This window comes from Lactuca virosa, chromosome 6, assembly GCF_052849685.1.
Source record: "Lactuca virosa cultivar CGN04683 chromosome 6, Lactuca_virosa_CGN04683_v6, whole genome shotgun sequence".
Lineage (NCBI taxonomy): Eukaryota > Viridiplantae > Streptophyta > Magnoliopsida > Asterales > Asteraceae > Lactuca > Lactuca virosa.
Window position 1 is genome coordinate 252,064,622 of NC_136431.1, and position 72,089 is coordinate 252,136,710.

The following is a 72,089-nucleotide window of genomic DNA, read 5'->3' on the forward strand; positions in this document are numbered from 1 at the left end:
ACTTTGGGTGTCTTTTAGGAATTGGGCAACTATTGGGCTTTTAGTGCCTTTCAGGTGGGCCTCGGTTATTAGGCCAAGTGAGGGAAGGGTAAAATGGTCTTTTACCCTGGGTATTAGACAAATTAACTAGATTCCCAGTTATGGTTTATGTCCCAATTACTAATTGGGGTTTTATTTGATTGGTTAGCGCGGTGATTCTCCGGTTCAGCAGCCCGAGCATATGTTTGACTGACAGCTAACTGAGGTAAGTTTCCTCACTGTGTTTGGCAGGTCAAAGACACCAATGTCGACCCATTGTTTATTATGATTAGGATGCTATTTGTCTGCGTGACTCTGCATGTATGTTTTTCTGATATGTTTAACAGGCGGGGCCTGATGATTATATTATATGCTATTTATCTTTGTGATTCTTGCATGTGTTTATGTGTTCTCATGTATACCGGGCGGGGCCCGATGCTAGGCGGGGCTTGATGACTAACAGATCTATTCCAAGCGGGGCTCAATGTCGGGCGGGGCCCATTATGTGTTTGATATGTATGGTATGTGGTATTTTGGGGAACTCACTAAGCTTCGTGCTTACAGTTTTCAGTTTATGTTTCAGGTACTTCCGAAACGAAGGGGAAGAGCTCGGGATGATCGCATCGCATGCACCATATTGTTCCGCATTCTAATTAACTCTGATGTATTTAGATGATTTTGACATACTCTGGTTTCACTATGGTTTTATGATAACATTTTGGATGATAGTTTTATTATTATAAAATCAAAAATTTTAGTCTTAAATTTTGGGACGTTACAAGTTGGAATCAAAGCCTTGGTTTGAGGTATTCAGGCATACTCTCGGGGGTGTCTGAACTCAAACTGAGGATTTGGTAGATTTAAAAAAAAAAGGAAATGTGTCACACCCCCGGACCAGACGGCAGAAACGTCTGGAGGCGGATGACTTCATTGTGCAGTATCATAACAATTGAATATAAATGAAACAGAGCAATCCAAACATCATACATTGAGATAACAAACTTACATTGTTTACATATTGTATTTGTTCTTCGAGTTATACAAAAGAGACATAAGCAGAATATTCCAAACTACAGCTAAATAGTCATGCATCCGCGTCCCTTGTTACCTGCTTACTAGATCCCTGAGAATACAAGTTGTTTTGAAAAGCGTCAACTAAAAAGTTGGTGAGTTCATAAGCATTTTTGTATAAAATCGTTTACACTCGTTTAGAATCGTTCTTATTGTACTTTTAGAAAATCCGATATTTTCTATGAAATCGTTTGAAGCCTTGCTTTGAAAAATCATGGATATATGTGTGCATTTCGTTACTTTTGTTCATCCTTATAAGGAATGATTTTGAAAAGTAGTGAAATTTATAAAGTCGAGTTGTGTTAGAGAATAGTTCTTTTGAATAGTAATAGTCAACCGTTTCCAGAAAATCCCTTATTTTCAAAAAGAGAATATGGTTGAAAATCTTGTTCTTCTTATCGAGTAAAATTGAGTGTGCGTTCTAGTTTATCGTTATCGAAATCGTAGAAAATCGTTTTCTCCAAAAAATCCTATATTTTCTGCTATGAAATATTCGTAAGTTCTATTTCCAACTGTGTACATGTGTGGGTTAGTTTATCGTTTACAAACGTTTTCCATAAAGTCCTACGCTTTTTAATTTGTAAAATACCAGTATTTAGACTCTATACTTGTTAGGTGAAAGAATCAACATGGCGATTGTGGACATTCTACGCAATGAAAAAGGACAGTCAACGCAACAAATGCGGACCATCACTTATCATGTGTAGTACAGTCAACACAACGTGCCAAAATTTATTTATGAGGTTTTTCCTTGCATAAATTTCTAGATAACATAACATATTCTAGTGAGTCGTTATAACCATACTAATATGATGGAAGCCTGTTTTGGCGTTTCTCAGGCGCCCTCGTTTTGGAAAAGACATTTGTCACCCTAGATTGGTCTGTCTAGTTGTAGCGAACAGCGAAGGTGCGGGGTGTCAACCCCGTATAGATCTATACGCAAATTCTCGCTCTCCCACCAGGAGACTCTGGCTATAACTCCTTACAGGACTTTAGACGTACACTAATATTTTTATATTTAGGTACTTTTGAGATTTGTCTGACTAGAATATTAACAACCTTTTGAGAAATCGTTAGAGATCCATTATTTGTTAGATAAATAATGAGATTCGTACTCATTGAATAGAAATATCGTTCTCGTTCCATATCGTTGATTGTGCTCGTTAACTGGGTGCTCGTGTTCGTTCCTTTTCGTTTATTGAAAAATAAGCCACTTTGAACGTTTATCAAAATGACCCAACATTATCGGAATTGGCAAAAACGGTCTTTCATTTCTATAAATTGTCGGCTCAGGCCCATATTAGTCAAGAGAAAAAGTGTCAAGTTATAATTTGTGTAAATTTATAACTGCAGTTTATGACACGCATTTTCTGTTTTATGACATGTAGAACATTACTTATCTTCCTGGAGGTTTTACGACAGCAGTTTATGACATGCAAACTATTTTGTCATGAAAACTCTATTTTCGTATACTTTTCTTGATAAAATTATTTATATTAAATATTTATAAATAATCACAAACAGTTTGGTTGATCTGGTAAAAAGTCATGAGTATGACGTATTGTTCCAAGATAACCCTTGTATTTATGTTTGGCTAAAAGTGATCCAAAATATTATTATTTCCATAATTTAATCACTTTCAAAATATTTTGTCCCACAACTTGCTTAAGTAATTCTTGAAGCAAATCCTTATAGTTGTTGTTATAAAAATTTGTGACTTATACTTGGTAACATACTAGTTCTTGATTCCAAACGTGATTTGTGAGATATAATCCAAACTCTTGAGACTTAACCAAAATCTCGAGTTTTTGGACTATTTATAAGGGTTTTCATACTTAAGCACATGTAAGATGGCATGCATACACAAAAAGCAAATAGATCATGATTTACACAAGACTTTGACTTGTATTCTCCCCCAAAAAACAATAGAAATCTCGAAAAAGTAGGGGTATGAAGCTCACCTTGAGTTGGTTGAGGAGTTGTTTGGAGTGATGGAGTGAAGATCTCAAGCCCAGACTTTGGCTGAGATGAGGAACTCCTCTGGGAAGAATGTTGTCCTAAGGTTGATTATCACATATTATTATGAGTAAAATAGTATGGATTCATCTTGAAAATTATAGAAAATCTTAGATGAGTGGAGAACTTACTTTAGAAAAACTCCAGGGAAGATTTGAGAAATTTTGCTTTCAGCAAGATTCTTAACTTTGCTCTTGGGAGGAGTATTTGAGAGAATGTGAGAGAAGTGAAAGAAGTGGAACTTAAAACTCTTTCACTGACGTTGCTTTAAGAGAATAAGAGAGGGGGGGGGGGAACTTAGATGCATGGATATCTGATGGTCCAAGCATTGATATTTGGTGGGTAAAGCATGGGATACCGTGATTTGCATGGGAAATGGAAGATTACATCAAATCACAAGGTCAAACCTTTTTGTCCTTATCTTGATTTTAGGATAGGATCTTTATAAATCCTAAATTTTATTTTATGTAAATATGATTTAAATAATCAAATTTGGCATAAAATAGAGGTTTTAGGGGTCTAAGTTATGAAAAATACGAGTTTGGTGGGATTCCCGACGTCAAAATACCTTAAAATGATGAAAAGGTCCGAAAATGACAAAAATCTGGAGTGTAGCCTTGCTCCTGCGAGGGTCTGAAGGGCTGAGGGAAGTTTCGGAGTCACTCTTCAAGGTTCCGGAGTCAGGTTCACATTTCCGAAGCATTTTCTCGGATTTCCGAAGTCGCATGCGAAGTCCAGAGGTCCGGACCGGAGGCGCGAAGTCGGCTCACCAATTCTGAAGTGGTGGGAGCTGAGGCGATCGATGTCTTCCGGAGCGAGGTTCCGAAGCTAGGGGAGTTCCGAGATTGCGAGTCCTCTTGGTTCCTTAGAAGGCATTCCGGACTAAGAGGGTTCCGAACCAGGAGGGTTCCGGACCAAGAGGGTTCCGGCCAAGAGGTTCAGGACCAAGAGGGTTCCGGACCAAGAGGGTTCCGGCCAAGAGGTTCAGGACCAAGAGGGTTCCGGACCAAGAGGGTCCTTTTGGGTTTTCTCCTCCGGTTTTGGGTTTTTTTCGACTAAGGAAGGTACGTAGAGAGATTTGGGAGAGATTCCACATACTTGGAGAGATTTGGGAGAGATTTCATATTCTTGGAGAGATTTGGGAGAGATTTCACATACTTGGAGAGATTTCACATACTTGGAGAGATTTGGGAGAGATTTCACATACTTGGAGAGATTTGGGAGAGATTTCACATACTTGGAGAGATTTGGGAGAGATTTGAGATACATGGAGAGATTTGCATTCTATCTTTTTGTAACATCCGGATTTCCAGGTATTATGCTTTGATCATTTATTTTGAGTTAAAGAGAGGGACTCGACGAGTTGACGCTTAGACTCGTCGAATAGGATCGCGATTGCTGACTGGATTAATGAATGGACTCGACAAGTCGGAAAGGGTGGACTCGACGAGTCCGCGCTGTGGGCTGAAACCCTAAATCCCCGGGCCTGCACCCTATTTAAAGGACCTTATGGCCCTTATTTGCGGCTACCTTCGTCTTTAAGAGTACCAGAGCATCTGTGAGTCTTGTGAGTGAGAAAGGAGGCCATTGTTCACCATTTCTTGTGTGTTTTAGCAAGAAGGAAGGAGGAAGGACAAGCTAGGCGGGTTGGGGAGCTTGGATCTACTTCCATTTGATCAGAAGAAGTTGTTGGAGGTATCAATCTGTGCTTATTCTCGTATTTATGATGATTTAGTTGAATCTAGGGTTTCTTTATGCATTATTTAGCTTGAATCTGGAGTGTGTGAGGTCCCAAGGTGAAATGATTCTTAGATCTGGACCTTAAGAGGTCCAGAGAGCCCCTATCACTCTGCTTTATGCCATTCCTTTGAAGTTATGAGCCTAGGTGGCCATTTTAGTAGTTATTTCATCAAAAGAAGCCTTGGGTGCGTTGCATGTGAGTCAAGATTCGACCTTTACGTGGGTATTGGTCGTGGGGAAGTCAGATCTATACTTTAGAGAAGCAGATCTGACCTCAGAAGGTCATTTGAGTGTTGTCATGGGAGCAACTCGCCGAGTTCATAAGTGGACTCGACGAGTCGAGTCGGGGTTGCCCCGCGATTCGTTGCAGAGAAACCCAACGAGTGGAGGAGGGACTCGACGTGCCAAGTGAGGCTTAGAAGGATTCAGAGGACCCGCGTGGACTCGCCGAGTCGCCCGGATGCACTCGACGAGTCTGGTCAAAGTTTGACCGTTGACTAGAGTTGACTTCGTTGACTTTTAGGGTTGAGTCAATGTTTGGACTTGTGAGCCATTGGAGGGGTAGAATGGTCTTTAACCCTTCTTAGAGAACTTAGAGAGGGATTCGCCTAGTCTTTGAAAATCGTATTAATTAAAGTAATTATTTTATGTGATTAGGCGAAGGCTAGATCAGTATTTCCGAGTTCGAGGTTTACCGAGCTATCCGAGGTGAGTCTTCTCACTATAGTTTACCTTGAGTGGTAAGTAGAGTTATGTGACAGAGTATCTTGTATGCTATGTATGTGATGTGTTGCACTGCATTATTTCTATGTGATTTATGTTGTGTGTATTCCAGAGTTTACAGAGTTAGGACCGGAAGGTCCACAAAGTTAGGACCAGAGGGTCCACAGAGTTAGGGCTAGTGGGCCCACAGAGTTATAGCCTCGAGTGGCTAATATGTGTTATATGTGGTATTTTGGGGAACTCACTAAGCATTTATGCTTACAGTGTTTTGTGTTATGTGTTTCAGGTACCAGTGAGGATCGCGGGAAGGCGCCGGCATGATCAGTACACACTTGTGGAGTTTTTATGTATTGTGATCTTGGGATGAATTTTATGGATTTGATATGTGATACAGGGAGATTGATAATATTTATGAATGAAATTATATTTTTAAAAGTGAAAAATTGTTTTGGAATTTACGATGTTAAAGTTGGTATCAGAGCCTTGGTTTGAGGGATTCGGATGCACCTTCGGGCGCATTTGAACTCAAACTGAGGATTTGAGAAACTTTTCGAAATAAAACAAAATTTTTCTAAAGGGATAAAAGGTTTTGAAAAGAGCAGAGCAGAGCAGTGTGTACGATCAGCCAGCGCCCGAACGGTGATTTCCCAAAATACCCTTATATTATGTGTTATGAGATATGATATGATATGTTATGCATGCTAGAGTAGGCTAGGTATTCTTATTAGGACTAGAGTGGCCTGATTCGTGATGCCTTAGCCTGGGGGTTTGCTGCTGGGAGATACTTGAGAGTGAGTAGATAGCAGCGAGGAGCTTATGAGAGGTCTGCTAGAGAGTAGCCAATGCATAGTGAGAGTAGAGTACTTGGGATTTGGGATCCTAGGAGGAGGACTTGGGGTGAATACTGATGCGGTGTGGACGGTAGTATTGGGCCCGTACTACTGAGGACATCGGATCAGTGCGCAGTCCAAGTAAGAATCCTTAGGGTACAAAGAAACAAGTAGGGCGGAGTTGCCGAGTGTGAGTATGCTCGAGCGAGTCTCTGATATTTCTTATGTTGTATTTCAGAGACATCATGGTTGGGACACGCCACATACCAGAGACCAGTGGTGTAAATGACGAGGAGCTTCGTCAGATGATCCACGAGGAGGTGGTTGCGGCTATCCGCGCAGAGATTCTAGAGATGTTTGGGTCTATTAAGACCACATTGATTGAGACCTTTGATGAGAGATACGCAGCGGTTACTGAGGCTGCAGCCACTATAGCTACCGCAGCTGTTGCTGCTGCTAGACCTCAGGGTGGTGATGCGTTGCTGTTCCGGGAGTTCAGCAACACGAAGCCACCAGAGTTTGATGGGACGCAGGATCCGATTGCTGCAATGAGGTGGGTTTCTGACATCGAGGGATGCTTCTATACGTGTTCTTGTCCGGAGCATCTGAGAGTTTGGTTCGCGCTGAACCAGCTTCGCTTGGGAGCGAAGGACTGGTGGAAGTTTGTGACAGCGCACTATTCTTCTGCAGAGCTTGCCGCAGTGACCTGGGAGAGGTTTACCGCTATGTTCCGTGATGAGTACGTTCCCCCGGTGGAAAGGGAACGGTTGGCCCAGGAGTTCTTGACCCTCAAGCAAGGTATTGAGTCTGTTACTGTGATCACCAGGATATTCCATGAGAGGGCGATGTTCTGCCCTGAGCACGTGTCTTCTGAGCAGGCACACATGAGTCGGTATTTGAGCATTTTGAGGAGAGACATCCACGAGTTCGTGGCGAACTCGTCGTACCGGACATTTGCCGAGCTTCAGGCGAATGCTCGGAAGAGGGAGATAGAGCTTGAGACTCAGGCTAGGGAGGAGGCGGAGTCTCAGGGGAGGGATCGGCGACCGACACAGTCCCAGCCGGCAGCCAAGCGGGCCAAGCCCGCCGATTCGAGATCAGGTAACCAGAAGGGTCGCACTTGTGGCAAGTGCAGCAAGGGTCATGAGGGGATTTGTAGAGCAGGGTCTTGCTACAAGTGTGGCAAGGAGGGGCACATGGCCAAGGATTTCCCCCAAAGGGTTTGCAGTCTGTTTCCACTGCAACCAGACCGGACACCGGAAGGCCGAGTGTCCGCAGCTGCAGGGGTCAGCACAGGGAGCATCGCAGGGATCTGCCCCTACTACTGTACGAGCTACCGAGAGTCAGCGGGTGAAGGCCGAGGCACCGAAGGCACGAGGGAGAGCCTTCCAGTTGACAGCGGAGGAGGTCCGCGCAGCGCCCGATGTCGTGGCTGGTATGTATTCTTTCACGTGTTTATTTTGAGTTTGAGATATTGTGCTTATATTATGATATGTGTAGGTACTTTTCTTGTGAGTTCTGTACCTGCCTTGGTGTTATTGATGGGTTTTGAGCATTCTAACACTTCCTAAGTGTACATGCAACCCTAATAACCTTGGATCTATGTTTGTCTTGTTGTTGCTTATGATCCTTGAAACCTTGTGAGCCTAGCACCCCAAGTGTGATGCCTCAAATGCTTCACACAACACCAAATGCTTTTGGAATGACTTTAGAGAGAATACACACTTCTAAAATCGGTCTAGCCCTCTTGTTTCTTATGTGTCGCCGATTTTGGTGGAGAATGGGTTTCTTATATAGTGTTGACACATCTAGGGTTACACCATGTAAACCCTAATGTGTCATGACTCTTCATTTCCATGACACATGGGTTTGTAACTCCTATGGAGCATCCATGGAGCATCCTATGGGTGGAACCCAACTTGATAATCCATGGAGCCTCTTAGCCCACTATATAAGATATGGAAGATTTACATAATCTACCCATATATTTAATTAGTTATCTTTTGATCACTTAATTAATTCTAAATTAATTCTTGATCAAACTAATTAAATAATATTATTAATATATTAGAACTTATAATATATTAATAAACCATAAGTGTTATTTCTCTCATTTTAGTTTATCCAATTGCATGGTGCCATGCAACCCAAATGGACCATGCCGGGTCGGGTCAAGTACATACCAGAAATAGTTATGGACTTAGACACCTTATCCAACAGTCTCCCACTTGGATAAGTCTAATAACTATAACTGCAATACTTCAGGAACCGATCGGCAATCGTAGCTCTTTCAAGGTCTCTCGGAACTGAGAAGATGATGATACGCCATTTAAGATAAGTGATCATATAATCCTCTGTTCTAGATATCAGCCGGACAAATACATGGAACAATGTCTTACTTATTGTCCAGCAGTTTATTTCCCGATTTCCGATTTGTTTGACAAAGAACTTAATTGAACACATCAACTTAGTTCTGACCGGGCCCGATACATAGGTCAAAACAAAATCATCGAGGGGCCCAGATATCAGCTTCTAATCCAAGAAGGAACAGATAAACTTCGACTCATATGTTTGTTCTACCACTCATTGAATTATACACAAAAACACATTTTATAACATCAAGTTACCAATGCGTTAACGTACAATCAATGCATAACCAACTCATAAGTAACAAATCATATCTCTAGGTTTGAAGACTTATATGATATTACCGTCTCACGATCACTCGAGATAAATTCCATGAAGTGATTCCAGTGAGCGTGGGTTGAGTCCAATGCTCAGAACTTATGAGCACTCATGAGTGTTGTAGCCATGTCCAACAACTTAGACCTCTGCAACCAATCATGACAGTCTTGATTCATACCTACTTCCGACATATGACCGACTGTGGAGGTTCGAATAATATGATATACCAAACATAATTATTCTGGAAGTCAAAACATGCAAAAGAAATATAGTAAACGATCGACAAGAGATAGCAACACTTTACTCATAAATAAAACACCTTTTATTCATCATCTAATGTCAATTACACTTTACAAATTTCAAGGTTATCTAACTACTAAATCTAATATCATCCTTCAGCCCTATGCTCCGAGCATGCTGGAGATGCTTAACCCGAGTCAGTCCCTTCGTGAGGGGATCTGCTGGATTCTCATCCGATGATACCCTCTTTGCCACGAGGAGTCCTTCTTCTATTCGATGTCTGATGAAATGGTATTTTCTGTCGATGTGTCTGGATCTCCCGTGATCCCTTGGTTCCTTGGCTAAGGCAACTACACTTTCACTATCACAGAAAATTTCCATTGGCTCTTTAATAGCTGGTACAACTCCAAGGTCTCCAATGAAGTTCTTCAGCCATATCGCCTCCTTTGCTGCCTCGCTAGCTGCTATATACTCTGATTCGCAAGTTGAATCAGCCACTGTCTCTTGCTCGGAACTCTTCCAAGAAATTGCTCCTCCATTTAAGGTAAAGACCCAGCCTGACTGAGAGCGGAAATTATCCCTATCATTCTGAAAGCTAGCATCACTATACCCTACAACTCTCAAGTCTTCACTCCCACAGAGGGTAAGGACCCAGTCCTTAGTCCTCCGTAGGTACTTGAGGATATTCTTTACCGCAGTCCAGTGTGCCTTGCCAGGGTTCCCCTGATACCTGCTAACCATGCTCAAAGCAAAGGCTACATCAGGTCGAGTACACGTCATAGCATACATGATCGATCCTACAGCCGAAGCATAAGGTATTCGACTCATTTCTGCTATCTCAGCCTCAGTACTAGGGCTTTGTGTCTTACTCAATCTGGCATTACTCTGGATGGGTAACTCTCCTTTCTTGGAGTCCTGCATGCCGAATCTCTTCAACACCTTATCCAAGTAAGTACTCTGACTAAGTCCAATTAGTCTTTTACCCCGGTCTCTCAAGATCCTTATCCCTAGAATATAGGCAGCTTCTCCTAGGTCCTTCATAGAGAAACACTTCCCAAGCCAGGACTTAACTTCCTGCAGAGTTGGGATGTCATTTCCTATGAGTAGTATGTCATCCACATACAATACCAAAAAGCTAACTATACTCCCACTAGCCTTGACATATACACAAGATTCATCTTCACTCCTAGAAAAGCCAAATTCCTTGACTTTCTCATCAAAGCAAAGATTCCATCTGCGAGGTGCTTGCTTTAACCCATAAATGGATTTCTCAAGCTTACACACTCTATTAGGGTACTCTGTGTTGACAAAACCCTCTGGCTGACTCATGTAAACATCCTCAGCCAACTTTCCATTAAGGAAAGCGGTTTTGACATCCATTTGCCATATTTCATAGTCATGAAATGTGGCTATGGCTAACAGAACCCTAATAGACTTAATCTTGGCCACTGGAGAAAAGGTCTCATCATAATCAACTCCCGGAGTTTGTCAGAAACCCTTTGCAACCAGTTGTGCCTTATAAGTGTGTACATTACCATCCATGTCGGTCTTCTTCTTGAAGATCCATTTGCACCCTACAGTCTTACGACCTGGTACATTCTCAACCAAGTTCCAAACTTGATTGTCATACATGGACTGTATCTCGCTGTCCATTGCCTCTTTCCACTTGGCTGACTCAGGGCCTGCCATGGCTTCCGCGTAACTGTTAGGTTCATCCAGACCTATCAGTGTCTCATCACTGATAAGTGTATCACCTTCCGCAGTAATATGGAATCCATAGTAATGCTCAGGTGCATTCCTAACCCTTGTGGAACGCCTCAGAGGTACAGACTTGTCAATTGGCTCAACAGAAGTTTCCTCCTCAAGTTGAGTGCTAGGGTTTGAAGTTCCTTCACCACTTGACTCTTGAATTTCTTCAAGGTCAACTTGCCTCCCACTGTCTCCTTGGCTTATGAACTCTCTCTCTCGAAAGAAAGCCCTCCTAGCTACAAAGACCACATTCTCACTAGGTCTGTAGAAGAGGTAACCAAAGGATTTCTATGGGTAGCCGATGAAAATACACCTCTCACTTCGAGGTTCGAGCTTATCATGAGTCTCGCGTCTCACGAAAGCCTCGCAACCCCAAATCTTAATGTGGTCTAGTTTGGGTACTTTACCAGTCCATATCTCATGAGGAGTTTTGGCAACTTTCTTTGTGGGAACTAGATTAAGGATATGGGCGGCAGTCTCTAAGGCATACCCCCAAAATGAGATTGGTAGCGAAGCTCGACTCATCATGGAACGAACCATATCCAACAAGGTTCGATTACGCCTCTCAGCTACACCATTCAACTGCGGTGTCCTGGGAGGTGTCAATTGTGAGACAATCCCACATTCCCTAAGATAGTCGAGGAACTCTGAACTAAGATACTCACCACCTCGATCGGATCGAAGCATCTTAATGTTCCTGCCCAATTGATTCTCGACTTCCTGTTTAAACTCTTTAAACCTCTCAAAAGTCTCTTACTTATGCTTGATTAAGTAGACATATCCATATCTACTGTAATCATCAGTAAAAGTCAAATAATAACGATTAGCATCCCTTGTGGCATGTTTGAAGGGCCCACACACATCCGTGTGTATAAGATCCAACAAACCTTCACCCCTCTCACAAGAACCTGTGAAGGGTGACTTTGTCATTTTTCCAAGTAAGCATGATTCGCAACTATCATCTGACTTTAGGTCAAATGACTCCAATACTCCATCCTTTTGGAGTTGACCTATGCGTTTCTTGCTTATATGTCCAAGACGACAATGCCATAATGATGCTTTATCCAAGTTATTATCATTAACAGAATCAATACACAATACATTATTTCCTAAGTTATCAACCACAGATACAGTTTCATACACACCATCACAAGGTAATGCTTTAAAATAAAGAACATTATTAAAGAAAGCATTAATCGAACCAACTTCATTATCAAATGAAAAGGTGAAACCTTGTTTATACAATGCATGAAAGGAAATAATATTTCTTGCCATTTCTGGCGAATAACAACATTTATTCAAATCTAAACTAAACCCACTACTTAGCGATAAAGTATAAACTCCAATCTTGGTGACAGGTAAAGCTTTCATATTCCCCATGATTAAGTTTATTCTTCCATGCTCCACATTCTCACTTCTTCTTAGTCCCTGCAAATCAGAACAGATATGAATACCACAACTGGTATCAAGGACCCAAGAGTTAGAATGGGGTGAGTTATTAGATAAGATAGTGTAAATACTTGCATGGTTGGGTTTAACTTTCCCATCCTTCACATCTTGCTGGTACTTTGGGCAGTTCCGCTTCCAATGTGACTTTTCATGGCAATAGAAGCATTCAGCCTCTTTAGGGTCAGAAGAAGGAGTGACAAAACCTTTCTTGGTTCCACTTGAAGAAGAGACATCAAGGGTCCTAGCCTTGGTACCCTTCGAAGAGCTCTTCCTCTTCTTCCCTCTACCTTTCCCGATTGCCAAAACCGGGGCGGAGTTTGGAGTAGGAGTGTTAACAACCGACTTACCCTTAAGACCTGTTTCTGCGGTCTTGAGGAGTCCCTAAAGTTTGCTGAGTGTGACCTCTTCCTTATTCATGTGATATGTCATGCGGAATTGATCATAGCACGATGGTAAGGAGTGCAAAATGATATCTATTGCAAGCTCCTCAGGGAAGTTCACATTAAGCTTCAGCAACCGATCCACATACCTTTGCATTTTCTGCATGTGGCTCGTGACGGATTCCCCGTCCTTCATCATGGTTGTTATGATAGAGCATATGATTTCATACCTCTCTTGTCGTGCACTTTGATGGTATCTTTCCATCAGATCTTGGTGCATTTCAAAAGGGTAGAAGTCCTCATAGGACTTTTGGAGTTCCGCTGTCATGGTGGCCAACATGATGCATGCCACTTTTGTAGCATCCCTTTCATGTGCCCGGAAGTCAGCGATCTCCTGGGGAGTTGCAGTGGTCTCATCAATCTCCTTAAGCTCCTTGTCAAGGACATATTCTTTGTCCTCGTAGCGGGTAATCATCCTGATGTTTCTGATCCATTCATTGAAGTTGGATCCATCAAAAGTGACTTTCCCACACAAGTTCATAAGGGTAAAGGAGCCATTAGGATTAGAGCCAGAAGCAGCATTGTTTGAAGACATCTGAAAGAAGAGAACAAGATTAGTTTAGATATTAAGAGAGTCCTTAATAAAACACCCAAATGTAATATTAAGGCTAGGATCCAATCACAATATATTACAACTTAGAAGAGGTATGCCGTAATCCAAGCTATAACATATTTGAAAGGTAGGTGAATGACAATTCACCAATTTCCACCATGAAAAACGAAATATAAATATTAGGTTTTTAATTGGTTCTTAGAAATTCCTAGATTCTTTTGAGATTCAATGAACTTTTCAAAGGCATGTTTCAATCTCGAGTGTGCCCTCCAAGTTTTGTGACTGGGATACCGAGGATCACAAAACGAGGTGTGAAGTAACCATGCAAATCACTTGGTACCCTCAAGGTTTATCACTCAATCGATGTGCCGGTAAACCACACACGCTCTACCGATGCTATGGTAAACCTTAAGTCACCCTTTACCTACCTTGTTAAGTCCAAGTTAGTGTGCCGGTTAACCACACACGCTCCACCAACGACTTAAACAAAGTGTAAAGTGTAATTTCATGGATTAGCACCTTATTCACATTTTCCTAAAGTAACTAAGATTGGGAATTTAATAAAAGCATTTAGTTACTTTATAATATTCATCATACTTTTAATGAGAATTTATAAGTCCTTGTCTTACCCGTTCGGCTAACGACCCTCCACCGATCAAGGAAGCGGTGGGTGAGAGTGGACACCCATTAAGTTGCCATTTTATAGGCAACAACCTTATACCCCCCTTATAGACCGGCTTCGTGAATGAGGCGTACTAGCGGTAAGACAACTTGACGTTATACATATATATATTAGTAACTTATAATATTATAAAGTATAAGGGTTGAATTTTAACTTTTAAAATTCTAAGGGTTGGAACTAAAGTTTTAATCAAGACTTTACATGTTCCAAAACTTGAGGGCAGATTTTGTAAACTTCCAAAACTTTTCATTTCTTATAACTTATGAATTAATTGAGTAATAAAAATGAAGACTCTTCATTTTTATAACTCTTGTGTTCTTTTAATGGATTTAATAAAAGTGAGACTTTTGGTTTTCCATAACTTGAGGACAAGTTATGGACTCCATTAAAACACATTATGATCATGAATTAAACTACCATGAAGGTTACAAACAATTCCTATGATCATCTAATCTTCATAAGTTCAAGAACATGAATATGAACACTTTCAAGAATCAAAAATTACACTTAAAAAAACTTGTAATTTTAATAATTGCCATTGTAAATGGATTAGCATAAACATTACACCATCTAAAACAAGCTTTAAAACATCAAAACAGTTTAGGGTAATGTTTCTAGTCCATTTCCAGCAACAAATGTGCAAACTTTCATACGAGCAGAAAACAGAAAAACGATTTTTTTTCAAGCTGTTTGCACACAAAAAAAAACAAACGAACCTGTCTCTGATATCACTGATGGGTTTTGAGCATTCTAACACTTCCTAAGTGTACATGCAACCCTAATAACCTTGGATCTATGTTTGTCTTGTTGTTGCTTATGATCCTTGAAACCTTGTGAGCCTAGCACCCCAAGTGTGATGCCTCAAATGCTTCACACAACACCAAATGCTTTTGGAATGACTTTAGAGAGAATACACACTTCTAAAATCGGCCTAGCCCTCTTGTTTCTTATGTGTCGCCGATTTTGGTGGAGAATGGGTTTCTTATATAGTGTTGACACATCTAGGGTTACACCATGTAAACCCTAATGTGTCATGACTCTTCATTTCCATGACCCATGGGTTTGTAACTCCCATGGAGCATCCATGGAGCATCCTATGGGTGGAACCCAACTTGATAATCCATGGAGCCTCTTAGCCCACTATATAAGATATTGAAGATTTACATAATCTACCCATATATTTAATTAGTTATCTTTTGATCACTTAATTATGTAACATCCCAAAATACGAGCCAAAAAAATTTCATTTTTGAAACATATACTTAGCAAACATTAGACATAAAACATTCACTGATCATATCATTTCATAAAAATGTCGCGTGTCCGGAAACCATTTTATAAAAACATAATAATGTCAGAGTACAAATCCCAGAATAACTCATGATGCGGAAATCAATGTGTGTGTATGATGTGCCGCTACCGCGCCAGCTCTTTCCCCTTCGACGAAGAGGTACCTGAAAACAAAACTATAAACTGTAAGCACAAAGCTTAGTGAGTCCCCCCGCCCATCATACCACCTACCATACAGTTACATAACATACATATATTGTCCGGCATATCTGGGTGCCCGACCTACCCCTTCGGTCCTCCCGACCGGATACTGTCTAGCATATCTGGGAGCTGGCCTCCCCTTCGGTCCTCTCGACCGGGTTCTGACTAGCATATCTGGGTGCTGGTCTCCCCTTCGGTCCTCTCGACCGGGTACTGTCTAGCATATCTGGGAGCTGGCCTCCCCTTCGGTCCTCTCGACCGGGTACTGACTAGCATATCTGGGTGCTGGTCTCCCCTTCGGTCCTCTCGACCGGGTACTGGGGACTATTTCACCCCCTTACTACTACCACATAACACATTTATCACATAATCTATGTAGCATGGCTGCGCACGACCGCCCCTTCGACCCTATTGGCCGGTAATCTGGGGACTATCTCCCCCTACAGTCACTAGTACATAGCATCATGTCATTTTAGCACATAAACATATCACAGGTAGTAACAACCCTAGATGAATATCACAGAGACAATCATCTATCATGCAACTCCTACTGGTGGGCCGGCATTGTGGCCGTAGACCCACCGCTACTGGAAGGTAACTCACCTCAAAGTGGCTGCTAATCTGTGTGGGAACTGACTGACTTCTGCTGCTGCTGCTCCGGAAATCCTCCGGCTATAATTCCCACAAAACACTCAGTCAAATACTGCTAACCGCCCTCAGGGTAAAATGACCATTTACCCCTAACTAAACCAAGAGTCAAAATCAAAGTCAACTTCCAGTTGACCCGACTCGCCGAGTTGGCTTGCCAACTCGCCGAGTCCCTATCCACTCGATTGACCATAATCTCGTCTCTACTCATCGAGTTAGGCATTGACTCGACGAGTTTCCTTCTAAACCGATGACTACTAGTCCTTCATCCTACTCGCCGAGTTGTATGAACAACTCGTCGAGTTCATCTTCAACCGAAGAACATTCTATGCTGAGACTCGCCGAGTCGTATGAACAACTCGCCGAGTCTGTTCTTGAGGCTCGCCGAGTCAGGGCATTGACTCGCCGAGTTCCTCCATGAGTGAGCCTGGCTTCCGACTCACTGAGTCACCCCCCCCCCCCCCATGACTCACGACTCCACTCAGCAACACGAAAAGGGGAAAACTCGAGGACTCGCGACTCGAATCGCCGAGTCCGATGAACGACTCGCCGAGTCGGCCACATGCCACTAATATATACTCGATTTTGCTTGGATCCAGCTCATTCCATACGTAGATCTAGGTTCCTAGGGCTTGATTAACACGTAAAGTTTCCAACTTTACGTGTAAATAAACACCAATGAAGGTTTTAGGGCTCAAAATGCACTAAAAGAGTATATCTAGGGCTTTCATGCAATATGGCTTCATAAAGGCAGTGGATCCGAGCTCCTAGAGCTCAATCATGCCTAGATCTAAAGGTTGATCGGCTTATCACAGACCCTAGTTCATACCCAAGCTTGGAAATGGCTCAAGAAGGACTTTAATGGAGCTCTAAGGGACTATAAGCATGAGAACAGAGGGAAACTGAGTTATACCTCAAGGAAATCTCTGAAATAACACCAAGATGCCTGGCCTCCTTCCTCTCCTCTTGATCTACTCTCCTTTCTCTCTCAAAGTCTTCAAGAAATCACACCAAGCACTTCAATTTCACAAGGAACGATATTAGAACGATATAGGGGGCTCTGAGGGTGAATGGGGGCGAGCTTGGGGCGCATAAGGTTGGTTTAAATAGGGTGCAAACCCTTGGAATTAGGGTTTCACCAGACAGCGGGGACTCGCCGAGTCCAGAATATGGACTCGCCGAGTCGCCAACTTAAACGTGTTCCATGTCCCGGCTCTACTCGGCGAGTCGGGCCTACAACTCGCCGAGTCCAAGGCTAAAAATGCAAAATACTTAGATAAATTTACATACCAGGAACTAGGTGCTACAAATCTCCCCCACTTATTTTAGACTTCGTCCTCGAAGTCTGCTGCTCGGTCCTGAAACAGCTCGGGGTAATGCTCCATCATTTCTTCCACCGGCTCCCAAGTCCACTCTGAACCCTTTCGGTGCTGCCATTGCACCTTCACTAATTCCACCCTCTTGTTCCTCAGATCCTTCGACTTCCGGTCGAGGATTGCGACTGGGCGCTCAATGTAATTCAGGCTGTCGTTAACATGGATATCCTCTAACGGCACCACCGCTGAATCATCCACTAGGCACTTCCGCAGCTGGGAGACATGGAAGGTGTTGTGGATCTGACTGAGCTCGGCTGGCAGATCCAGCCTATATGCCACCTTGCCCACCCGGGCCAGAACCCTGAAGGGTCCAATATACCTGGGGCCCAATTTGCCCCGTTTCCTGAATCGGATGACACCCTTCCATGGTGACACCTTCAGGAGGACCATATCCCCGACCTGGAACTCCAGGTCTGATCGGCGCTTGTCAGCATAACTTTTCTGCCGACTCTGTGCAGTCTGAAGCCTGCTCCGAACCTGCTGGATCCTCTCGGTCGTCTTGAGCACCACTTCGGTGCTCCCCATGACCCTCTGGCCTACCTCACCCCAACATATCGGGGTCCTGCACCTCCTCCCGTACAACATCTCGAAGGGAGGTCGGTCGATACTTACGTGGTAGCTGTTGTTGTACGAAAACTCAGCTAGAGGAAGATAGGTATCCCAGCTACCACCGAAGTCTAGTACGCACGCCCGCAACATATCCTCCAGAGTTTGGATGGTCCGCTCACTCTGACCATCGGTCTGCGGGTGAAAAGCGGTGCTAAAATGTAGACAAGTACCCAGCTCGTCATGGAACTTCTTCCAAAACCTAGAAGTAAACCGTACATCTCTGTCTGAAATCACGGAGACTGGCACTCCGGGCCGCGCCACCACCTCTCGGATGTAGATTTTGGCCAACTTCTCTGCCGAGATACTCTCCTGGATCGGTATGAAGTGAGCGCTCTTGGTCAACCGATCCATGATGACCCATATAGAATCCACTCCCCGTGCGGTCCTGGGAAGCTTGGTGATAAAATCCATCGTGATGTCTTCCCATTTCCACAGCGGGATATCCAACGGCTGCATCTTGCCGTGTGGCCTCTAGTGCTCGGCCTTGACCTTCCTGCAGGTCAAGCACCGCTCAACATACCATGCTACATCCCGCTTCATGCAGGGCCACCAATAGTCTAGACGAAGTTCTCTATACATCTTCGTTGCCCCGGGATGAATGGAGAATCGGGATTTGTGCGCCTCCTCCATCAGAACCTGACGCACACCCCCGTGATACGGTACCCACACCCTACGGTGTAGTGTCAATAACCCTCGACTATCATAGTCGAAGGAGGAAACCTGTCCCACAATCCGCTCGCTCTTCCGATGTTCCTCCTTCATAGCCTCCTGCTGAGCCTCCCGGATCCGCTCCAAAAGCGGAGTCACCACTGTCATCCTCAGACAGATATCCCTGATCGGTGCCGCCTTGCGGCTAAGCGCATCGGCCACCACGTTGGCCTTTCCCGGATGGTAAAGGATCTCGCAGTCGTAATCCTTTACCACGTCCAACCACCGACGCTGCCTCATGTTCAGATTCGGCTAATCCATGAGGTACCTCAAGCTCTTGTGGTCCGTGTAAATCGTACATCGAACCCCATAGAGGTAATGTCGCCATATCTTGAGGGCGAACACAACAGCCCCCAACTCCAAATCATGCGTCGGGTAGTTCGCCTCGTGAGGCTTCAGCTGCCTCGATGCGTAGGCGATGACGTGCCCTCTCTGCATCAATACTGCGCCCAAACCTGAGATGGACGCATCGCAGTACACAACAAAATCCTCCATGCCCTCTGGCAGGGCTAAGATTGGCGCCTCGCACAATCTCTACCTCAGTGTCTCGAACGCTGCCTGCTGCTCAGGCCCCCAACGAAAGACCACAGCCTTCCTCGTTAGCCTGGTCAGGGGTAATGCTATCTTGGAGAAATCCTGGATGAATCTCCGATAGTAGCCAGCTAATCCCAGGAAACTCCGAATCTCAGATGGAGACTTTGGAACCTCCCATCTCATCATGGCCTCTACCTTGGTCGGATCTACCGAAATCCCGTTCTGGTTGACAAGGTGCCCAAGAAACTGCACCTCGCGCAACCAGAAATCACACTTGGAGAATTTGGCGTACAAGTTCTCCCTCCTCAAGGTCTCTAGAACCTCTCGCAGATGCTCCTCATGCTCCTCCTGCGTCTTGGAGTAAACCAAGATATCATCAATAAACACTATCACAGACCGATCTAACATCGATCTGCACACGCGGTTCATGAGGTCCATGAACGCGGCAGGAGCATTGGTGAGCCCGAAAGGCATCACCACAAACTCATAGTGGCCATAACGCGTCCGAAACGCCGTCTTCTGCACATCCTCCTCCCTAACCCTCATCTGATGATACCCTGAACGCAAATCTATCTTGGAGAACCAAGATGCTCCCTGAAGCTGGTCAAAGAGGTCGTCAATCCTCGGGAGTGGGTAACGGTTCTTCACCGTTACCTTGTTCAGCTCCCTATAGTCTATACACATACGATGCGACCCATCCTTCTTCTTCACAAACAGAATCGGGGCTCCCCAGGGTGAACTGCTCGGTCGAATGAAACCCTTGTCTAACAACTCCTGAAGATGTGTAGACAACTCCTGCATCTCAGGAGGAGCCAACCGATACGGTGCCTTGGCTATCGGAGCCGCACCAGGGACTAGGTCGATCATGAACTCCACCTGTCGCTCCGGAGGTATCCCTGGCAACTCCTCGGGGAATACATCCGCGAATTCTCGTACTACGGGCACATCGCCCACCGTCGCCCTACCCGCCTCCCAGGTATCCAGAACATACGCGACATAACCTGCGCAACCCTGCTGAAGGTAACGCCTAGCTCTCACTGCTGAACATAAGGCCGGTCCTCGTTGTGGCCTCTCGCCCTGAATCACCAGCTCTCCCCCACTTGGGGTCCTGATCCGCACCAACTGCTGCGCGCAGTCGATCACTGCCCCATTAGGGCTGAGCCAATCCATGCCTATAATCACCTTGTTCCCACGCAATGGAATGGGAACCAAGTCTACCAAGTAGCGCTCCTCAAATAACCTCAGCACACAATCTCGGAAGACCTCAGATGCTCGCACTGATCGGTCGTCCGCAATCTCGACCTCTAGAGGGCAATCCAACATACCCGAAGACTCAGAAAACTTCTTGCTAAGCGCAAGAGAAACGAATGATCGGGTAGCGCCCGAATCAAACAGTACCTGTACTGGGATACCGTTCACATGGAACGATCCTAAACAGGGCACATATCAATAACATAAACGTCATAAAAATAAACCAGAGGGAAAGAATCATACCCGTCACCACATCGGGTGCAGCGCGTCCCTCCTCGGTAGTCAGCTGAAATGCCCTACTCCTCACCACTGGAGCCTCCGCCTTGCCCTGCCGGCCATCGGTAATCCGCAGGGTCGCTGGAGCTGGCGCCTTTACTGGCTCTGCTGCTGTCAACTGGGGGCAATTGGCCTTCTTGTGGCCCCTCTGGTTGCAGTGGAAACACAGCAACTCTGACGTCTGTAACACGGGTGCAGGGGCGGTACAATCCCTGCTGAAGTGCCCTAACTTGCCGCACTTGTAGCAGCCTGACGATCCCAACTTGCACGCTCCCTCGTGCGTCTTGCCGCATTTCCTGCAGCGGCCCCGTCCCTGTTGGCCTTTCGGCCCCGCATCTGGTCCCTTGGGCTTCTTCCCCGAAGCCCCCATAACATGCCCCTCTTCCGCCTTTCTCTTCCGAATGTGCTCCAGGTCTATCTCCCTCTCCCTTGCCCTAGCAACCATAGAATCCAGGGTAGGGCAAGCTGAAAAACTGACATGCTCCCGAATGTCAGCTCGTAGCATGTCATGATAGCGGGTCCTCCTCATATCCTCATCACCCGCGTACTGAGGCACCAGTAACGCTCTCTCCCGGAACTTGGCGGTGATCTCTGCCACAGTCTCCGTCGTATGTCTCATATCTAGGAACTCCCTGGCTAGCTGCTGAAGCTCGACAGCCGGCGCAAACTCTGCCCTGAACCTGGTCACGAAGTCCGACCAGGTCATAGCCTCGACAGCCGAGGCTCCCAATGAGTCACCAACGGATTCCCACCAATCCCTAGCTCGATCTCTCAAACATCCTGCTGCAAATCTCACCTTCGACCCCTCGGGGCAGAAGTTAGTCAACTGTGCAGACTCAATGTCTGCAATCCATCGCCTGGCAGCTATGGGGTCCTTCGCCCCGTGAAAATCCGGCGCACCACTGCCCCGGAAGTCCTTGAAGGACAGTGTGCGAGATCCTGACTGGCCAGATGCCATGTCGCTCCTGAATGCCCTGAGGCGATCCTCCATCAACTCCACTATCCCTTCCTTGATCGACCCGAAGATAATGGGAGTCGAATCAAGGATGCCTCTGGTGATCTCTGACGCGATGAACTCGCGTAGCCTCTCGTCTATTGGCTCGGAACCTGATCCCGAACCCGATCCCTCCCCTGAACTGCCAACTGCTGGCCTCGAGCGTAGTACCACCATTCTGCAATACATAACGACAACTGTCAGTGGTACTGATACATCTAAAGGGATCACGTCTACTGCAAGGTTCCTGGTCTCGCCTCAGCCTCCCTTAATTCAAGTACGGATCCTCTGCTTTCAGTAGTACGGGCCCATACTACCTTCCACATCTATCCGTACTTTCCTCAAGAACTGCCTCGACTCCACCAAGTCCCTACTACTACTGTTGATCTCATGCTAATCTCATCCTAGGCTCGCCCTAGGAAGTCGCCAACCCACTCTCCGCCCTCAGCTGCGTAAGAAGTCCCTGCTTTCTTCCCCTAACTAGCTTGCGAATACTATTACATATTACTCAGACTAGATAATTCTTCGAATGAGGGATCCTACCCTACAACGGTTGGACTCAAACAAGAGCTGCGAAATAGGGCTAGACCCAACCCTCTGAAATTATTTAGTCCTTGCAATATGTATCTTAACATATTCGTTTACTAGTTAGTGAAAGACAACTAGAACTCCTAAAAGCACATAGCAAGCAGCATTCGGACATTGAGTACACATAATCAAGTATGTACTACTCTGGCTATCATATCGACTGATCTGTACTAGCATACACTGCTAATCTCATACTATCAGGCATAACCTAAACAGGCTATCCTACTACTGTCTACTCGGTACTAGCATGCAATTCTCATAAAGCTGGAACACATAAAGCAGGCACATAAGGCATCATTCCTAGATCCTTAGTCCTATTCTAGCATGCTGTTCTACTGAAACTGAAACTGATAATCATAACATAAACTTGTATGGGTACTTTGGGGAAAACTTACTTGAGCTCGGCCGGTCGCGCACATCACACACCTCGTTTTTTTCTCGAAACTCTTTTACCCAGTCTTTAGAAAATCGTTTCTTTATAAAAATCTTTTAATCCCTCGATTTGAGTCCAGACATCCCCCGAAGGTGTGTCCGAATCCCTCAAACCAGGGCTCTGATACCAACTTGTAACATCCCAAAATACGAGCCAAAAATATTTCATTTTTGAAACATATACTTAGCAAACATTAGACATAAAACATTCACTGATCATATCATTTCATAAAAATGTCGCGTGTCCGGAAACCATTTTATAAAAACATAATAATGTCAGAGTACAAATCCCAGAATAACTCATGATGCGGAAATCAATGTGTGTGTATGATGTGCCGCTACCGCGCCAGCTCTTTCCCCTTCGACGAAGAGGTACCTGAAAACAAAACTATAAACTGTAAGCACAAAGCTTAGTGAGTTCCCCCCCCCCCCCATCATACCACCTACCATACAGTTACATAACATACATATATTGTCCGGCATATCTGGGTGCCCGACCTACCCCTTCGGTCCTCCCGACCGGATACTGTCTAGCATATCTGGGAGCTGGCCTCCCCTTCGGTCCTCTCGACCGGGTTCTGACTAGCATATCTGGGTGCTGGTCTCCCCTTCGGTCCTCTCGACCGGGTACTGTCTAGCATATCTGGGAGCTGGCCTCCCCTTCGGTCCTCTCGACCGGGTACTGACTAGCATATCTGGGTGCTGGTCTCCCCTTCGATCCTCTCGACCGGGTACTGGGGACTATTTCACCCCCTTACTACTACCACATAACACATTTATCACATAATCTATCTAGCATGGCTGGGCACGACCGCCCCTTCGACCCTATTGGCCGGTAATCTAGGGACTATCTCCCCTACAGTCACTAGTACATAGCATCATGTCATTTTAGCACATAAACATATCACAGGTAGTAACAACCCTAGATGAATATTACAGAGACAATCATCTATCATGCAACTCCTACTGGTGGGCCGGCATTGTGGCCGTAGACCCACCGCTACTGGAAGGTAACTCACCTCAAAGTGGCTGCTAATCTGCGTGGGAACTGACTGACTTCTGCTGCTGCTGCTCCGGAAATCCTCCGGCTATAATTCCCACAAAACACTCAGTCAAATACTGCTAACCGCCCTCAGGGTAAAATGACCATTTACCCCTAACTAAACCAAGAGTCAAAATCAAAGTCAACTTCCAGTTGACCCGACTCGCCGAGTTGGCTTGCCAACTCGCCGAGTCCCTATCCACTCGATTGACCATAATCTCGTCTCTACTCGTCGAGTTAGGCATTGACTCGACGAGTTTCCTTCTAAACCGATGACCACTAGTCCTTCATCCTACTCGCCGAGTTGTTTGAACAACTCGTCGAGTTCATCTTCAACCGAAGAACATTCTATGCTGAGACTCGCCGAGTCGTATGAACAACTCGCCGAGTCTGTTCTTGAGGCTCGCCGAGTCAGGGCATTGACTCGCCGAGTTCCTCCATGAGTGAGTCTGGCTTCCGACTCACTGAGTCACCCCCCCCCCCATGACTCACGACTCCACTCAGCAACACGAAAAGGGGAAAACTCGAGGACTCGCGACTCGAATCGCCGAGTCCGATGAACGACTCGCCGAGTCGGCCACATGCCACTAATATATACTCGATTTTGCTTGGATCCAGCTCATTCCATACGTAGATCTAGGTTCCTAGGGCTTGATTAACACGTAAAGTTTCCAACTTTACGTGTAAATAAACACCAATGAAGGTTTTAGGGCTCAAAATGCACTAAAAGAGTAGATCTAGGGCTTTCATGCAATATGGCTTCATAAAGGCAGTGGATCCGAGCTCCTAGAGCTCAATCATGCCTAGATCTAAAGGTTGATCGGCTTATCATAGACCCTAGTTCATACCCAAGCTTGGAAATGTCTCAAGAAGGACTTTAATGGAGCTCTAAGGGACTATAAGCATGAGAACAGAGGGAAACTGAGTTATACCTCAAGGAAATCTCTGAAATAACACCAAGATGCCTGGCCTCCTTCCTCTCCTCTTGATCTACTCTCCTTTCTCTCTCAAAGTCTTCAAGAAATCACACCAAGCACTTCAATTTCACAAGGAACGATGTTAGAACGATATAGGGGGCTCTGAGGGTGAATGGGGGCGAGCTTGGGGCGCATAAGGTTGGTTTAAATAGGGTGCAAACCCTTGGAATTAGGGTTTCACCAGACAGCGGGGACTCGCCGAGTCCAGAATATGGACTCGCCGAGTCGCCAACTTAAACGTGTTCCATGTCCCGGCTCTACTCGGCGATTCGGGCCTACAACTCGCCGAGTCCAAGGCTAAAAATGCAAAATACTTAGATAAATTTACATACCAGGAACCAGGTGCTACAAATTAATTCTAACTTAATTCTTGATCAAACTAATTAAATAATATTATTAATATATTAGAACTTATAATATATTAATAAACCATAAGTGTTATTTCTCTCATTTTAGTTTATCTAATTTCATGGTGTCATGCAACCCAAATGGACCATGCCGGGTCGGGTCAAGTACATACCAGAAATAGTTATGGACTTAGACACCTTATCCAACAGTTATTTGACTCGGGTGCGAGTCGATCTTTTGTATCATTAGCCTTTAGTCAACACATCAGTATCCGTCGAGAGGCGTTGAGTCGACCTCTGCGAGTTTCCATAGCTGACGAGAGAGCGGTGTATGCCACTGATGTGATTCGAGGATGTGTACTCGAGATCTTCGGCGTTGAGTTTCCGATTGATTTGGTCCCGATTGCGATGGGAGATGTCTGTGTCATCGTGGGCATGGACTGGTTGAGCAGATTTGGAGCGGTTATCGACTGCGAGCGACAGCTGGTGACCATACGAGACCCTGGTGGGGGAGTTCTTACGGTGTACGGCGAGGGTACCCGTTCTGGGTCAGCGTTTTGTTCGGCCGCTAGAGCGAGGCAGAGCCTACAGCAGGGCTGTAGTGGGTTTGTGGCTTATGTGATGAATACGAGGTTTGATGCGGAAAGGCCGAGATCGGTCGATGAGGTTCCGATAGTGCGTGAGTTCCCGGATGTTTTCCCCGAGGAGTTGTCGGGTGTGCCTCCCGAGAGGCAAGTAGAGTTCCGTATCGATTTGGTTCCGGGGGCAGCGCCTATCGCCAAGGCGCCCTATCTCCTTGCGCCACCAGAGATGCAGGAGTTATCCTCACAGCTTCAGGAGCCGTTGGGGAAGGGTTTTATTCGGCCGAGTAGCTCGCCATGGGGAGCGCCGATCCTTTTTGTAAAGAAAAAGGATGGTTCACACCGGATGTGTATCGATTACCGGGAGTTGAACAAGTTAACGGTCAAGAACCGTTACCCTTACCGAGGATCGATGATTTGTTCGATCAGTTGCAGGGAGCGTCTTGGTTCTCCAAGATCGATCTGAGGTCTGGATATCATCAGATGAGAGTGCGTGATGAGGATATCCAGAAGACGGTGTTCAGGACTCGTTATGGGCATTACGAGTTCGTGGTGATGCCTTTCGGGCTCACCAATGCACCGGCGGCGTTCATGGATCTCATGAACAGGGTGTGCAGACCGATGTTGGATCGTTCGGTGATAGTGTTCATTGATGATATATTGGTGTATTCGAGATCCAGGGAGCAGCATAAGGAGCATTTGAGAGAGATCCTTGGAGTTCTGAGATCGGAGAGGCTTTACGCCAAATTCTCCAAGTGTGATTTCTGGTTACGAGAGGTCCAGTTCCTGGGACATCTCATTAACTAGAATGGGATATTGGTCGATCCGGCCAAGATTGTGGCGGTGATGAGTTGGGAGGTGCCGATATACCCCACCGAGATCAGCAGTTTTCTGGGGTTGGCCAGCTATTATAGGAGATTTATTAAAGATTTCTCCAAGATTGTTGTTCCTCTCACCAGGTTGACCCGGAAGGGCGTGGCTTTTAGTTGGGGCCCAGAGCAGCAGGCCTCCTTTGAGACACTTCGCCAGAGATTATGCGAAGCCCCGGTGTTAGCCCTTCCGGAGGGGATGGAGGATTTTGTAGTGTATTGTGACGCGTCGATATCGGGATTGGGTGTGGTGCTGATGCAGAGAGGGCATATGATAGCATACGCATCGAGGCAGCTGAAGCCTCATGAGGCGAGGTATCCTACTCACGATTTGGAGTTGGGGGCTGTGGTATTCGCCCTCAAGATCTGGCGTCACTATCTGTATGGGGTCCGGTGTACCATATACACGGATCATAAGAGCTTAAAGTATTTGATAGATCAGCCCAACCTGAATATGCGCCAGAGGAGATGGTTGGATGTGGTAAAGGATTATGAGTGTGAGATCCCATACCACCCGGGCAAGGCTAACGTTGTAGCCGATGCCCTGAGTCGTAGGGCGGAGAGTGCCCCGATACGTGATGTTTGTTTGAGGTTGACGGTGATGACTCCGGTGTTAGACACCATTCGGGAGGCTCAGGTTGAGGCCATGAGGCCGGAGAACCGCAAGAGAGAGCGGGTGATCGGGCAAGTGTCTGAGTTCGTTGCCGATAGCCGAGGGCTTATGACCTTTCAGGGTCGAATTTGTGTGCCATTTGAGGGCGGGGCACGTACCATTCTGATGGAGGAGGCGCACAGATCGAGGTTCTCAATCCATCCCGGGGCCACCAAGATGTATTTGGACCTGAAGAGAGACTATTGGTGGCCCTGTATGAAGAGGGATGTTGTGTGGTTCGTGGAGAGGTGCTTGACATGTCGCAGGGTTAAGGCCGAGCACCAGCGTCCGCATGGCAAGTTCCAGCCACTTGAGGTTCCCCAGTGGAAGTGGGAACAGATTTCCATGGATTTTATCACCAAATTGCCGAGGATTGCGAGGGGTGTCGATGCAATTTGGGTGATCGTTGACCGGCTGACGAAGAGCACTCATTTCCTTGCCATCAGTGAGAGCTCTTCCGCAGAGAGGCTGGCAGAATTGTATGTGAGAGAGGTGGTATCGCAGCATGGAGTACCGATCTCGATTGTGTCAGATTGAGATGTGCGATTCACTTCCAGGTTCTGGAATAAATTCCATGAGGAGTTGGGTACGAGGCTGCATTTCAGTACCGCATACCACCCACAGACGGACGGACAGAGTGAACGGACGATTCAGACGCTCGAGGACATGCTTCGAGCATGTGTATTGGACTTTGGAGGAAGTTGGGACACGTATTTGTCGTTGGCTGAGTTTTCTTATAACAACAGCCACCATTCGAGTATCGGTATGCCTCCCTTTGAGTTGTTGTATGGGAGGAGGTGTCGGACTCCTATCTGCTGGGGAGAGGTCGGGCAACGAGTGTTGGGTAGCACTGATTTAGTGCTTCAGACGACAGAGCAGATACAACAGATCAGGCAGAGGTTGTTGACAGCTAAGAGTCGCCAGAAGAGTTATGCGGATAGGCGACGATCCGAGCTGGAGTTTCAGGTGGGAGATTTCGTACTCCTGAAGGTATCTCCTTGGAAAGGAGTGATCCGATTCAGGAAGAGGGGCAAGCTGGGGCCCCGGTACATTGGTATGTTCAGGGTGACCGCCAGGGTGGGCAGGGTAGCATATCGGTTGGAGCTACCTGCGGAGTTGGGTCAGATTCACGATACCTTCCACGTGTCTCAGCTGAGGAAGTGTATAGCCGACGAGTCGGCGGTGGTGTCGTTGGAGGATATTCAGGTGAATGCGAGCCTGAATTATGTTGAGAGGCCAGATGCGATTATGGATCGAAAGATCAAGGTTCTGAGGAACAAGGAGGTGCCCCTGGTTCAAGTCCAGTGGCAACATCGGAGAGGGTCCGAGCTGACTTGGGAGCCGGAATTGGAGATGCGGGAGTAGCATCCAGAGTTGTTTGCAGGGCAAGACTTCGAGGGCGAAGTCTGATTCTAGTGAGGGAGAATTGTGACATCCGGATTTCCAGGTATTATGTTTTGATCATTTATTTTGAGTTAAAGAGAGGGACTCGACGAGTTGACGCTTAGACTCGTCGAGTAGGATCGCGATTGCTGACTGGATTAATGAATGGACTCGACGAGTCGGAAAGGGTGGACTCGACAAGTCCGCGTTGTGGGCTGAAACCCTAAATCCCCGGGCCTGCACCCTATTTAAAGGACCTTATGGCCCTTATTTGCGTCTACCTTCGTCTTTGAGAGTACCAGAGCATCTGTGAGTCTTGTGAGTGAGAAAGGAGGCCATTGTTCACCATTTCTTGTGTGTTTTAGCAAGAAGGAAGGAGGAAGGACAAGCTAGGCGGGTTGGGGAGCTTGGATCTACTTCCATTTGATCAGAGGAAGCTGTTGGAGGTATCAATCTGTGCTTATTCTCGTATTTATGATGATTTAGTTGAATCTAGGGTTTCTTTATGCATTATTTAGCTTGAATCTGGAGTGTGTGAGGTCCCAAGGTGAAATGATTCTTAGATCTGGACCTTAAGAGGTCCAGAGAGCCCCTATCACTCTGCTTTATGCCATTCCTTTGAAGTTATGAGCCTAGGTGGCCATTTTAGTAGTTATTTCACCAAAAGAAGCCTTGGGTGCGTTGCATGTGAGTCAAGATTCGACCTTTACGTGGGTATTAGTCGTGGGGAAGTCAGATCTATAGTTTAGAGAAGCAGATCTGGCCTCAGAAAGTCATTTGAGTGTTGTCATGGGAGCAACTCGCCGAGTTCATAAGTGGACTCGACGAGTCGAGTCAGGGTTGCCCCGCGATTCGTTGCAGAGAAACCCGGCGAGTGGAGGAGGGACTCGACGTGCCAAGTGAGGCTTAGAAGGATTCAGAGGACCCGCGTGGACTCGCCGAGTCGCCCGGATGCACTCGACGAGTCTGGTCAAAGTTTGACCGTTGACTAGAGTTGACTTCGTTGACTTTTAGGGTTGAGTCAATGTTTGGACTTGTGAGCCATTGGAGGGGTAGAATGGTCTTTAACCCTTCTTAGAGAACTTAGAGAGGGATTAGCCTAGTCTTTGAAAATCGTATTAATTAGAGTAATTATTTTATGTGATTAGGCGAAGGCTAGATCAGTATTTCCGAGTTCGAGGTTTACCGAGCTATCCAAGGTGAGTCTTCTCACTATAGTTTACCTTGAGTGGTAAGTAGAGTTATGTGACAGAGTATCTTGTATGCTATGTATGTGATGTGTTGCGCTGCATTATTTCTATGTGATTTATGCTGTGTGTATTCCAGAGTTTACAGAGTTAGGACCGGAAGGTCCACAGAGTTAGGACCAGAGGGTCCACAGAGTTAGGGCCAGTGGGCCCACAGAGTTATAGCTTCGACTGGCTAATATGTGTTATATGTGGTATTTTGGGGAACTCACTAAGCATTTATGCTTACAGTGTTTTGTGTTATGTGTTTCAGGTACCAGTGAGGATCACGGGAAGGCGTCGGCATGATCAGTACACACTTGTGGAGTTTTTATGTATTGTGATCTTGGGATGAATTTTATGGATTTGATATGTGATACAGGGAGATTGATAATATTTATGAATGAAATTTTATTTTTAAAAGTAAAAATTGTTTTGGAATTTACGATGTTACACTTTTCATGGTCCATTAGGAACCATAAAGTACACTTTTAATGTGTTAGCACAAGTCTCAAATAAAAGAAAGGGGTGTGATGCATGCAATCGTCCGAGCTCAAGTAAGTGATTCCCAGAATACCCATACATGTTTCTTATGTTATATGTTCTGAGAACTGTATGCTAGATTAGGGCTTAGGATATGCTCAGGATTTCATGCTAGGAGAGATGCCTTTATATACCTGATTGTTTGAGCGTTTAGAATTGCATGCTAGTATGGATTTCAGATGATTTTATGGATTAGCCTGATATGTGATGCCTTGTAGCCTAAGAGGAATTGGATGTTTTACTAGATTTGGAATCTTTCTTGGTAGGAAGTGAGGGTGAGATGTCCTTTGCTTGGTTGTGGCTTGGAGTGTTATTGCACGAATGTTGCTTGCTTTGTGCTTTGTGGGACCCTTGATGATGTGAGTTAACTATTAAGTGAATATGTTAAGTCACATGTTGCATAGGTTAAATAATCTTAGAGTGACGGATTTGACCCTACTGCGCAGCTCTTGTTTGAGTCTAACCGTTGTAGGGATGAGTCTTTTACTTGAAGGATTATCTAAGTTTTATTTCATGTGATTGTATTCATGAAGTAGTTAACTGGCATTATTGGGAGTTCTTCAGCAGCTGATGGCAGGGTGAGGTCGGGAACCTAGGAGAGCCTAGGATGTGCTGTAGTGGGTTGGCTTGCGCTGGTTAGCGATGGATATTCGTTTGAGAACGGGTGTATAAGAATGGATAGGACAGATGTGGACATGAGTAGTGACTTAGAGGATCTGAGATGATTGCTGAGGAAAGTATGGATAGGTCTGGAAGGTAGTATTGGGCCCGTACTACTGGAAGCACTGAATCCATACTCGACTCAAGGAAAATTTGGGGGATTCTAAGGAACTGGTTAAGGAATATGTCATGGTTTGGCACCATGATTCGTTGTAATGTATTTTTGCCTTTATCGGTTTATCGGGTATGGTCGTCCAGGCTGACGATGAGCCAGATGATTATTTGGGCCTTAGTGGCCATGTCTGTTGGGTTTCAATGGTGCAGACCCATGAGAGATAGTTTATTTCAAGGTCTGGAGGGCCTTGCTCAAGTAGTGACAGTTGAGTTGCGGGACTCAAGAAGGAAGCGATTGTGATGAATGGCTCGTGGATTGCAGTCGGAGGTTAAGTGATTGTTAGATGGATTGGGATGTCACTGTCATCAACAAGGGTTATGTACTTCTAGCTTTCCGAGTTCGAAGGAAAGAGAGAGTAGACATGTGATTTTCAAAGTTGGGATGTAGTCCCGACATAAGTCTAGAAGATTGTGGTTTTCTTTATCGACAGGTATGGAAGCGTAGGAATGCACAAAAGGATTTTGTAGTATGGTTTCCTTGAGATGAGATCAGGGGTCTGCTTTCTTGAATTTAGTTAGGTCAAGTGCTAGTTGATTGTTTCAGGAACCAAGGGAAGTGAATCATTAAGAGCAACTTTTGTTGTCTCTGATGTATCCTGACTAAGAGAATGATGTTTCTTATATTTATGAGTAATGCTCACGATGAATTGGTTTTTGGGGAATTAGGTGGGGTGTGTGGTAGTTCATTTGTTTCTAGATGGAGAATCGGTGTCATGAGTGGGAAAAATTATTGTTTGTGCACCTGCATGGGATTCTGATGTTAGAGGCGGTTATGATTGGGAGGTTTTCGAGGTCTCCGTCTGAGATTCGGAATAACTTTGAGTTCGTTTGGTCCTTATCTGGAAGACCAACTTATGTTGTGTTATATATTCTAAAGATTCGGGGATGGTACGCATCCGGTTGAACCGGTTTGAGATGTGGTTTGTCTGCAACGTCATTTGGTGGTAGTTCGAACCCTATGTGGGGGAGAACTGGCTATTTCAGAAGAATGAGTCTTAGGGATTTGCGGTTCGGGTATGCGGGACTTGTTTCAGGATTTGGTCAGGACGGAGGTACAGAGCAAGTTATCATCAGATGTATGTGTTCAGTAATACAAGAGTCGTCTTCGCGGCAAGAAGATTTTGTATAAGGAGCATTTCGTAGCCAGTGGTTCCTTTCATAATGTCGCTAAATAGATCAAGATGCGTTTGGGACGCTCAGGTTGAGCATCGAGTGTTGAGGGATTTTTCAACACGTTGTATAGATTGCTATCCATGATCTAGGGTGGGCAGTTATTGATCGGTAAATCAGCTTTAGAGTTTAGTATGCTTATTTTCACATGGGTTTTGTTCAGTAATGTATTGGTTTTTTTGGGTTAGTTGTCAATGCATTCTCGATCGTTGGTCATTTCGTTCATCGTCAAAAGTGGAGGTTCTTCGAAAGTTTCGAGTTATGTCAGTTGAAGTTCAATGGATGCGTCAACCTATCTTCAAGTTTCGTATGTTTTATATTTTCTTTGTTTTATGGGTATGTTTACCCTCAATTGTGGTGTGGGATTTTGGTTCATATCAGACTTAAGTTTGGCAGTTGTCCTTGGTTATTGGAAGTTCGTATGTTGGGGCAGAGTTGTTTAACTTTCCAGGTGTGACTTTGATCTGCGAAGAATCTAATTTTGGCATGTTGTGTCGGTAGGATTTGTAGTGTGGTTGATCCGACTAAAGTTTTGGCAGCATTTCTAGATCACCTTGGAATTCTTCTCGAGCTAGTTACGTATTGGTGGAATATGTTCAGTTTCAACCAAGGTGTGGGATCAGGTTCGGTCGTTTATAAGGATGTTTCTGATAACGTTTGAGGATCATTATTTCATTAGATCTACTGACACTTCACCCTTTGGGTAAGGTTGTGGGGAAGAAGGAATACAATAGATATAGAGATGGATATGTGGTTCCCTTTGGGGAGGTATATTGTGGTAGCTCATCAAATATGGTCATGAGGAGGTGTATATGAACTGAGTAAGATAGCATGAGAACACCTGGTTTGAATTCATTGGTACATTTCTTAATTGGTTTGTAGCCCTTGATGTAACGCCCTGTTTCAAATCGTTCCCATTGCAGGGTGGTGATCAAGGAGTGGGTATTAGCAGACATAGAACCGTTGAATAATTGAGTTTGGGCTCATTTGTATGTGGATAATGTATTTTTGATGATCCAGGTATTTGGTTTGTGTTTTGGAGCCCAAGGGTATCGGTAAAGGCGTTGGTTCGGGGCTTTTATGAATTTTGGATTTAAGTTCGGTTGGTTTTCAGGCTAAATAAAGTTCATAGAAGTGTAGGGCTTCTCGTTACCTTTCCGTGGATATAAAGAACGTCGAAAACGGATAAAGGACGCAAAAGTTATGACCATTTGAAGTCAGAAGGGTTTTGGGCCGAACCAGGTACGCGGGGCGTACCCGATGGGAACACATAGCGTTTAAGGAAAATGGTCGCGGGTCTAGGTAGGAACGCAGTGTGTTCACTGGGCAGGTTCAAAAGCTCGTTTCTAGGGTTTGGACCCCTTATAAGCATCATTATGGACCCAAACCTCTTCCATTATTCAGCCTCCATGCTCTCTCACCCTAAGAACGAAACCCTAGCCTCCATTTTGAGTGACACTAGTACAAAAATGGCCTACAGTCACACTTTTCGAAAAACGGTCTGTCACACTTTTTATTAAAACTGAGGCCAAAGTTCAATAAAATAATTTAGGAACTGTTTTCGGATACATTTAAATTAGTTTGTGTGGCCATTGTATAGATAATCAAAACTTTAACCACACTTAGTTATACTAAATGTGATAATTATTAGCCACAATCGATCATTGTGGCCATATGTCACTATCAGCCATGTTTACAGATAAACATTATGATACTTTATTTATAAGAGACAATAGATAAATATATAGTGACATGAGGCAATTGTATGTGTTTCTGTATCATGATGCATATTTAGACACATGAAATCCAATGTAGCTAACATGTGATACATATGGCGACATTATATATTTGTGTGTCCATAGGGTGTCGTGTACTAGTGACTTAGTAAAAGCAAGAAAACAAGTTACTTTTAGTGGTTTATGGTTAGGTGTCTTTTATTATGTGTGTCAAAATATGATGAATTGACTTTGACGATAATAAATGGAAAACATAATGTCATGACTTTGAAATAAAATCTAACTTGTCTAACAAGGTATTCTCAACATTTAAAATAAAATGTATTCAAAAATGTTTAACAAGCCTAGATGTTATATTAGTAGCACTTAAACCCAAGCACTGATAAATTGAACCAAATTTAAAAAATCTTTCACCCTACTAAAAAAAATCAAATGAGAAAGTATGTCCCATGTTTTCGCCTTACAAGATGTTTATAATAATGTAATTCTTGATGTTTTAGCGAGTGTCTCTAATCAAATTAATGAAATCTTGAAGTAGTCAGGATCAAAGTAATGCATCCTCTCGTGACTCTCTTCACCACCACTTGAGAAACTACATTATTTTAAGAGAGAATGACCACTAAGCATAAACAAATAAAAGTTAGTAAAAAGGTTATGAACATATGCCTTTTGCACAGACATAAGATCTAAAGCAAGTCTCTATGTCACCTACAAAGCTACAACCTTTGTCTCATTGACATCCTTTCAACTTTTCAATTCTCTTAGATAAAAAAATTTACCTTTTCCTATTAGGATTGAAAGCCAAAGCATTTATTGGACCACAATGCCCTTGAATGCCTCTGCGGTCTTCTTGTAGAGCCTAGGACACAAGTACTAAAGTATCTATTATGGACCATTATCATATGTACTTTTTCAAGTATTATAACAAGCACACACACTTAACACAAAACAAACCACTCCATGTCATGCTCTACTACAAAATATGTTTCTTTGTCTACCTCTCTTGTTAAGCCATTTGCTCATCAACAACAACTACAATAACAATAAAGGTAAAAAACTTAAATAAATCATAATTTGAAACCTTTCCATGAAATTCCTTGAGCTTCCATTTCATCCAACAAGGCCTGCACATCTTCAGAAAAACAAATGTAGACTTTCAGCAAATCAGACCAGATTTTAAGCATACTATTTTAGCATCAGATTTTCAGTCATATGATTTCAACATCATATTTTCAAACATATCAGATTTCAGATCAGATTTCAAGAAAATCATATCAGATTTTATGCATATAATTTCTACATCAGAGTATAGACCAAGAAATTGAAATTGATGATTCACCCACAACAAACATTTTAAGAGAGAATATTACCAGATAAGTACATATTAATTTCTTATTATTCTTGTTTCATGATTTCAAACAAACATTTTATCAAACACATAGGGTGCATGTGAAACTACATATACAAATTTTGTTCAACTCAGGTTATAGGCAAAGAAACTGAAACTGATGCTCCTAATAACAAGTTTTATCAAAATTTATACATACATCAACAATTAAAACCCAATCCAAATCTGAAATTTGTTAGGGTTCGAAAGGTTACATTCATAATGATCAATCACATACAAGAAATTGATTTGGGGGTTGTCCTTCTTCAATTCCGACAAACCCAACAATCATTGGCACCATACGTCGATTGTTCATAACAAAACAAAGAAAATTGAAGTTCAAAGTGATAAAAAAAAATAGAAACAACACCTTCACTGTTCAGATGTAGAACTCGACAACAAAACAAAACCAAAGTTCAAAGCATATTTCTTACCGTTCAGATGCAGAGGAGGGCCAAAGCATTGCTAGACGAGTCGGCATCGCGATGGTGGCAGATAGGAGTGTGCGACGTCGGGGCCTGCTCGTGCCAGCGGTGAGCGACGTCCAAGAGGACCGACATTTGGAGACGTCGAAGAGGTTAGAGGCAAGAACCGAGAGGAGTTGTTTTGTTGTCGACGGCTGGTTATTCATATGTACTTGTTGAAAGGTCAAAATTGGAAAATATGTAGTTTGAGTAGAGGGAAATCAAATTATTTTGTTTATCGGAGGAGGGAAATTTAAATAGAAAATAATTATATTAAGAGGGAAATTTAGATTAATTAAGAAAATATTTTAGGGTCAAAATTGGAAAATATGTAGATTGAGTAGAGGGAAATCAAATTATTTTGTTTATAGGAGGGAAATTTAAATAGAAAATAATTATATTAAGAGGAAATTTAGATTAATTAAGAAAATATTTTAGGGTCAAAATTGGAAAATATGTAGTTTGAGTAGAGGGAAATCAAATTATTTTGTTTATCGGAGGGAAATTTAAATAGAAAATAATTATATTAAGAGGGAAATTTAGATTAATTAAGAAAATATTTTAGGGTCAAAATTGGAAAATATGTAGTTTGAGTAGAGGGAAATCAAATTATTTTGTTTATCGGAGGGAAATTTAAATAGAAAATAATTATATTAAGAGGGAAATTTAGATTAATTAAGAAAATATTTTAGGGGGAAACGAAAATTTCATTTAGGGTAAATATACATTTTATGTTTTTTAATTTTGATTTATCGAAATGTGAGATATACTGTAATGACCATCTTGTGGTTTCAATATGGGTGACAAGTCGGGTGATTGTTTGTGTTTTTTACTAACACAACATGACACAATTTATTTATTTTTAACCAGGACATGACATGACAAGATTGCGTGTTTTTTTTTTGTTAACATGAGCACGATGCAATAAAATCATGTCAAACACGAATAACACGAATACAATGATGAAAATCCACCTGAACCACTTGACATATGTTCAACAACTACCTCGAAACAACCAACCCAAGCTTCCTAAAGCCAAACCAAAACCAACCCTTAGTCGAATTGTAACATCCCAAAAATCATGACCAAAAATTTCTTTTTAAAACATTACTAAATCATAGTATCAAATCATTTCAAACATACTAAAAGGGTTATATAACAAATCGGAGTATCTTTTCAAAACACTTGTTCATTTTATCAGAATAAACATCCCAGGCTAAACTTCTTTGGTGTGTCCCTTGCGATCATTCCGAGCACTTCCCTCCGCTATCAGAAGTACCTGAAACCAAAACTGAAAACCGTAAGCACGAAGCTTAGTGAGTTCCCCAACCTACCACATACCATACAATAACACATAAAGCACATATTGGGCCTTGCCCGCTGCATCGGACCGAAGTCCGGAATAACTTGGGTCTTGCCCACTGCATCGGACCGAAGTCCGGAATAACTTGGGCCTTGCCCACTACATCGGACCGAAGTCCGGAATAACTCGGGCTTTGCCCACTGCATCGGACCGAAGTCCGGAATAACTCGGGCCTTTCCCACTGCATCAGACCGAAGTCTGAAATAACTCGGGCCTTGCCCACTACATCGGACCAAAATCCGGAATAACTGAACATAACATATACATAAACATGTAACATAAACATATAACTACTGCATCGGGCTTGCCCGGCATCGGACCGAAGTCCGGAACACAAAGCACATAACATAAACATGCATGAATCACAAAGACATCAGGCATACATACTAATTCTTGGGACCACCCCGGCATCAGACCGAAATCCGGAATTACTATATCTAAACGGGCCGGCATTGTGGCCGTAGACCCGTTCCTAAAGGAGGAAGCTCACCTCGCACCGCTGAAGACTAGCTGAACACTTTTGACTGCTAACCGGCAACTTCTGAACTGCTGATCCTTCGGCTCCCCGAACTATCAATACCCAAAGTAACATTTAGACCACAATATTCCAAAAGTCAACCCTGGTCAAACTTGGTCAAAGTCAACCTCCAGCTGACTTGACTCACTGAGTTGGTCTACCAACTCGTCGAGTCCATACTCCTCCAACCCCATACAACCCCGACTCCACTCGTCGAGTTTAGCAAGGACTCGACGGGTTCTCTTTCAACCATACAATCGGGACCATCTTCATCCGACTCGCCGAGTTCGACCTTGAACTCGTCGAGTTTATCATCCACATAAGAATGTGTCTAGGCTGTGACTCGCCGAGTTGTATAAACAACTCGTCGAGTCCATACTCATAAACTAAGGAGATTGCCTTAGACTCGCCGAGTTCTTCCTTGCACTCGTCGAGTATGATGAACTTCATGACCACTATGCACTCAGACTGGCTGAGTCCCTAGCCATTCAACTCATACCCTTTAACAGAAGGGTCTTGGGGCAATAACTGGCCTGACTCGCCGAGTCCCACAAATGACTCGCCGAGTCTCTCTATGTCCAACTCTATCCAGACGATTTCAGACAAGCTCAAGGCATCCAAGATCCAGATCTAGCCTCCTAGGGTCAGGATATCACACAAAGCCACTACCTTTGCACCCATACATGGCCCTTTTTCTCAAATGGCCAAAACAACTCCTTAAACTTGGCATGGGGAGTTCTAATAGCATAAAGCTTCCACCTTTATGCTTTTACTACTCAAGACACTCCTAGATCTGAAAGGATCTGGCTTGGGGACGTCCAAATCCCACAAGAAATCACCCTTGGTCCATAAACTTCATAAAAAGGGACATAAAGAGATCTAAAAAACTAGAAGTCAAGGAATGAACTTGATTACCAAAATGAGCAGCAAATGGAGTGAATCTTCTGGATCTACTCCTTCCTCCTTGAACCTCCAACCTTCTTCTTGATCCTCCAAGCTTCAACAATGCTCCAAAACTCTCAAAATGACTCACAACTCAAGGGGAGGCTCTAGGGTTTTCGTTCTGGACTTGAGAGAGTATCAAGGGGGCTGATGAAGGATATAATGTTCCTTAAATAGGGTACAAGGCCCGCATTTAGGGTTTTCCCCAAACCTGGCCAACTCGCCGAGTCAGTCTTCAGACTCGTCGAGTAGGTCACTAAACCCGCGACCAAATCGCGCTCCTGCTCGTCGACTCACCCATCTACTCGACGAATCACTTCCTCATTTGAGGTTTTCTTCCTTTTCAAGGATCTTCTGAATTTGGGGTGTTACAACTCTCCCCCACTTAAACTAGACTTCGTCCTCGAAGTCCGCTACGGCCAATAATCTTGCAATCTGCTCACAACATTTCTTCCCGGTGAATTCATCTCCTACTGAGTCCGATCCTCGAGGGATCACCTTCATTGACCTTCCGCCCAATCATTCAGCCAAAACTAATCCTTGAAGATAAGAACCTCGAGAGCACTCTGCTCACCAACAATCCTGAGAACACGACTCTTTCCCAACTGATAATCCTTTCGGTACTCCTCGAGTACTTATGCTGGACATCTTAGGGGCTCACCCCTTAACTCTGTGCCGCTACGGCCTTCCCAATGCAACAGTACACAATCAACTCCTTCTCCAATCTCTGTGAAGGACATACCTTCGATGTATCTACCTTCCCAGCCACTCCCAGTGCTGGTCACTTCGCTGATACATACTGAGTGCTTTCTCTTTCTATATACTGATGCTGGAAACCCCTCCCAACGGATACATCAGATAATCCTTCGAGTAATAGACTTATCCCTGCAACGGTTAGACTCATACGAGAGCTGCGTAACAGAGTCAAATCACTCACTCTGAGATTATTTAATCCTGCTGTTAGTGGCCTAGCACCTCTCAGTCAACTAACTACTTCCACTCACCGATCCTCTTATTGATGTCCCTGTCCGAAGATTCTGCTGTCTCTGATCCGCTCTCCAGATGAACCGAGGCCACCCTGGTCCCAACTTATCTGCCATTACCTTGACTACCGGACTCCTACCGGTTATTGAACTCAAACTCCATCTCTCAGTCGCTCTCAGCGACTTCCGAAGGAAACTTCGGCTAACTAAAACTGGTCTGTCTACCTTGCCACCGTGGCTCTCTAAATCCTGGGATCCTCGATCCCCTATATTGACTCTAAGGTCTCTACCAGGTCCCACCTACGCCGCTAAAATCTCACGGGCCTCGCCCACGGGTCTCACCCAAACTATATCTTAGAGCGGCCTTGCCCCCGATCCCACCTATCTAGGGCTGCGCGGGTCCTAAACCATCCTGAATCCTCAACGAACTATCATTTCTCGATCTCAATCAGGCTGACTAGGAGATACGGGCCTCGCCCACACTCCACTAACTAGGAGATACGGGCCCTCACCCACACTCCTCTAACTAGTTACTAACAAATCTTGCGGCTATCCCACAGTCTTACCACACTTTAACACTCTCTGGCTGCTAGTGAATGCTACGTATACCCCCCCCCGGCAGACTTACAACACATTCTCACACTATTTGGCTGCTAGTGAATGCTACGGCTACACCCGCAGACTTACAATACTCTAACACTATCTGGCTACTAGTGAATGCTACGGCTACACCCGCAGACTTACAACACTCTAACACTATCTGGCTACTAAGGAATGCTACGGCTACACCCGCAGACTTATAACACTCTAACACTATGTCGAACACTCACTCGACGTAACAATCAACTACACTTGGGTCTTAACTGGGGCTCTAACCTGGTTCCTGAAACCTGCTTCCCAACGCCAAGGAAAAGCGTAAACCAAATGTTGGAATGTTTTCTGAACTCCCAACTCATCCAATCCTCAATCAAGACGACCACTCGACCGTCTCCTGTTCTGACGGAAAAATCTCTAGCCGAGTTTCCCATCCAGTCATCAGCTAATCGTGCATATACGAACTCAACTTCAGGAAGTTTTCCCCCAACTCCCCGCTCACGTGCTCCTCCATCCAAACAACCACTTGAGCTGCCTTCTTCCTCACCAAGACTGCGAAACCATCCCAGTCTTGCACTTACTCCTTCCCTTAGCCACTCGGGTGGCTCTCCCCCACTTCGACTTGACTAGCTCCTCACAACTCACAGCTTGGAAGAATTCCCAATTCTCCCTACCATCCCCTGGCTACTCTGCTGAAAACCCATGCTTACTACTGATGGTGATCTAACCGTTCTATTCCCAACGATACCTTTCCCGAAAACTAGCGAGACAATTTCGAGTGCCACACTTGCATGCTACAGTTACCGCATCCTGAGTAACCTGCTCTAAAGGAATGAAGTCTAACTATCATTTTAAAATCCAGGGTATGCAGATGGCATATAACTCAATCACAAGTAGGCCACAATATTCTGAAATATCATTATCATTACCGATGCAGAACCATAACAATAAAATTATAACATAAGCTGATAGAAAAATGAGCGATACGCACCTGACACATCGGGCTGCTCACACCTCCTCTGAAACCAACTGATACGCCCTGCTCCTCGCTGCAGGCGCCTCCGCCCGGCCCTGACGGCCGTCGGTGATCCTCGAGGTTGCAGGGGCAGGTGCTATCACATGTCCTGCTGAATGCAAACTCGGACACTGGGCCTTCTTGTGGCCCCTCTGATGGCAATGGAAACATATCAGGTCTGGTCCCTGGGTGGTGGTAGCAGTACAATCCCTGCTAAAATGACCAATCCGACCGCACCTGAAGCAGCCAGAATCACCACCGCTACCATTCCTACACGCACCCTCGTGCGTCCTGCCGCACTTGCCACAGCGGCTCCGGTCCTGAGGACCTCTCAAGCTAGAATCTGATGTCTTGGGCCTCTTGCCCGATCCTATAGATATCTGAACCTCTGCCAACTTCCTCTTCTTCTCTGTCTCAAGATCAATCTCTCTTTCTCTGGCCCGAGCGATCTTGTCTTCCAGCGTCTTGCAGCTGGACCGACTCATGAACTGGCTGATATCGCTCCTCAACATCTCGTGGTACCGAGCCTTCTTCATCTCCTCGTCTGCCACATACTGCGGAACTAGAAGGGCTCTCTCCCTGAACTTGGCGGTGATCTCCGCCACTGTCTCTGTAGTCTGCCGCAGATCCTGAAACTCTCGGGCTAACTGCTGCACCTCAATCACCGGTGCCAACTCTGCCTTGAACCTGGCCGAGAAATCACTCCATGTCATCGCGTCTAACGCGGCATCATCCCCGACAGCATGACCAACCCCCTCCCACCAATCCTGCGCTCTGTCCTTCAGAAGACAGGAGGCAAGTCGAACCTTGTCCCCATCGGGACACCGACTAGAACGAAAAGCGTTGGCGACATCAGCCAACCATCTGCCGCTAGCAATGGGGTCCCTATCCCCATGGTAATCTGGAGCTCCACAAGCTCTGAACTCCCGAAATGTCAATGTACGCGCTTCCATCATGGCCATCATCTCAGTGCGGAAGGCTCCAAGCCTCTCATCCAAAATCTCCAGTATGCCCTCCTTGACCGTACCAAAGATCACAGGAGTCTGGTCTAGAATATTGCGCGTAATCTCAGCTGATACAAACTACCTCATCCGCTCCTCGAGCTGCTCGGTTCCTGAACCTGAGCCTGATCCCTCTCCGACACCTGATCCATCCACTGGTCTATCTCGCAACGTCGCCATGCTGAAACATGCCATAACAATCATCAAAATACACATCACTGCTGAGGGATCACACACACTCACACTACAAGTTCCCTGGTTTAATCTCGGCCCTTCTTGAATCGAGTACAGATCCTCTGCTTTCAGTAGTATGGGCCCCTACTACCTTCCACATCTATCCGTACTTTCCTCAAGAATTGCCTCAACTACACCAAGTCCCTTTCACTGCTACTAACACTGTTCCCAGCACTACTCTCATCCTAGGCTTGCCCTAGGGTATCCTCTAACTCTCTATCCGCCATCAGCCTCATAAGAACTTCCTGTTATCTCCCCCTAACTAACTCGCGAATACCATTACATATCACTCAGACTAGATAATTCTTCGAATGAGAGGTCCTACCCTACAACAGTTAGACTCATACAAGAGCTGCGAAATAGGGCTAGACCTAACCTTCTGAAATTATTTAGTCATTGCAATGTGTAACTTAAAATATTCGTTTACTAGTTAATTAGAGATAACTAGAACTCCTAATAGCACAAAGCAAGCAACATTCGAGCATTGGGAAAACTAACCACATAATCCAATCAAGTTGTTATATCCTTTAATCAGGAATCTGTACTAGCATGCAACTCATAAAGCTCATACACATATAACAGGCACATAAGGCATCTTCCTAGATCCTTAGTCCTAATCTAGCATGCAGTTCTAATAAACATAGCATAACATAACTTGTATGGGTATTTTGGGGTACTTACTTGAGCTCGGATGATTGCATGCACCACACCCTTTTCTCTTTTCAAAGTTCCTTCCTTTATACTTTTCTAAAATTGTTTTCTTTTCTCAACATCCTTTTATAAACATGATTTTTTTTGCTTTTTATAAAACTCTTTTCTCTTGCAAAAATTGATTTTTCCTTTTGAAAATTTCTATACCAATTCCTTAGTTTGAGTTCAGACACACCCGAAAGCGTGCCCGAATCCCTCAAACCAAGGCTCTAATACCAACTTGTAACATCCCAAAAATCATGACCAAAAATTTCTTTTTAAAACATTACTAAATCATAGTATCAAATCATTTCAAACATACTAAAAGGGTTATATAACAAATCGGAGTATCTTTTCAAAACACTTGTTTATTTTATCAGAGTGAACATCCCAGGCTAAACTTCTTTGGTGTGTGTCATGCGATCATTCCGAGCTCTTCCCTCCGCTATCAGAAGTACCTGAAACCAAAACTGAAAACCGTAAGCACGAAGCTTAGTGAGTTTCCCAACCTACCACATACCATACAATAACACATAAAGCACATACTGGGCCTTTCCCGCTGCATCGGACCGAAGTCCGGAATAACTTGGGCCTTGCCCACTGCATCGGACTGAAGTCCGGAATAACTTGGGCCTTGGCCACTGCATCGGACCGAAGTCCGGAATAACTTGGGCCTTGCCCACTGCATCGGACCGAAGTCCGGAATAACTTGGGCCTTGCCCACTATCACACCCCAAAACCGGAACGGCGGAATCGTTCGAGGGTGGAGGACGTTATGTTCAGTATCACAACAATGAATAGTAGTAAACAAGCAACAACATCATCCATTGCATTAATAATATAATTTAATACAAATGTGTTATGTCAAGTTTAATAGACACCAAAAATATAAATCAAAATGAAAGATGAGTCTTGAACGAGCTCCATCTTCTCTAAACCTGGCACCGGTACCTGTCTACTGGTGACCTGAGAATACAAGTTATTCTGAAAGAGTTTATCAGCTTTAAAGCTGGTGAGATCATAAGTATTTTAGTGTCTGTGTTTGTATGAAAGTGCTTGTAAGTATGTGATGTGTAAGTTTGTAAAAGTTTGTGAATGTTTGTAAAATGTTTGAATCTCCTAGAAAATCCTATGTTTTTCTACTAAAAGTAGCCTTCTACCAAGGCATCAAGTATCTGTGTGTGTCTCTTGTAAGAGTATGTATTTTCCCAAATCTGACTATCATTAACCGAAAATATAGTTTTTGCATTACTGTTCATTGTGTGAAGATCACAAGGTGAATGCAATGGGAAATAAAATAGTACTGTAGTATTGTATTAAGTAACTACTGCTGTACTAACTACCTTAAACCAATTGTTATTTAAAGTATCATGTGATCGGCCTGTACCATACTACCGACTAGTAACACGATGATGTAAGACGTCGGAAGGAATGACGTTTGGCACCCGTAGACTTGCAAGTCCCACTGTAGCTAGCAGCAAGGTGTAGGATAGTCAATCCAGTATAGATCTATACACAAACTCAACGCTCTCCACTTAAGGAGATTCTGGATACAAAACGAGCCATGACAGGTGATGCCATGCCCCGTTACGTGGCTCACATAACTGTAGTAGTATTCTTGTATATGTATTGTGTGTACTAGCTGTATTGTGTGTTCTCTCCCTGTCTAGTATGTATGTATGTTCTCTATGTTTCTCATAAAAGTATGTTCTCTTGTATAATGTATAGTATGTACTAGCTGTATTGTATGTTCTCTCCCTGGCTAGTATGTTCTGACTCATGTATGAACTGACTCATTGTATGTTTCATTGTTCTAGTAATAGTATTAGTAACTTCCTAAACTATACCTACTATAGTTTACTAGTAATGATGTTTGTATGTATGAACATGTTTGTATACCTTTGCTACCCAAAGGTATTGAATAGAAAGAAGGAACTTTTATATCTATATACATATACATAATATATAACTAGGATTCAAACGACCTTCGGACAAACAACTAATACCCTAAGTCCACAACCAAACGAGGAACAGGAGGTAGGGTGAGCTATCAGTCCTAAGTCCTTTCAATCCTACTTATATAACTATATCTATATAGATACACATTTAACAGAATGTAAGTTTAAAAGAGTTTAATAAAAGTATTTGACATGTAAAAGAGTTTAATAAAAGTATTTGACTTGTAAAAGAGTTTGTAAAAACAGTTTGAAGTAGTTTGTTTGATAACACAGTTTGAAAAGTAAGAAATCCACTTGTTTGGTAGTTATTAATCTCATGTGATTGATATAATAACTATAATAGTTCAACTTGTATCCCCCCCCCATAAAAGCATTTAAAATCATTTAAAAGGTTGATTAAGGGGTATGAACTCACCTGTAGTGAGTGGTTTGGATGAACGAATGTTATAGGATGCTAAGTGTCAAGTGAAGACTTGAGCACACACAAGGATCCTAGTTAACATATAATAACACATATATGTATCCAATTAGTCATTAAACAACTAATTAACCAAGTTAAGACATCCTAGGACATGAAAAACACTTGTTTCAAGTGCTATAAGTACCAAGGATTGCATCTAAGGGTTGTAGGGCCTTGCTTTTGAGTTTAAGGTCCAAGGGTAAACTCTTTTGGAGTTTACGGTTTTGGGACCAACTCCCATGGAGTTTACGGTCGTAAACCCATGAGTTTACGGCCGTAAACCCATGGTAACTCTACCATTTCGTATCTTGAGGTCCTATAGGTCATAAAGTAGCATCCTATCTTCAAGTCTAAGCCTTAGGAAGTGATTGGGGCACCATTGCACCAACTTATAGAGTTTACGGCCCATGGACCATTTCTCCATGAGTTTACGACCGTAAACTCTAATGGTTCTTGGTCTTTTTGATGTTTAAGGTCCTAAACACTTTAAGGATGTGATCTAGACTAGTATCCAAGGCTTGGTAAGGGACTAGGGCTCACAATGGCCTTTTCATTAGGGTTTACGGTCCAAGAACATGTCTTGACCGTAAACACCTTTGATCTTGTGTTTCTTTGTGTTTTCTAGTTGTTTAGGAAGTGTATCAAGCCTATAACAAGCCAAGGTAAGAGTACTTACTATATAGTAGCTTGTAAGGGTGTTTAAAGTCCAAGAACACTAGTGTGTGTTCTTGGTGTTCTTGGTGAAATGAAGAACACTTGAAGATCTACACAAATGGAATGATTTCATGGATGAAATCATGTAAGATCACTAGATTAAGGAAGAGATCAACTAAACAAGGCAAGAAACAGTTACTTTCTTGAAGATCTTGAAGAAAATTCGGATGATACTTGAGAGAGAAATGAGTTTTCTAGGCTTGAAATTGTGAAAAAGTGATAAAAATGACTAAGTGTCATATTTATACTCCTTAGAGTTTACGACCGTAAACACCATGTTTGGGCCGTAAACTCCAAACTCTTGGAGTTTTGAGACTTTATTGAAGCACAATAAACCCTAGGGTATCCTCTCTCCAGTTATCTCTTGAAGTACTAAGCTTTAAAACACTCAAACTGACTCCAAAAAGCTTAAAAGTTAGCAGAAACAATTCTGAATTCTATTGAAGTGAGTGGTTGTACATAATAGAAATTTCGGGTTGTCACATCATCCCCCCGTTAGAAGGAATTTCGTCCCGAAATTAGAGTTTAAGCAAATAAATAGTTACAAATAACTAAGTAAAAAGACGAGGATATTTCAGTTTCATCTGATCCTCTCGCTCCCAAGTGAATTCAGGTCCTCGCTTGGCGTTCCAGCGAACCTTCACTATCGGGATACGGCTTTGTTTCGTTTGCTTGACCTCCCAGTCCATGATCTCTATAGGTTCTTCCACGAAGTTGAGGCTCTCGTTGATCTCGATCTCGTCGAGTGGGATTACAAGAGTCTCGTCGGACAGACACTTTTTCAAGTTCGAGACGTGGAAAGTAGAATGTACATTACTGAGCTCGCGGGGTAAGTTAAGTTCGTAAGCTACATGGCCGATTCTAGCGAGAATCTCGAAAGGCCTTATGTATCTTGGATTTAGCTTTCCACGCTTTCCAAAGCGTATTAAGCCCTTCCAGGTGAGACCTTCAATAGAACACGGTCGCCCACCTGGAATTCTAACGGGTTCCTTCGTTTATCAGCGTAGCTTTTCTGTCGGTCTCTAGAGGCTTTCAATCGTTCACGAATCTGAATGATCTTCTCTGTCGTTTCCCGAATGATTTCCGGACCCGTGAGAGTGCTTTCAGGAACTCGTCCTTTAGCTAACTGGGTATCACCCACCTCAGCCCAACACAGAGGGGATCTGCACTTTCGGCCATAGAGGGCCTCGAATGGAGCAGCCTTTATGCTCATGTGATAACTGTTGTTGTAGGAAAATTCGACAAGGGGTAAATGAGTATCCCATGCTTTCCCAAAGTCGATCACACAGGCTCGCAACATATCTTCCAAGGTTTGGATAGTCCTCTCACTTTGTCCGTCGGTCTATGGATGGTAGGTTGTACTCATGTCCAGCCTAGTTCCTAAGGAACTTTGTAACGACTGCCAGAACCTCGAAGTGAATCTACTATCTCTGTCCGAGATAATAGATATGGGAACACCGTGCAGTCGTACAATCTCCCAAATGTAGGTTCTTGTGAGCTTCTCCATCTTGTCTGTTTCTTTGATAGGCAGGAAGTGTGCGGACTTGGTCAATCTGTCGATGATGACCCATATGGTATCAAGTCCACCCATTGTCTTGGGCAACTTGGTTATGAAGTCCATAGTGATCCGCTCCCACTTCCATTCCGGTATCTCCGGCTGTTGTAGTAGACCTGAGGGTTTCTGGTATTCAACCTTGACCTTAGCGCAAGTAAGGCATTTACTCACGAAGGTAGCAATCTCTGCTTTCATGTTAGGCCACCAGTATAGCTTTTTAAGATCCAGATACATCTTATCTGAACCTGGGTGGATGGAATAACGAGTGTTGTGCGCCTCGTTCATGACCAAGTCTCTGAAACCACCGTGTTTCGGGGTCAAATCCGATCCATGAGATAATAAGCTCCGCCACCCTTGACTTCCAAGTTCTTATCCATCCCTCTCAGGGATTCACTCGCCACATTTTCAGGTTTCAAGGCGTTGAGCTGAGCCTCCTTAATTTGCGTGGATAAGTGTGAATGGATAGTCATAGTCAATGATTTTACTCTACGACCAGAGTATTCTTTCCGACTTAGGGCGTCAGCTACTACGTTGGCTTTACCCGGATGATAACGAATTTCGCATTCGTAGTCACTGAGTAGCTCGACCCACCGTCGTTGTCTCATGTTGAGCTCCTTCTGGTCGAATATATGTTGCAGGCTTTTGTGGTCTGTAAAGATAGTGCTTTTTGTACCATACAGGTAGTGTCTCCAGATCTTCAGAGCAAACACAACTTCTCCTAGCTCAAGATCGTGAGTGGTGTAGTTGACCTCGTGTGTCTTCAGCTGTCTCGAGGCATAGGCGATGACCTTACCTCGTTGCATCAGAACACAGCCGAGCCCTTGATTTGACGCATCGCAATAGACGACGAAGACTTCTATCCCTTCGGTGAGGGATAGTATTGGTGCGGTGCACAAGGCTCGCTTGAGCGTTTGGAACGCTCTCTCCTGCTTCTCTTCCCAGTCAAAGGCCACGCCCTTCTGGGTCAAAGTCGTGAGGGGTTTTGCAATTTGTGAGAAGTTCTGAATGAACCTGCGATAGTAGCCAGCGAGGCCTAGAAATTGGCGAATTTCGGTAGGCGTCTTCGGTGCTGACCAGCTCTCAATGGCTTTGATTTTGGAAGGGTCCACGTGTATTCCCTCTTTTCTAACCACGTGCCCTAAGAATTCGACTCTTCGGATCCAAAATTCACATTTTGAGAACTTCACATAGAGCTTCTCCGATCGTAATGTTTCTAAGACTAGTCGCAGATGTTGACTATGCTCCTCCTTACTACGAGAGTAGATAAGTATGTCATTGATGAAGACGATGACGAACTGATCCAAGTAAGGACGACACACCCTATTCATTAAATCCATGAATACCGCGGGCGCGTTGGTTAATCCGAATGGCATCACTACGAATTCGTAGTGCCCATAACGAGTTCGGAAGGTTGTCTTCGGAACATCCTCCCCTAGCACTCGTAGTTGGTGATATCCGGATCTTAGATCGATTTTTTAAAAGAAGTTCGCCCCTTGCAGTTGATCAAATAAATCGTCTATATGAGGCAGAGGATAACGATTCTTGACGGTTAGTTTGTTGAGCTCCCTGTAGTCGATGCACATACGAAATGATCAGTTTTTCTTCTTGACGAACAAGACTGGAGCTCCCCAGGGTGAGAAGCTTGGTCTTATAAAGCCCTTGCTGAGCAGTTCGTTAAGTTGATAGGACAGTTCCTGCATCTCTACAGGTGCTAGACGATAGGGCGATTTGGCTACGGGGGTAGCCCCTGGAACTAAGTCGATTCTGAACTCGACTTGACGTTGCGGAGGTAATCCTGGGAGTTCTTTTGGAAAGATGTCGGGAAAGTCGCGTACTACTGGAATGTTCTGAATGTCTTTCGTTTCTTGGCTCACATCGACCACATGAGCAAGGAATGCGCGACATTCCTTTCGCAAGAATTTCTGGGCTTGAATGCTCGAAATGATACGAAGGTTCGTGTCGGGTTTGTCGCCATAAACGACCAGAGTTTCGCCAGACAGCAGATTAAGGCGAACCGCCTTTTCATAACACATGATGTCAGCACGATGTAGACTCAACCAGTCCATGTCGATAATGATGTCGAAACTTTTAATTGAGACTGACATGAGGTCGATCGAAAATGAATGGCTATCTAGCGTTAGGGTACACCCTATGAATATACTGCTAGTGCTCTCCGTCTTTCCATTAGCCATTTTTACAGTGAACGGTTCTTTAAGTGCTCGTGATTTTTGCTTAAGTAAATGAGCAAATTTTTGGTTCACGAAACTCCTCTCCGCTCCACTATCAAACAGTATGCATGCATAAGAGTTATCGAGGAGAAACGTACCAGTGACCACTATAGGATCGGCAATTGCCTCCTCGTGGCCTATGGCCAGAACCCTTCCCACTCCGCCGGCATTCCCTGCCTTCGGGCAGTTCCTCTTGAAGTGGCCCACCTCGCCACAACCGTAGCAAGCTTGGCCCACACCAGCGCCGGGGACTTGGGTGATTGGTTTTGCTGGAGCCTTGCAGAAGTGGGCAGTGTGCCCCTTCCTGCTGCAGTTAGAGCACTGCATTTCACGACAGGCTCCAATGTGGTGGAAGTTGCACTGGTTACACTTAGGCAAACTTCCAGCATACTGCCTTACCGGAGCAGCAGCGGCAGGTGCTATCGCAGCATGAACTGCCACGACCTGCTGCTTTTTGGCAGCCTTCTTCTTCTTTTTGTCATCCCAGAACTTCCGCTTGGAGTCAGCGGTTTTGGCGGGTTCTGAGATGGCTAGGGTTGTTGTTGCGGCCGGGGTACGAACCCCATGGTCAATAAGCCGCTGTGCCAATCGCTTGGCACTATCGAATGTAGTGGGGTTTGAAGCTAACACATTCCCCTGAAATGGACCAGCCCCCATATGTATCTCTCTATCTTCTTTCCCTCTGTATGAACCATGTTGGGACAGAGGGCCACCAGTTCATAGAACCTGGCGGTGTAGGAGACTATGTCGGAGCCTTTCATGGTTAGGCTCCATAGTTCCTGCTCCAGCTTTTGGATTTCGCCCCTCGGGCAGTATTCCTCAATCATCAGCTCTTTAAGAGCTTCCCAGCCCATGGCATTTGCCACTATTAGAGATAGTTACTTGACATGGCTATTCTACCATGTCAGGGCTTTTGTATCGAAGGTGCATGCAGCAAATTTGACTTTGCTTCCCTCCGGGCACGAGCAGATCTCGAAGATCGACTATGTCTTTTCGAACCATTACGAGAGGGCAATGACTCCGCCAGTCCCTTTAAAGGACAGTGGCTTGCAGCTGGTGAAGTCCTTGTAGGAGCAATCTCTCAAGCGCACAGGGATTTCACCATGAATAGATTGAACAGGGGTTCCTCCTCCAGTGGAACCAGAAGAATGATATTGAGCCACGGTTGTTGCCACAGCCGCAGCTACTGCAGCATTTAGAGCTGCCGTATCGATTTGAGGAGCAGGTGGTGTTGCGGTTATCGGAGGATCGCGTCTCGTTGATCGACATGGAGGCATCTTTCAACTATAAGTTTACAAAGATGAAGATATTGATAAGAATTTAATAGGGAGAATTTGATGAGAAAGCCTCATGGACTAACTCTCCATAGTCCAACAGCACAATTGAATAGCACGATTGAATGTAGATCTAGTACTAACAGATGATAGCATTTGGATAATAATTTCCACGAGATTAGATATCTGTCAATAATTCTGGTATTACAGATGTAACCAGTTCGGGAAAAATGACCTAGAAGTAGGTCTTACATCAAACCAAGATGGGAAAATTTTGACAGAACTACGACCTAATCAAGACCTAATAGGTCTAAGATTTACAAAGATAGGAAATTAGACTAGAGTTTTTACATAACTAGGTTATATCCAAAAGAGAAGTCGAGGAGACTCTATCGGCGACGAGAACTACTAGTGTGAGTTATTGACTCTGACAGAAGGCGTTCTACGTCCCTCATGCGCCTTTCGGATCTTACTTGCTGAGCTCGAAGTTCCCTGACTTCAGCTTGGGTTTCAGCAAGTTCTCTCTGCAGAGCTGCATTGTGGACTTGAGTCCTTTCACGAGCAGACTCTAGCTGGCGAATGCGGACTGTGTTAATGCCAGAGTTGGCGTCAATCTCCACGACTCGGTCGATAGTTGCTCGACCTTGCTCGGCGTTCCGAGAAATCCTACGAACCATGATGGGTAGGACCCTATCAGCTGAACCTCCCTCGGTGAGGTTGTAAAAGCTTCTGCCTCCGTTGTAGGGCATGGGTTGACCCTGTTCCTGACTCCATCTGTTCAAGTTTGTGGCCCACAAAGGTGTGAGTCCTTGAAATGTTGGACGAGGGTTCGGGTTTGGGTCTTGAGCAGCTGGGGGTAGGTTGTTGACTTCTGGCTCTGAGTCAGAACTATCAGAAAAACCCTCAGCATAGTGATCATCCAAAGGGATTGGATGATCATCTTCTGGCTCTTCTCCCAGCCATCCAACATTGTCGTGGTTGGGATAGTACGGGTCTCCGGGGATATGGAATCCAACCATAATATCTACGCGAGAGAAGGGGTATAAGAAATAAGCACATAAGTAATTTATAGTAACACAAAAATACTCCTATAGTATTTTAGGTTTATGTTCTGTTCTAATGTTTTCATTATAGTAGTGTTGGTAAGTTTTTAGACTTGTTGCAACCTCACAACCACACTTAGGCACAGGCTAGTCAATCCTCGGATAATATAGTTGATCAGGCTATATCTTCCCAGCTTTGACTATATGTCTCTAAGTCTACTTGTGCTGCCCAACAATCGTAATACTTTTGTTCTGTCCTAGTGACACTGATTTTAGTATGAATGTAGGCAGGTATACTTAGTTAAATATTTTATTATTTAAAAGTATAAACTCTTGGTCAGAGTATTTTAATCCCATTGTATTTATAGTCTGTATATCTTTTATGGGTTGATATACTCAATTCACTATAAACAATGCTCTGATACCAATCTGTCACACCCCAAAACCGGAACGGCGGAATCGTTCGGGGGTGGAGGACGTCATGTTCAGTATCACAACAATGAATAGTAGTAAACAAGCAACAACATCATCCATTGCATTAATAATATAATTTAATACAAATGTGTTATGTCAAGTTTAATAGACACCAAAAATATAAATCAAAATGAAAGATGAGTCTTGAACGAGCTCCATCTTCTCTAAACCTGGCACCGATACCTGTCTACTGGTGACCTGAGAATACAAGTTATTTTGAAAGAGTTTATCAGCTTTAAAGCTGGTGAGATCATAAGTATTTTAGTGTCTGTGTTTGTATGAAAGTGCTTGTAAGTATGTGATGTGTAAGTTTGTAAAAGTTTGTGAATGTTTGTAAAATGTTTGAATCTCCTAGAAAATCCTATGTTTTCTACTAAAAGTAGCCTTCTACCAAGGCATCAAGTATCTGTGTGTGTCTCTTGTAAGAGTATGTATTTTCCCAAATCTGACTATCATTAACCAAAAATATAGTTTTTGCATTACTGTTCATTGTGTGAAGATCACAAGGTGAATGCAATGGGAAATAAAATAGTAATATAGTATTGTATTAAGTAACTAATGCTGTACTAACTACCTTAAACCAATTGTTATTTAAAGTATCATGTGATCGGCCTGTACCATACTACCGACTAGTAACACGATGATGTAAGACGTCGGAAGGAATGACGTTTGGCACCCGTAGACTTGCAAGTCCCACTGTAGCTAGCAGCAAGGTGTAGGATAGTCAATCCAGTATAGATCTATACACAAACTCAACGCTCTCCACTTAAGGAGATTCTGGATACAAAACGAGCCATGACAGGTGATGCCATGCCCCGTTACGTGGCTCACATAACTGTAGTAGTATTCTTGTATATGTATTGTGTGTACTAGCTGTATTGTGTGTTCTCTCCCTGTCTAGTATGTATGTATGTTCTCTATGTTTCTCATAAAAGTATGTTCTCTTGTATAATGTATAGTATGTACTAGCTGTATTGTATGTTCTCTCCCTGGCTAGTATGTTCTGACTCATGTATGAACTGACTCATTGTATGTTTCATTGTTCTAGTAATAGTATTAGTAACTTCCTAAACTATACCTATTATAGTTTACTAGTAATGATGTTTGTATGTATGAACATGTTTGTATACCTTTGCTACCCAAAGGTATTAAATAGAAAGAAGGAACTTTTATATCTATATACATATACATAATATATAACTAGGATTCAAACGACCTTCGGACAAACAACTGATACCCTAAGTCCACAACCAAACGAGGAACAGGAGGTAGGGTAAGCTATCAGTCCTAAGTCCTTTCAATCCTACTTATATAACTATATCTATATAGATACACATTTAACAGAATGTAAGTTTAAAAGAGTTTAATAAAAGTATTTGACATGTAAAAGAGTTTAATAAAAGTATTTGACTTGTAAAAGAGTTTGTAAAAACAGTTTGAAGTAGTTTGTTTGATAACACAGTTTGAAAAGTAAGAAATCCACTTGTTTGGTAGTTATTAATCTCATGTGATTGATATAATAACTATAATAGTTCAACTTGTATCCCCACCCCATAAAAGCATTTAAAATCATTTAAAAGGTTGATTAAGGGGTATGAACTCACCTGTAGTGAGTGGTTTGGATGAACGAATGTTATAGGATGCTAAGTGTCAAGTGAAGACTTGAGCACACACAAGGATCCTAGTTAACATATAATAACACATATATGTATCCAGTTAGTCATTAAACAACTAATTAACCAAGTTAAGACATCCTAGGACATGAAAAACACTTGTTTCAAGTGCTATAAGTACCAAGGATTGCATCTAAGGGTTGTAGGGCCTTGCTTTTGAGTTTAAGGTCCAAGGGTAAACTCTTTTGGAGTTTACGGTTTTGGGACCAACTCCCATGCAGTTTACGGTCGTAAACCCATGATTTTATGGCCGTAAACCCATGGTAACTCTACCATTTCGTATCTTGAGGTCCTATAGGTCATAAAGTAGCATCCTATCTTCAAGTCTAAGCCTTAGGAAGTGATTGGGGCACCATTGCACCAACTTATAGAGTTTACGGCCCATGGACCATTTCTCCATGAGTTTACGGCCGTAAACTCTAATGGTTCTTGGTCTTTTTGATGTTTAAGGTCCTAAACACTTTAAGGATGTGATCTAGACTAGTATCCAAGGCTTGGTAAGGGACTAGGGCTCACAATGGCCTTTTCATTAGGGTTTACGGTCCAAGAACATGTCTTGACCGTAAACACCTTTGATCTTGTGTTTCTTTGTGTTTTCTAGTTGTTTAGGAAGTGTATCAAGCCTATAACAAGCCAAGGTAAGAGTACTTACTATATAGTAGCTTGTAAGGGTGTTTAAAGTCCAAGAACACTAGTGTGTGTTCTTGGTGTTCTTGGTGAAATGAAGAACACTTGAAGATCTACACAAATGGAATGATTTCATGGATGAAATCATGTAAGATCACTAGATTAAGGAAGAGATCAACTAAACAAGGCAAGAAACACTTACTTTCTTGACGATCTTGAAGAAAATTCGGATGATACTTGAGAGAGAAATGAGTTTTCTAGGCTTGAAATTGTGAAAAAGTGATAAAAATGACTAAGTGTCATATTTATACTCCTTAGAGTTTACGGCCGTAAACACCATGTTTGGGCCGTAAACTCCAAACTCTTGGAGTTTTGAGACTTTATTAAAGCACAATAAACCCAAGGGTATCCTCTCTCCAGTTATCTCTTGAAGTACTAAGCTTTAAAACACTCAATCTGACTCCAAAAAGCTTAAAAGTTAGCAGAAACAATTCTGACTTCTATTGAAGTGAGTGGTTGTACATAATAGAAATTTCGGGTTGTCACACCCACTGAATCGGACCGAAGTCCATAATAACTCGGGCCTTGCCTACTACATCGGACCGAAGTCTGGAATAACTCGGGCCTTGCCCACTGCATCAGACCGAAGTCCGGAATAACTCGGGCCTTGCCCACTGCATCAGACCGAAGTCCGGAATAACTCGGGCCTTGCCCACTGCATCAGACCGAAGTCCGGAATAACTGAACATAACATATACATAAACATGTAACATAAACATGTAACTACTGCATCGGGCTTGCCCGGCATCGGACCGAAGTCCGGAACACAAAGCACATAACATAAACATGCATGAATCACAAAGACATTATGGATACATACTAATTTTTGGGACCACCCCGGCATCAGACCGAAATCCGGAATTACTAGATCTAAACGGGCCGGCATTGTGGCCGTAGACCCGTTCCCAAAGGAGGAAGCTCACCTCGCACTGCTGAAGACTAGCTGAACACTTCTGACTGCTAACCGGAAACTTTTGAACTGTTGATCCTTCGGCTCCCCAAACTATCAATACCCAAAGTAACATTTAGACCACAATATTCCAAAAGTCAACCCTGGTCAAACTTGGTCAAAGTCAACGGTCAAAGTCATCCTCCAGTTGACTTGACTTGCCGAGTTGGTCTACCAACTCGTCGAGTCCGTACTCCTCCAACCCCATACAACCCCGACTCCACTCGTCGAGTCTAGCAAGGACTCGACGGGTTCTCTTTCAACCATACAATCGGGACCATCTTCATCCGACTCGCCGAGTTCGACCTTGAACTCGTGGAGTTCATCATCCACATAAGAATGTGTCTAGGATGTGACTCGCCGAGTTGTATGAACAACTCGTCGAGTCCATACTCATAAACTAAGGAGATTTCCTTAGACTCGCCGAGTTCTTCCTTGCACTCGTTGAGTACGATGAACTTCATGACCACTATGGATTCAGACTGGCTGAGTCCCTAACCATTCAACTCATACCCTTTAACAGAAGGGTCTTGGGGCAATAACTGGCCTGACTCGCCGAGTCTCTCTATGTCCAACTCTATCCAGACGATTTCAAACAAGCTCAAGGCATCCAAGATCCAGATATAGCCTCCTAGGGTCAGGATATCACACAAAGCCACTACCTTTGCACCCATACATGGCCCTTTTTGCTCAAAAAGCCAAAACAACTTCTTAAACTTGACATAGGGAGTTCTAATAGCATAAAGCTTCCACCTTTATGCTTTTACTACTCAAGACACTCCTAGATCTGAAAGGATCTGGCTTGGGGACGTCCAAATCCCACAAGAAATCACCCTTGGTCCATAAACTTCATAAAAAGGGACATAAAGAGATCTAACAAACTAGAAGTCAAGGAAGGAACTTGATTACCAAAATGAGCATCAAATGGAGTGAATCTTCTGGATCTACTCCTTCCTCCTTGAACCTCCAACCTTCTTCTTGATCCTCCAAGCTTCAACAATGCTCCAAAACTCTCAAAATGACTCACAACTCAAGTGGAGGCTCTAGGGTTTTCGTTCTGGACTTGAGAGAGTATCAAGGGAGCTGATGAAGGATATAATGTTCCTTAAATAGGGTACAAGGCCCGCATTTAGGGTTTTCCCCAAACCTGGCCAACTCGCCGAGTCAGTCTTCAGACTCGTCGAGTAGGTCACTTAACCCGCCACCAAATCGCGCTCCTGCTCGTCGAGTCACCCATCTACTCGACAAGTCACTTCCTTATTTGAGGTTTTCTTCCTTTTCAAGGATCTTCTGAATTTGGGGTGTTACAACTCTCCCCCACTTAAACTAGACTTCGTCCTCGAAGTCCGCTACGGCCAACAATCTTGCAATCTGCTCACAACATTTCTGCCCGGTGAATTCATCTCCTACTGAGTCCGATCCTCGAGGGATCACCTTCATTGACCTTCCGCCCAATCATTCAGCCAAAACTAATCCTTGAAGATAAGAACCTCGAGAGCACTCTGCTCACCAACAATCCTGAGAACACGACTCTTTCCCAACTGATAATCCTTTCGGTACTCCTCGAGTACTTATGCTGGACATCTTAGGGGCTCACCCATTAACTCTGTGCCGCTACGGCCTTCCCAATGCAACAGTACACAATCAACTCCTTCTCCAATCTCTGTGAAGGACATACCTTCAATGTATCTACCTTCCCAGCCACTCCCAGTGCTGGTCACTTCGCTGATACATACTGAGTGCTTTCTCTTTCTATATACTGATGCTGGAAACCCCTCATCAGATAATCCTTCGAGTAATAGACTTATCCCTGCAACGGTTAGACTCATACGAGAGCTGCGTAACAGAGTCAAATCACTCACTCTGAGATTATTTAATCCTGCTGTTAGTGGCCTAGCACCTCTCAGTCAACTAACTACTTCCACTCACCGATCCTCTTATTGATGTCCCTGTCCGAAGATTCTGCTGTCTCTGATCCGCTCTCCAGATGAACCGAGGCCACCCTGGTCCCAACTTATCTGCCATTACCTTGACTACCGGACTCCTACCGGTTATTGAACTCAAACTCCATCTCTCAGTCGCTCTCAGCGACTTCCGAAGGAAACTTCGGCTAACTAAAACTGGTCTGTCTACCTTGCCACCCTGGCTCTCTAAATCCTGGGATCCTCGATCCCCTATCTTGACTCTAAGGTCTCTACCAGGTCCCACCTGCGCCGCTAAAATCTCACGGGCCTCGCCCACGGGTCTCACCCAAACTATATCTTAGAGCGGCCCTGCCCCCGATCCCACCTATCTAGGGCTGTGCGGGTCCTAAACCATCCTGAATCCTCAAAGAACTATCCTTTCTCGATCTCAATCAGGCTGACTAGGAGATACGTGCCTCGCCCACACTCCACTAACTAGGAGATACGGGCCCTCGCCCACACTCCTCTAACTGGCTACTAACAAATCTTGCGACTATCCCGCAGTCTTACCACACTTTAACACTCTCTGACTGCTAGTGAATGCTACGGCTACCCCCCCCAGACTTACAATACCTTCTCACACTATCTGGTTGCTAGTGAATGCTACGGCTACACCCGAAGACTTACAATACTCTAACACTCTCTAGCTACTAGTGAATGCTACGGCTACACCCGCAGACGTACAACACTCTAACACTATCTGGCTACTAGGGAATGCTACGGCTACACCCGCAGACTTACAACACTCTAACACTATGTCGAACACTCACTCGACCTAACACTCAACTGCACTTGGGTCTTAACTGGGGCTCTAACCTGGTTCCTGAAACCTGCTTCCCAACGCCAAGGAAAAGCGTAAACCAAATGTTGGAACGTTTTCTGAACTCCCAACTCATCCAATCCTCAATCAAGACGACCACTCGACCGTCTCCCATTCTGACAGAGCCGGGTTTCCCATCCAGTCATCAGCTAATCATGCATGTCTCAAAATTTCAAGATCCAAACCTTAATACACCAAAATGACTTAAATGACCAAGATAATGTGCATGGCTAAAAGGGAAGGCAAAAGATCATAACTTTCCTAGTCTATGAGGTCCAAGAAGCATTCTAAACTAATCAAAAGTTATTGAAGTCTAGACCTTGGAGAGTAATAAAGTTGTCAACTTTATTCCCAACTCTCACTAAAAACTCATTAAAATGGACCAAAACACCAAATAAACTTAGATCCAAGATGAAATGTAATAAAGCTTGGAACTTTATAACTTACAAAGGTCTAGAAAGTGGAGATCTTTAATTGCCAAGCTTCAAGGATCAAATGTTGTATGAAAACATTGTTCCAAAACCTCCAAAAACTCCAAAAAATGGATGAGAGATCGGAGGGGAGGCTCAAATCTTGAAAATGGAAGCTAGGGTTCTCCTAAGGGGTTCTAGCTATGACGGGGACTAAGAAAATACCCTAAAACATGAATCCTTACCTTGAAAATAGAGGCTAGGGTTCACTCACATCCACACCCACACTTCACTTACACCCACTTATATCGACGCCTACCCCACCTTACTTTCACCTCGCTACCTCACCACACCTCCATACCCCCGCACCACACACCCACCTATCCACCTAACCATACCACCTATATATCCACCCAATACCCATATCTACACTCATACTCCCATGCCTACCAACTCTCACCCTATATTGTTGGTGATTTTACATCACTAATATTATTTAAGTGTAATAGGATTAATTTGTTGATCAATGTCACCATGATAAATATTGAAAATGTTAGGATGGGTGTGGAGTGCACATTTGTTTAAATTTGTCTTGGTTGAAAGTATATTGCTATTTAGGGGCGAAGCCCCTGAACGAATGGGGGTTCGGGGGCAGCGCCCCTGGGAGCGGGGTCCAAGGGGCCGCAACCCCTGGCTGGAATTTTTTTTATGTATATATGTTATGTTACTATATTAAAAATGCATCAGAAATCCGGATTTTCGGTAAATGCGCCCGATTTTGTGATCCATGTTCTAGACACATACACACCTACCCCACACCACCCTAACCCTTAACGTTACACGCACACCCACATGCTCCTCCTTACTACACCCCACATTTACCTACTGCTGCGCACCCCCATCCTCACGATTATATTTGTGCATATACACCTAAACACTCATATCTATACGATTCACACAAGCCCAAGCCGCCACCTACCTACCCGATAACTTGACTTTCGTTTCACACGCCACTAGTACCAAAATAAAAATATTTATATTGTCATCAAAATAATATAATTATAAATAAATGCATACATTTTTAAATTATGATTACATAAAAAAAATATTAATTTTAAGATGATAATAAATCATAATGTGTATTATAAAATAATATAATTAACAAAAATATTTATTAAAAAGTTAAATATTATTTTTTCTAAATTTAAGATATATAAATTTGGGTATTTCATCCCACATATCTAAAATATTTGAATTTTCCCCAAAATCTGAAATATTTGAATTTCCCACGTCCAAAATTTCAAATGACCTAGTTTTATTGACCTCACTTCACACGACCTTTCTCAAATCTCTCTAACCATAATGCCCGCCAACCACCCACTTCTGTTTCGGCCACCACCACCACCAATAACGCGTCACTCAATTAGAGCTCTCCATTTCTTCTGGTCGTTTTTTTGCCGTCGCTCACCATCCATCTGAATCGCATTCTCAATTTCACGATGCTCTCTCTCCTAAAAAACAAACGACTCTATCTTCTTCTTCCAAGTACTCCGTTTACTTATTTTCTGGTACGTTGTTGCCTTCCGGTTAGTGCTAGGTTGCATCGAACCTCCGACGCCTTATGCTCTCCCGGATATACCCCGATGGAGTTCCTTCTCATCCGACATCCTCTAATCCTCTGTAATCCTCAGACGTCAAACCTCGTCATCTACCAGGTTAGTTCTTATCCATTCACAAATAATCTGGTAATGTGTTAATTCTTCTCCATTCACAGATAATCTGGTATTGTAAAAAGTTCAACTATTAATAACTTATTTGTTAAGTTGTTAAGCCTTTTTTAAGTTGAATCGTAAGCCTTTCTTAAGTTGAATCTTAAGTTGTTTGGTAGTGCTGCTAGATATCAATGGCATGGCCCCTGATTAGAATTCTTAATCAAGGTGGGTGGTGTTTTTCTATTTCGTGTAATTGTTTTTTTCGTGTCTTTCTTATAAATCTGTGTATGTGCTCCGTCTCCTTCTGCCTTTTTGTTTTAATAGCTTAATGTGAGAGCTAGCAATAGAATTTGGTTTATTTATACATTATACCATCCAACTTTATATGGTATACATATTCTGTAAATTTTACACTACAAAACAGGGGCATTAATTATCTATTCGCCCTAGGCATGGTATACCTATGGACCGAACCTGGTTTGAATGTTAGTTTTAGGCTTATTTCATCTCTTATTTATTTACATAATAAACTTGAGTTTCTATGTATTGTGTAAAAGAGGAAGATGAAACTATGAAACCTCATTTGATTTGGACAGAAATGGTGGATGTCAGGAGTTCAAGTCATGTTGCAAATATGAATGTCTTGCTTAGAAGGAAATTATATGTTTGGCTTGTTTCCTTTCCCTCTTAACTCCACTATTTCATTTGATATCACTGATTAACTACTTTGGAATTTCATTTTTCAGCCAATACTTTTTCTTTAACAAAATTACATTTGATTCATCTCACATATTTACTCTTGGTTTATTTAATTTACACAGTTTTTTAGGTTTTGAACTGCTATTTTAGGAAATGCAAGATCAAAGGTTGGTGAATCAGTCTTAGATGATCATAACTTATCACCTTGTAGCACCCTAATTTATAGATATATTTTTCTCATAAAGCAACTAAAATTTTCCAACACATTCACTATATCATTTGGAGATCCAAATCTAAAGATGAGATCATCCTATTTCACTGGGTTGCACAACTGGTAAACTAATAAGTACTGTCAAATTTGATTTATTTTCACTATTTCTATGTAATCAAATCTGATTTGTTTTTGACACAAATCAGACCAATAGCACATTTATCCTTTGTTTTGTAACATAAGTTTCTCCTTGTTTCTTGTGGTAAAGAACGAGAATCATCTAGATGAGTTTTTTGTCCATGGTCGACTTCACAAACCCATGGCAAAATACCTTGTGAAACCTGATTCAAAGGTTCGTTTATTCCATTCACTTGTTTGTAGATTACACTTTTTTTTCTTCATAAACTACTCTACTAAGTTTTTCACTTACTCAATTTTGTTTCAATATTGTTGTTATAGGTACCAAATATGAAATCACCTCAAGACAATGAACTCAAAGAAGCGTAAAACAATTTTTATATTGAGCGATAGCCTTCTCAAGAAGACAAGGAATAGCACCAACAAAATGAAATTGTAGTTATATCTAGTTTTTGATTTACTATTCTTTACCATATTTTTAGACTTGTTATTAGTACAATTTTTTTTTGCTATTTTAATTAGGGATCTTATGTATGGATTTTCATTTCAATTATTAATAATATCGATTTCTTTTTATCGTTTCATATTATCAGTTTATGGTTACTTTCATTTCTATTGTTTTTGATGTGTCTGAAATATAACAAAAGTAACAATAAAAATCGAATAACTGTCTATGATTGTAGTACAAACAATAGTCACACTAAACAATATTTGCGTGTCTAAATGATAAAATATGTTATACTAATAACCAATTTTTATGGTAATAAATTGAATATTGGTCACAATTACAAACACTATTGTGTCTAGAAATCAATTACACTTAGTTTTTTAATTGATTATTTATGTCGAAATGATATAAAATAGTCATAGTTACGACTTTTTATATGTCTGAACGATAGCATCGCTCATGATAAGTAATACAAATATGGCTGCAAGATAATATAAAATCCATAATTTTAATAAAATGTGTGTCTTTATAATACCTATGATTATGTTTCACTTAATTGTGAGTCTCTATACGATAGACAATAGTCACAATAAAAGACTGTTTTTGTGACAAATCATTAGCAAATTGTCACTTATGAAATTAATTACATGTGGTCATTAGTTGAACATCGCCATGTTCACCGTAATTGCACGTCTGCAAAAGATACCCAATAGTCTTAATAAACTTTGAATCGTGTGACAATTTATTAGCAAAATGCCACATTGAAACAACATGTATGTCACTAGTTGGTGATATACAGTCACTACAATTACTAAAAAAGTGTGTCTACTGACGGTTTAATGCCACAATATTCGAAAAAATCATTGATTATAGCAACAAAATTCCTTACCTAATAGCCACACTTTTACGATACGGCCACATTTTTGCATATCATACGGACACTAAATTTTAAAGTGACCATAAGACCCATACGATGGCGTCACCTTCCGTCACACTTTCAGTTAAAAAAGAAAATGTCACTATATGGATATGGTCACACTTTTATGGTGTGTCCGTAGGTCATTTTTGTACTAGTGTGATTCTTGAGCTTTAAAGTGATTTATGAGTATTTTGGTGCTTGAGGAGGAAGAAGGAACTTCTTGAAGAGTTATTTCTTGAGTTGGAACTTTTGGATCCAAGCTTTGTGCACCTAGATCTATCTTCTGGAGGTATAAAGTCTCAACCTTGACAAATCTTTCATGTAGATCTAGCTAAGTGGTATTTTGTTATAGTTTTGGTCCCTTTGAGGTGATTCTTGTGAGTAGAAGTTACTCAAGAACCTTTGAGCTTCATATTTGGTCCTTGTTGAGGTTATGGAGTCATAAAGTTTGGATCTTGATGGGTGTAGACCTTCCATGCATGATTTGGTAGTTATTTGATGAAGTTTGGGGACTTAGGGTTTTGATTTGGGTCCCATTAAGTTATGCTAAGTCATAAAGTAGGAAACTTTATGACTTGAGAAGTCCCTTTGAATCAGATCTGGAAGTTTGGACTAAGGTCTTAAGGTAAAAGCTTGCATCTTGGCCTCTTTATGGAGTTAGAAGGATTGAAATCATAATTAGGTCCTTTTAGACCATGCAAAGGTTCCAAGTTGACAACTTTATGGATTAAGTCACTGATATGAAACTATTTTGAGGATTGGAATGGGGGACTTAAGGTATTAAGACGTTTGGGGTAATTTTGGACAATGGCTGGGAACGCGGTGCATTCATCTCGGGAACGCGACGCGTTCAGGGAAAGGGTCCCGATCGGTGGTCTGGCAACGAACGCCCTGCGCTCCACCAGGGAATGCAGCGCGTTTGGCTCATCAGTGGGCTTTTTGGGCTTTTGGTCATGGACTTGTCTTGGGTTTCATGCTTGTTTCTTTGGGATATGAATTATATGTTTGGGCTCTGGTTGGGCCTCAGGACTTTGAGTGGACCTTAGGTTTGGTTTGGGCCTCGAGTTGTGTTGTTGGGCCATTAGTGGGCCTTGGGCCAAGTTTAGGTTGGACCCATTAAGGAAAGGGTAAAATGGTCTTTTACCCTAGGAGTCGGGACTTATGAGTTGAGGCCGCGGTTAATGGGTTATGGCATAATTATTAATTGGGATTTATTTGTTGTTAGTGTGGGATTTCCAGTTCGACAGCCGAGTGTTATCAGATTGCAGCGAATCGAGGTGACTTACCTTCCCGGTAGCAGTGGGTCGAAGGCACCAATGGCGGCCCACTTCTTGTTGTTTATAGTGAGATGATTGTCTTTGTGATAATTGTCTGCTATGCCACTGTCTGTTGCGACTTATATGCTTGTATGCTATGATATTATATGGTAGTGGTAGGGAGGGGTGAAATAGACCCCGTAACCGGTTGAAAGAGACCGAAGGGGTAGGCCAGCACCCAGATATGCTCGGTAGTACCGGTTGAAAGTAACCGAAGGGGTTGAGACATATCTAGTACCGGTTGAAAGAGACCGAAGGGGTTGAAATATACCCATTACCGGTTGAAAGAGACCGAAGGGGTTGAAACATACCCAGTACCGGTTGAAAGAGACCGAAGGGGCTGCAAGAACTCAAATATGCTTGATAGTCATGTATGTATGGTATATGGTATGATGGGGGAGCTCACTAAGCTTCGTGCTTATGGTTTTCAGGTTTGGTTTCAGGTACTTGTTCTTCGAAAGGAAAGGAGTCGGCATGATCGCAGTGCATCACACTATGTTTTTCCGCACATGAGATCTTTGGGAGTTGTACTCTGATAATGTTCTACTATGACATGATATGATTTTTGACACTTGGTCTTGAGTATGATTTGGATGATGTTTTCAGACTACCGTTTTTTAGCATTACCTAATTAAAAATGAAATTTTTGGTCTTAAATTTTGGGATGTTACAAGTTGGTATCAGAGCCCTTGTTTGAGGGATTCGGACACTCTCTAGAGTGTGTCTGGACTCAAATCTAGGGATTGAAAGATTTTACAAAAAAAATAATAAAATAAAAATTCTAAAAATAAAGTTAAGGGTTTTTGATAAAGAACAAGGGGTGTGATGTGTGCAATCAGCCGAGCTCAAGTAAGTTTTCCCCAAGATACCCATACATGTTATGTTATGATATGAATTGTGAATATGTGAACTGCATGCTAGATTAGGGCTAAGGATCTAGGAAGGATGCCTTGTATGCCTACTGTATGTGCTTATTGAACTGCATGTGCTTATTGAACTGCATGCTAGTACTGATTAGTCAGTGATATGATGGTCTGATTAGGATATGCTTGGTTTTGGTTACTCAATGCTCGAATGTTGCTTGCTTTGTCCTATTAGGAGTTCTAGTTATCTCTAATTAACTAGTAAACGAATGCGCTAAGTTACATATTACGAGGACTAAATAATTTCAGAAAGTTAGGTTTAGCCCTATTGCGCAGCTCTCGTTTGAGTCCAACCGTTGTAGGGAGAGACCTCTCATTCGAAGAACTATCTGGTCTTAGTAATATGTAATGGTATTCGCGAGCTAGTTAGGGAGAGATAGCAAGGACTTTTTACGCAGATGATGGCGGAGAATGGGTTAGAGATTACCCTAGGGTAAGCCTAGGATGAGATTAGTGCTGGGAGCGGTATTAGTGAGAAGGGACTTGGTAGAGTCAAGGCAATTCTTGAGGAAAGTACGGATAGATGTGGAAGGTAGTATGTGCCCGTACTACTGAAAGCAGAGGATCTGTACTCGATTCAAGAAGGGATGCGATAAGACCAGGAAACTTGTAGTGCGTGTGTGATCCCTCAATATTGGATGAGTATTCGGATGGTTGTTATGGTATGTTTCCAGCATGGTGACGCTACGTGATGGGCCAGTTGGCAGTTTTGGTGCCGGCAAGGGATCAAGCTCGAACTATGGAGTTGGGTAGCTCGATGATCAGATGTGGGAGTTTGTTCCAGCTGAGATTACACACAGTATCATTGACTAGACTCCTGTGATTTTCGGTACGGTTAAGGAGGGCATTTTGGAGATCCTTGATGAGAGGATGAGCACATTTCACTCTGAGGTGATGGCTATGATGGGGACGCGCGCAAGGACGTTTTGGGAGTTCCGAGCTTGTGGAGCTCCAGACTATCGTGGGGTTAGGGACCCCATTCTCAGTAATGGTGGTTAGCAGATATGGCTAATGCGTTCAGGACGAGTTTCTGCCCCGAGGAGGCGAATGTCAGATATGCTTCCTGCCTGTTGAAGGACCAGGCACGTGATTGGTGGGAAGAGATTGGTAGTGAGTCGGGTAATGATGCGGTTGATGCTATGTCATGGGATGATTTCTCAACAGGGTTCTAGCAGAGTTTGCTCCGGCAATTGAGGTGCAACAGTTCGCGCGAGAGTTTCTGGGTCTCCGCCAGACTACTGAGACTGTGGCAGAGGTCACTGCCAAGTCTCGGGAGAGGGCTTTGTTGGTACCACAGTATGAAGCAGATGAGTAGCTGAACAAAGTAAGGAATCATGATATGTTGCGGGATGATATCAGGGAGTTCGTGAGTATTTCAGGGTGTGATACCCTGAAGGATATGACTTCTAGAGCCTGTAAGTGGGAGATAGATTTGGAGCACATTGGTAAGAGGGGGTCAGATCAGGTGCAGACATTGGAGGGTCCCGGGAAGAGACCCGAAATTTCTGACCAGCACATGAAAGGCCATCAGGGCCGGAACTTGTGCAACACGTGAGGGAAACTGCACAAGGGGACTTGTCGTTCCAGAGGTTTGGGCTGCTACAAGTGTGGCAGGTTTGGTCATGTTAGCAGGGATTATCCTCAGGGGGCAAGCCCGTTATGTTTCCTCTGTGATCAGGTGGGCCACAAGAAGGCCGAATGTCCGATGTTGAGGGGAGGAGAAGTGAGCGCACCTGCTCTGACTACTTTGAGGATCACGGATGGACGAGAGGGTAGGGCAGGAGCCCAATAGAAAGGAGTCGGGCTTTTGTGTGTCAGACAGAGGAGGTCAGGACTCCAGCAGGCGACATTGCGGGGATGTTATCTGTTGCTTTTTGCATGGTTTTATCAGTATGTACATTATTCTGGAATCTTGCATCGGTTGGGGTAAATGTATATTTGAGGTATTTCTCTGCTTATGTTTGGGGTTATGTCTTCAGGAAGTGTTATATGCCATTTGCATACCATGAATCATTAGTGGGTTAGTAAGGGGTCGTATCTTGTATAAGCGAGTTCCATGTGTTCGGTTGATATTTTGGGTTGAAGTCGGGATCGGCTCAGGGGTATTGTGTGGAAGGTCTGCGGTCAAGGTTCATTAGGGTGGTTATCCAGCATCGTCGAGGTTTGGTGAATTCAGTCGTTGTGCTTGGGTTGGGCTTTTGGAAGCGCCAAGAGAAGTGGTCTAATGCTGAAGTTTGCTCTGAGCACCGGATAATTGGACTTCAAGATTTGAGTGTGGTATCATTTCAAGGCACCTGGAGTTATCAGTATTGTTGGGATTTAGAAAGTGTTCATCTAGTCTTCAGGGGTCGTATGGTCTTTTAAGTTTGGCTAGTAAGGGATCGCTAGCACTGGTAAGCGCAGCTTGTCAACCATTTGATTATTAGAGAGTAAGAAGGATTGGGCATCCCTCAATTCTCATGTGCTGTGAAGACTTATTTGAATTTAAGTGGGAGAGAATCTCTATCAGGTATTCAGGAAGCAGAAATAGGTATGAAACTAGGATGAGTTTCGCATTCCCGTCAGGGAGGAAGGCGGTCGAATGGTCGTCTAGATTGAGGATTGTGTGAGTTAGGAGTTTGGGAAAGTTTCCACCATTTGGTTTGCGTTTTTCTTGGAATCGGATAGCGGGATTCAAGGACTCGGGTTGGGGTTCGAATCATAAATTAAGTTTGGTTGGGAGTGGGTCAGGCGCGTGTTAGCATCTGGATGGTGTTCGGGTAGATAGATTTGAAGGGTTTTGAGCACTATAACAATCCTATGGTGCACATACAAACCTAGATGATTTGAATCTAAGTTTTCTCAAGTTATACATGCAATTTCATTTTATCCAAATCATATACCCTATCTAGCATGCAATTGGAGATATACAACATAAAACTAGTTAGATGAATACCTATTTGTTGTAGCTTGTAGTTCTTGGCATTTCAAGAGCTTAGTACCTCAAATGTGATACCTCAAATAAGTCAAAAACACCAAATGCAAGAGGAGGCTTATGAGATAGAGGTTAGAAAGCACAAATCGGCTAGGGTTTCACCTTGGAATTCTTATGGCCGATTTTAGGGATGCTAGGGGTTACTTTTATAGTGTGGAATTCCTAGGGTTTCTTACATGTAAACCCTAATTCACCATGACTCCTCACATTTGATAGGCCCTTTGGACTAAACCTTCATGGACTCTCATGTACTCTTAGTCCATCCCTAATCAATTTGAATCATTAGCCCAAACTATAAGTATTACTGATTTACCCAATCAGTCCCCGTAAATTTAATCACTCTCTTTTGATCACTAAATTAATTCCAAATTAATTCTTGATCAATACCAATTAAATAATATGATTTCTCAATTAATATATTATTCTTATAATATATTAATAAATCACAAATAACCTCTTTCTCAAATATCCATCCTATCAAATTGCTCCGGTGAAGGCAACCCAAAAGGACAATGCTACTATCGGGTCAAGTACATACTAATTATAGTTATGGGCTTAGACACCTAATCCAACAGTCTCCCACTTGGATAAGTCTAATAACTATAACTGCCAATGCAACTTTAAAATCCGATTAGCAATCGTAGCTCTCAAAAACCGCTTTCCAACTCTGATCAAGTCAATAACTCGTCCTTTAGATAAGGGATCATATAATCCTCTGTTCTTCAAGATACCGTGTGGACAAGGACATGGAATAAGGTCATACTCATTGTCCATTAGTTTGTTTCCCGATTTCTGATTTGTTTGACATAGAAGTTAATTGAACACATCAATTGATTCCTGACTGGGCCCGACACATAAGTCAAAACAAAATCATCGAGGGGCCCAAGATATCGCTTTTAATCCTCTTAGGATAAAAGGAACAGATAAACTTTGACTTATATGCTTATACTAATTACTTGTTAAATTATACACAACAATACGCTTTATAACATCAAGTTACTGATGCGTTTTCGTACTATCAATGCACAACCAAATCGTAATCAACAACTCATATATCTTAGTTTGAAGAATATACGATATTATCATCTCACAATCGCTCGTGATGAATTCTATGAAGTGATTCATGTGAGCGTGGGTTTAATCCAATACTCAAATCTTATTTCAGGAGTAATCATGAACGTTGTAGCAAACCTTTGCTATGTCTAAACACCTTAGACAATCTACAAGTCAATTCATGACAGTCTTACTTCATAACCTACTTCCAAATTATGATCGACTGTGGATAGTTCGAATAATCATATTATTCTGGAAGTCAAAACATGCAAAAAGTTAAATATAAAATAAACAACTGACAGAAGATAGTAAACTTCACTTATAAATAAAACCCTTATTATTTAATCATCAAATGTCAATTCAATTTATTTATTACAATTTTCCAACTACCTATCTAATCACTAAAACTAATATTGTCCCTTAGGCCAATGCTCTTAGCATGCTGCAAATGCTTAACCCTACTCAGTCCCTTTGTAAGGGGATCTATTGGGTTATCCTCTGACGATACCCTCTTCACAACGGGGAGTCCCTCTTCTACTCGATGTCTTATGAAGTGATATTTTCTGTCGATGTGCCTGGATCTGCCATGATCCCTTAGTTCCTTGGTTAAGGAAACCGCACCCTCGTTGTCACAAAAAATCTCCATAGGCTTCTTTAGCTGGTACAACTCCAAGGTCTCCGATGAACTTCTTTAGCCATATTTCCTCCTTCGACGCTTCGTTTGTTGCTATGTACTCTGATTCGCACATTGAATCAACTACAGTCTCCTGTTTGGAACTTTTCCATGTTACTGCTCCTCCATTTAGGGTAAATACCCAGCCCGACTGAGAGCGGAAATTATCTCTGCCGGTCTGAAAGTTGGCGTCACTATACCCTGTTACTCTCAAGACATCACTCTCACCGAGGGTAAGGACCCAGTCCTTAGTCCTCCGCAGGTACTTAAGAATGTTCTTTACTGCTATCCAGTGAGTTCTACCAGGATTCCCTTGATATCGACTAACCATGCTCAAAGCAAATTCCACATCAGGGCGAGTACATGTCATAGCATACATGATCGAGCGAACGGCGGAAGCATATGGTACTCGACTCATTTATGCTATTTCAGCATCGGTACTCGGACTCTGAGTCTTATTAAGTTTGGTATTGCTCTGGATAGGCAATTCACCTTTATTGGAATTCTCCATGTTGAAACGTTTCAACACCTTGTCCAAGTAGGTACTTTGACTAAGTCCTATTAATCTTTTACTCCTATTTCTCAATATCCTTATCCCTAGAATGTAAGCAGCTTCCCCGAGGTCCTTCATAGCGAAACACTTCCCAAGCCAGGACTTAACTTCCTGCAAGGTTGGAACGTCGTTTCCTATGAGTAGTATGTCATCCACATACAATACCAGAAAGCTAACTATACTCCCACTAGCCTTGACATATACGCATGACTCATCCTCGCTTCTCGAAAAACCAAACTCTTTGACTTTCTCATCGAAACAGAGATTCCATCTGTGAGATGCTTGCTTTAATCCATAAAAGGATTTCTCAAGCTTACACACTCTATCAGGGTACTTCGCATCTACAAAACCCTTTGGCTGACTCATGTAAACATCTTCAGCCAACTTGCCATTAAGGAAAGTGGTTTTGACATCCATCTACCATATTTCATAATCATGAAACGTAGCTATGGCTAGCATAACCCTTATAGATTTGATCTTCGCTACTGGTGAGAAGGTCTCATCATATTCAACTCTAGGAGTTTGAGTAAAGCCCTTCGCAACCAATCCCGCATTATATGTGTGTACTTTCCCATCCATGTCGGTCTTCTTCTTGAAGATCCACTTGC

General features: G+C 43.2%; 1 protein-coding gene across 3 annotated transcripts; it reads right to left on the bottom strand.

Annotated features, from left to right (window-relative positions):
• Window positions 1-34,843: 34,843 nt before the first annotated feature.
• On the bottom strand, window positions 34,844-36,476 carry LOC145120924 (eukaryotic translation initiation factor 3 subunit I-like). Of its 3 annotated transcripts, none has more exons than XR_013714420.1 (4): window positions 36,285-36,476; window positions 35,545-35,595; window positions 35,243-35,322; window positions 34,844-35,055 (listed from the first exon to the last, which is right to left on the bottom strand). XR_013714420.1 is itself a non-coding variant. In XM_079056714.1 (4 exons), exons 1-4 carry the CDS (start codon window positions 36,329-36,331, stop codon window positions 34,977-34,979), a joined length of 249 nt encoding a protein of 82 aa, XP_078912840.1. In that variant the 5' UTR covers window positions 36,332-36,476; the 3' UTR covers window positions 34,844-34,976. The 3 variants fall into 3 exon arrangements, 1 of the variants encoding a protein (XP_078912840.1); XM_079056714.1 differs by having other exon boundaries at window positions 35,545-35,587; XR_013714419.1 differs by having other exon boundaries at window positions 35,243-35,595.
• Window positions 36,477-72,089: the final 35,613 nt, after the last annotated feature.

Coding starts and splice junctions, on each gene's coding strand:
- LOC145120924 (XM_079056714.1), bottom strand. CDS start 36,331: ATGCCGACTCGTCTAGCAATGCTTTGGCCCTCCTCTGCATCTGAACG. Junction 35,323..35,544: donor TCAAGGAATTTCATGGAAAG/GTTTCAAATTAT, acceptor CTTGTGTCCTAG/GCTCTACAAGAAGACCGCAG. Junction 35,056..35,242: donor TTCAATCCTAATAGGAAAAG/GTAAATTTTTTT, acceptor AAAATAATGTAG/TTTCTCAAGTGGTGGTGAAG.